At 45.1% G+C, this 68798-nt stretch overlaps 4 protein-coding genes across 9 annotated transcripts; 2 read left to right on the forward strand and 2 right to left on the reverse strand.

Annotated features, from left to right (window-relative positions):
• Positions 1 to 13983: 13983 nt before the first annotated feature.
• On the forward strand, positions 13984 to 20004 carry LOC121599075 (zinc finger protein 835-like). Of its 3 annotated transcripts, XM_041926580.1 has the most exons (6): positions 13984 to 14723; positions 14878 to 15769; positions 16843 to 17378; positions 17461 to 17565; positions 18864 to 19012; positions 19147 to 20004. In XM_041926580.1, exons 1-6 carry the CDS (start codon positions 14244 to 14246, stop codon positions 19607 to 19609), a joined length of 2625 nt encoding a protein of 874 aa, XP_041782514.1. In that variant the 5' UTR covers positions 13984 to 14243; the 3' UTR covers positions 19610 to 20004. The 3 variants fall into 3 exon arrangements, with proteins under 3 accessions (XP_041782514.1, XP_041782512.1, XP_041782513.1); XM_041926578.1 differs by having other exon boundaries at positions 14878 to 15859; positions 18864 to 19336; XM_041926579.1 differs by having other exon boundaries at positions 14878 to 15859; positions 17461 to 17562; positions 18864 to 19336.
• Positions 20005 to 34158: 14154 nt separating this feature from the next.
• LOC121599074 lies at positions 34159 to 45988 on the reverse strand. The gene is made up of 5 exons (XM_041926576.1): positions 45774 to 45988; positions 44301 to 45021; positions 42592 to 44010; positions 40661 to 42522; positions 34159 to 40566 (listed from the first exon to the last, which is right to left on the reverse strand). The coding sequence occupies exons 2-5, from the start codon at positions 44356 to 44358 to the stop codon at positions 36016 to 36018; spliced, it is 7890 nt and encodes a 2629-aa protein (XP_041782510.1). The 5' UTR covers positions 44359 to 45021; positions 45774 to 45988; the 3' UTR covers positions 34159 to 36015.
• Positions 45989 to 47031: 1043 nt separating this feature from the next.
• On the reverse strand, positions 47032 to 55069 carry LOC121599077 (calcium channel flower). 4 transcript variants are annotated; one of them, XM_041926584.1, is made up of 7 exons: positions 54790 to 55069; positions 54541 to 54661; positions 52591 to 52798; positions 52414 to 52521; positions 51902 to 52007; positions 49128 to 49201; positions 47032 to 49030 (listed from the first exon to the last, which is right to left on the reverse strand). In XM_041926584.1, exons 1-6 carry the CDS (start codon positions 54790 to 54792, stop codon positions 49139 to 49141), a joined length of 609 nt encoding a protein of 202 aa, XP_041782518.1. In that variant the 5' UTR covers positions 54793 to 55069; the 3' UTR covers positions 47032 to 49030; positions 49128 to 49138. The 4 variants fall into 4 exon arrangements, with proteins under 4 accessions (XP_041782518.1, XP_041782519.1, XP_041782516.1 ...); XM_041926585.1 differs by lacking the exon at positions 51902 to 52007 and having other exon boundaries at positions 54790 to 55068; XM_041926583.1 differs by having other exon boundaries at positions 48991 to 49201.
• A 1411-nt stretch (positions 55070 to 56480) lies between these two features.
• On the forward strand, positions 56481 to 58993 carry LOC121599076 (zinc finger protein 2-like). Its single transcript, XM_041926581.1, has 2 exons — positions 56481 to 56691; positions 56759 to 58993. The coding sequence occupies exons 1-2, from the start codon at positions 56524 to 56526 to the stop codon at positions 58601 to 58603; spliced, it is 2013 nt and encodes a 670-aa protein (XP_041782515.1). The 5' UTR covers positions 56481 to 56523; the 3' UTR covers positions 58604 to 58993.
• Positions 58994 to 68798: the final 9805 nt, after the last annotated feature.

Raw genomic sequence — 68798 nt, forward strand, 5'->3', positions numbered from 1 at the left:
ACGAATAAAAGAAGGTCAATGCTTCGGGTGAACCACTTCCTTGTGCAGCTACCAGGCCAGGTGCGGCAGTTTCTTTTCTCTTCCACGACAGAAGCTTCCCAACAATTAAAAAAAACTCCGAGAGTGGAACGGGATATTTGCTAAATTTTGAAAAGAAAAATTTCCAGAGAGTCAGACCTTGAGCTACAGAGAGCGAGAGAGAGCGACTGGATGCACCTTTGTTGAAGAATCTTTTTTGTTTCTCTCTATACAGCATAGCTGTTTTCCACCGCGCGGTACCACGGCAACGGTTCGCGAACACGCCAAAAACAACATTGCAGTTTTATTTTACCATTTTTTCGTGCCTGAGGTGAAGTGGAGGGATGGAGCTGTTTCCCCCATATCTGTCTGTCAGTGTGTTGGTGCCTAGGCTAGGGGAAAAATCGCGTCGATTTAGTAGAATAAAAAAGAATGCGCGCTCCGTTTCGGTTTTTTTTTCTCCCCAATATATGCAACATAAAAATTTGTGAGAAAAAAAAAATCATACCACTCTCTCTATCTCTGTCACTCTTGTGGGAACAATTTTGGTTGTCGCCCCGTTTGGTGGCTGTCATCCGCAACACATTCCCGCGTGTCCCAGACCTTCGGACGCGCGGACAAGCAACGGAACGTTGCGCATGGCAAGGACGAAAAAATGCAACCTGCTCCCGGTCCCATCCTTTACCGAGCCCGCCTTCACGCGGGCAATTGGCGAAAAAAAAAACGTTGGCATTTTTTGGGGAGAACTCTGGGCCCAAAAAACAAAAGTCCAACTATGTGATCTATCAATGAGTTACCGAAGCAAACGGTTCACTCACGGTATCGATGAGAGTGTGTTGCGTCCGATATATAATATGCTTTTATGGAGGAAAAAACCAAAGCGTTCGCTTCCAGGTTTTATGTAAAAGCAGCTGTTGCGAAAGCAAAATCTGATCAAAGTAATTTTAACCTTTAACTCTATTTGCTCCTCATCACCCCCTTTTACCCTGTATGTGCATATATACATGTGTGTGTGTGTGTTTGCTACTAGTTAATGTGTTTAATGTATTTCCTCACTATTTTCATTTCGTTGCAGATGACGATAAATAAATGCTACCGATAATAACGTGAAACGGTAAGTCTGGCTGTACGGCGCGAAGCCCCCCAATTCCCCCTCCACGACACTTGTAATTGAAATGTTTTACAACACCATGGTTTATTTATAATTTTTACGTACGCTTATTAACTATTGAGTTTTAACCGCGTTTGAAGCACCCCTTTGCGTCAAACGCCATTAACACCGCCGACTGGTTTGATTCAAGATTGTGTGTGTGAGCACGGCACGAAAGCAAATTTAATGAACATCTTGATTTAATGGCTTCGATTTGGTAAAATAATTAAGCATTCGATTGGTTGGAATGTCATTGAAATTGATGCAAAAAACTCCAATCTCAACTTGTTAAAGCAATGTTGTTAACGTGAAGACTCTGAGCTGATCCCACAGTGCTGCTGTGTAGTTTGTTGTTTATCGCTCTGTAGCTCGCATGATCGTGACGGTCTCGTGGTACAGTCGTCAACTCATACGACTCGACAACATGCCCGTCATGGGCTCAAGCCCCGAATGGACGGTGTCCCCATACTACGTAGGACTGATTATCATACTTATGGGTATCCACCAAGACACTGAAAGTCAATCCAATTAGAAGTGGTACAAACAGACCTTTTACCGTCAACGGTTGCTGTGACAAAGAAGAAAAAGAAAAAGAAGAAGAAGAAGAAGAAGAAGAAGAAGAAGAAAATCATTTGATGTAGCTATTTTATGAATAAAAATTTAATTAAAGTAATAATTGTGATTAATCAGTATTGGTGTAAGGGTCATCCACACAAAGACCCAAAGTCTTTTTTATTCATTAATGAGAAAATATTGCTCATTGTAGGATTTCCAACCATTTATTGGTTGGTTCCCGTAGTTTTTAAGGGGTTTTTTTCATGATTTATTCATTATTCCTTATATTTTTGGCTTATTCCCACAATTGATTGGTATCGTTCGAATGTCCATCAATACAATTGAACCAAAATGTTCTGGGTTACGCTTAATATTTTTTTATTTTTAATTTTGGTGACGTCACAACCGGATAGAGATATATAAAGGGTAGAATTAATATTATAAAATGTAACTTGTCTCAACCAAATGAGCTGAACCAAAAGAGCGGGCAAAAATAAATAAATAAATAAAACAATTGAGGAATAATAAATAAACAAATAAGGAATACATAAATCTTGGGAACGAATCAAAAACGATGGGCTGCTACCAAGAAAATTCGGGAGTCAATAAAAAAACCCTGGGAAATCCTGTAAGAACTATAGTATGTCGGTACTTTACAAAAGCTACTTATGCTTTTTCTAAAATCGTGTACTGATGTAAACGATTAGATATAAGCATAATCGAATGCAAATATTAAATTCTGAAAATTCGAAAAAATAAAACAAACATTCAAACGTTCTTACCCAAACTGCAAATGCAAACGACCCCAAAAGAACATGTGCCTTCCGAGCAACGCCTACACATGCACATTGCTGCTGTGCGTATAATTGCTCTGCCAACTTCAAACACGCCGATTAGCACGTGTGTGACCCGATATCAAAACAACAAACTCTCTCCCTACTAGCACACATTAACTTTCCATCGTTTGCCGGTTTTTGCCTTCGAATCGAACGTCTGCAGCTTGTTTTCTTTCAGCCACAGAACTCCCCCCACCTCCCCCCTACTACTCGCGCCCAGCTCGGTGTGTTTCCCCTGCAAAACCTTTACCATTTTCCCTCTCTGAGTGCTCGCCATATTTCCATGTGTGCAATACGCTCGCTCGCTCGCGATCTCACCGGCAATGTTTATCTTGGCCGTCTCAATAATTTTCTTACAAAAACGCGCGCACACACACGTTCTAGTTAGGTGCTCACGGGGCTCAACGTGTTTGGCTCCCCCCCCCCCCCCTCCCCATTCCCAGGGTTTCTCTCGCACGCTCAGGCGACTGCTCTCGCTAGAGTTTTCCGAGCCGATTCCAACGGAGGAAGTGGAACTCTTGTTCCTTTTCCTCCCCGCACATCATTTTCTTACTAATTCTGTCTCTCTCTCTCTCTTTTTCCCTCGTCCGGTCACTCGTTTGTCTTCTGCTCTCGCACAGGCGCGTGTGTATCGCTTGAAAGTCGATGAAAAACACTGATCTTGGACAACGTGTTTTGCTAAACTTCGTGCGGAACTAAAAGCTGTCCTCGTGTTTTCCCCGTGTACGTATGTGTGTGTGTGTGTTTGTTTTGTACGATGAGTCCAATTTTCCATATCGACTCCTGTTTTGTGTTGCCCTTGCCGCTCCGCTCGGGCTCTCCTGCTGCCAGCGATTTATGGCAAAGTTTTTCTCCCCGCTTGTGTTGCTCATCACAGCCGCTACACAATCTGATGTCTTCCCGCCCTTTGTTTCCTTTTGTGGAAGCGGGGCGGGGGCATGGCAAGGCAAGAAGTCTATACTAATTCTCCACCGGGCGCTTTTCCTCCGTGCCGGAATCAAACAGCGTGCCGTACACACCACGTGCTATTTCGCGGCGAGACACTGCGCGCCGGGGTGGGGGTTTTGGGGGCCCGCTCGAACAACAGCTGACGGCGCGACGTCTTTCACCTTCGTCGGGGTGTTTTTCCGAGTTCGCTGCGTGTAGCGAACCAAAACGGGAGGACGGGACGAGCACGCTTGTTGGCGTGTTGTGCTTTTGCGTCTCGAAGGGTAAGATATGGGACGCCACCCGCACGCTGGGAAGCGGAAGAGAATGGTTTTGCCCAACCACTGCATCCACTGCTGCCCGGCTGTGTTTGTGTGCTGGTTGCGCCCCCCCCCCCCCCTCAACGATGCACTCTCGGGGTTTTTTTCCGAAAACAAACGATGCACTTTCTTGCTGCGCCTGTGTCACCTCTGTTTTATGCTGACCATGGCGGGAAAGTGAAGCTTGTTTATAGTTTGTTTGTTTTTTTTTTGTTTGGGCCGTTGGAGCTTTGTGTGCACTTTGTGCATCATTGAGCTGGGGAGGGACACTCTTTTTGTGCGATTTGTTGTTTACACGCTGCATGTGCACATCGGAAAATGCATCACATAGTTTTTTAGAAAAGCAGGGTGTTTATGGGTGTGCGTGTATTTGTTAGGTTAAAAGGGATTGTTTTCTTTATCAGTAGAAGTTTGTACGTGAGCATTGTCGTATCTATTTCGGCATCGTTTCTCTTTCAATAAAGAAGCATTTTTAATTCAAATTTAATATCAACATGTTCAGAAAAAAAGAAGTTTTATAATTTCAATCATTTCATAAGGATGGATCATAAGGATACTAAAATGTAGAACAAAAATTATATGAATTTATTAACAAAGAGAATTTTTCACAACTGTAGCTAAACTGTACGCTTCCGCTTTCTCCTTTTGAATTTATCATTTAATGGTTTAGATTGCATTCATAGCTGTAAGTTTTTTTTAAATAAATTTGAAATGCGAAAATACCTGTTTCCTTCAGAATCTGATCACACACACGAAAACAATCATTTTTTGACATATAAAAAGATTTCGGCCTCAAATGAAATGTATTCTATTGACATTTAATTGAAAAAAAAACAATAATAATGAAAATTTAATGTACAGATGAAAGCAACGACTTAACTTCGATGCCTTTCATTAGATTCCGCACAACCGATATATCATCTTAGCTAACTTTAGTATGTAATTTGTAAAAGCCTTTTAGTAGTGTTCTCTGTTGTTTTTCAAACTTTCGCTGAATAATTGCCAAATATTTTATAAAAAAAATAATAATATTTAATTTAATATTTTAAATAACATTCAGGACAGTTGTAATGCAGTATTTATTTGTACTATTGTAATTGTACTGACACGTATAAAACGGCAGGTGGTTCTTTGCATAGCCATTTGGTCATAATAAGTCTAAGTAATATATTATGGATTTTTTTGTATTTTTGTGTATTTATTTATTTACTAATTTGTTTCTTAACGGAACATTCCGCCACGACTGTTTTTGTTTTTTATACAGGAATTATTCTTTACAAATGTTTAACCAGCTTAATCATTCATTGGTTATGCAAGCCCGTGCTTTGGGCCTTCACCTGCCAATTATTTGTCTTTACTTCAATTTGCCAGCAATAGTTTTACGCAAGCAAAATAGTATTTATATTTGTTGGAGACATTGAATCATGCTTTGGCAGTTGGTTGCGATTTTTCGCTTCCGGGACCGTGTAGGTGCAACATTTTTTATCAACACTATAACTATATCATTAATAACTATTGCACACAAGCACGGACGTGTATACACTGTTGCTCTATTTTATAGTGTGCTCCAATACCTTAAAAAAAATTATGAAAATGCTTTATATATCATCACTGGTGACACTATTAAACATAAAACTAGGTAACCGAATTATATCTGAACAGGTCTTTAAACAGCTAAAAATCTGTATAGATCGTAGTGATCATCTTGAGTAGGACAATGTTGCAGCAATAAGGCTTAAATTGATGTATAATGCATGTTAAGGTTTCTGCATTGTGTTGACCTTGACTGCGAACTGAAGATTTAACCTTAGACATGATTATTATTGACGATTGAAGTTAATTAATATAACAGGTACATTTCTACAGTGTATACACTTTTAGTTCAATTCAAAAAAAAATGTTTTTATGAACATTGAAATCTCAACGTACCAGGCGCCTCCATTACGCGTTGAATTGTCAAATGTCAAGGTGCTGTACAGTTTTCAGTGCACTCGAAGCGTGGGAATCGATTCGTACAGAAAAAAAGAGTACAGCTTCACCACTGCTTATTTTCAATTTTACTTTCTTAACCCATGGATTTTGTTGTCATTTGCACCGTGCACAAAAACCTGCCCGTGGCCGTTCCTTGAAATCGTTCCCACGCGCGTACATTTTTATCACAACAAGCCCTGACACCTTTCAAAGGGCACAGCGAGAAAACGAAAACAAAAAACACACACGCACACATGCCAAAAGCTCATGATCGATTGCACGATAAAACAATTAATCACACCCGACGGTCCTGACAGAGCTGCTGGCAAGTATGATGCATTATTTTCGGGCTCAGCGCTTTTGATCCGTGGCTGCGAGGACACAAATGGGGGGGGGGCTTTTTTGACCACATGGTATCATTTGCAATGGATGCTTGCGTACTGGAGAGGGAGAGATGGGGTGGAAGAAAAGAAAAAAAAATCATCGAACATTGACCGAAAAGCGCTTCATTAATGTTTAACAAATCGACGCGATCGGTAGATCGATCAGCAGCTTACTTTGCGTGCAAAAGGATCGCGACGACAGTTGGCCGTGCGTTTTTTTTTATTTTCAATAAAACCTTTCACTTTTGTACAGTTTCCATGGTGACGACTGCTGCATTCCTTGCAGCGTAAAGGTTTTTCAGCCAGCCCCGGGCTGTGTAAGTACCAATTTGTGAGCGTTTGGCTTTTATTATTTGTTCCTCCCTAGCAGGAGAAGGTTATTATATTGGCCAAAAATGGAACAGCAGCACTCCAGAGCAAAACGTGGCGATGCAATTGCATTTCCTTGGGCAAAGCGCACATCCTATGCACACATGCTCACACACCTTTGCAACACTCGAATTTCGTAGTTATTGAATTTTAATTACACTCGACGCTATTTTTCGCTCCCGCGTGGTTTCATGCTGCGTTTGTTTTTTTTTTCATCCGCCCGGTGCGTTGTTTCCCTTGATTTCATTTAGTGGCGATGCAAAGGATGCTGCAATTGCATCCTCAAAAAATGGCGATAAAAAAAAAACAACCACGCTGGTCAAATTTTCGGCCCCCGCTTCTGGCCTCAAGCAGAAGCCATTTTGGGTGGGGCATGGGGATGGAGCATTTTTTTTTCTGCGTGGCATAAGAGAGCCTATAAGAGCCGTGGGGGATTGACGAGGCGGGAAGCACAAATTGGATTTTCACATCACTTCCCCCATATTTTTTTTTGCAGTTGACCCCATTGCCCTTCGTGCGTCCAGCTACACGTTCCGACGTGTGGTCATTTCGGGTCTGTGGGCGTCAAAATTTTATTTTTCACGTTTCCACATGACGCGCTTCGATTGGGCAGTTTTTTTGTTTTGGCTCGTTGCGGGCTTTTCATCCATCAACAAAAAGGCACCCATGGAGTGAACAGGTAAGGGGTTGGCAATCATGCACCGAGCAAAGAGAAAAACACGATTGTTTTACGAAGAGAGAGAGAGAAAGAGACTGAAAAAACATCAAGCGTAGAAGCGCCACCGAAATGTATTTATTTTCCGTCTGACTGCAGTTTCGTCGATTGTTAACATTTTTAATTATTGCACCAAATGAATAATTACAGCGCCGGGCACAATTATTTCCCTTTTGACGTACGTGTATGCGTCTGTGTGTGTGTGTGTGTGCGTGTTTTATTTTTATTGTACACCGAAATCAGAATCGCCAACGGGGAATTTCGCATCCCCAGTAGCATGAAACAGTAGAGCAGTTCTTTTGTCACCATTTTTTGAGGTGTGCAATTTTCCCCACTTTCTCCATCCGTTCGAGGTCGTCCTGTGACGATGGGGGGATGTGTGTTTCACTAACGACGTTGCCCTTTGCTAAGGGCGCAAAAAAGAAGAAAAAGAGCAGAAAAATGTTGATTGAATAAAAAAAAATCTACTTTTAATTGCACACAAATGAAACTGCAATTCAAAATGTACTATCTACTGGTAGAAATGCTACAGAACAGTTTGGTAAAAATAGTAAATAACAAAACAAAACGAGTTCGAATTGTACCGCCAATCTGCATTTTAACACTAATTAATGCAACAGTCTCTGGTGAGACATTATTGATTGGGCCGTACATTTAAGGGTTAAATTTGTTGCACGAAACAATCGAATCTAGCAGGAGCGTTTAATTGATTGATTTACATTGCCACTGCGGCTGCACCTTTTTGATGCTATTTTGGAAGTTAAATAGGTGCAACCATACACCTGACAGAATGTAACAAAATCATTCAGTTTGAATAAATTAGTAGGATCATTATTTGGCAGGATTATTCGAATCCATTATTTTGGCGCCTAAAGTTATGCTACATTTCTTTGCTATATTACTTCCAATTTCTAACTGGAGCTTTGAAGCGCGAATTTTGTAGTACCCTATTCCAATAAGAAGTTTTGTATGAACCTATTTTTTAGGCTATGCAACAAATTATTCTGTTGGTCCAATTAAAATAGAGGGCAAAAGTGAACCATTTCCTTCTGGATCGCTTTAAAGTATTTGTTACGAACAGAGTTGAGCGGCACTGACAGTGTAGGATGGCTAGATCTATATCATAGGTTTGAGAGGTCGGAAGCGTGAAATATTAGCGAAGGATAATCGGCCAAAACGATAGGAAAAGATTAGATGGAACGGAATGGCGGTAAACCGAAATATTATAAATAGGAGCGAATGCTATATGAACGTTCTTTTCGGATCGAATCTCTGGGTAAATAGATTTTAATTTTGGCGCTCGCCTCAAGCTGCCTAAAATAGTCTACGGCCTGCAGAAATTTGAACGACATCCGAAAGCAGTTATAACAGTATTGTATCTTGATTTTATATCAAACATGTCGAATTATGTATAATGTAGTGATGTTACTCACACATAAGTTAGTTACAGGAAATGTTAATGTAAGTTACACGAAAGCGAACTATATCTACCCAAAAGAATGAGCTTGTAAGATATATAAATTGTGAATATCATTGTAAATTGCGTAAGAGAATGGTTTGCATACATTTGGGCGTATATTGCATAGTTATAAGTATTAGTCGCAAAGTAATGTGTATACATTTAGGCGTTCCGCAATCAGAAAAACACTGCTAATAGAAAATGTTTGAAGAATTTAAATATTACTCCAACTAGTTGGTAATGCAATAAAACAAATTATTCGCATTGTAACAGCTTAAACAAACAAAAATTCATAGCATGCTCCTCCAGTTTCATACGCCGAAAACTATGCAATCAGTGTGATGTGTTATTACAGCACTAAACATGATGAAACCTGCCTTTCAGCACCATTTTGATTCAATGTGAAAAGGTGTGGACGGTTAAAATGCTTTCCCCCATTTCCTTCCATATAGCTCCATCGCAATCGCGTCACTACACTCCAAATGTCACTCATCGTTTGGCGGCGTCTGTCGGTCATGTACACGCTATGACACCCTCTCCCAGGCTCACACACAGATCAATCTCACATCAACACACACACACACGCGGATGAGGATTTTTCGAAACTGAGATTTTCCTCCCCTCTCTCCCCTTTCCCATCCGCTGGCTTCTGTTGACAGGACGAGCACATTTAATATTTATTTCAATGCAGCGTTGGTGCATTTTTTGGGTATGGGAATTTCTTGTCCCGCTCTCGCTCTCTCTCTCTTCTCCGAGCAAAACGGGCGAGTCCAAACCAGACCGTCCAGACCATTGTTTCTTTCGGCATTCTTCTCTGGCCGCATCCATCTCCCCCTCATCCATTAGCGCACAACAATGGAGAGCATTCGATAATTAACAACACACCGCGCTGAGACTCGTTCGCTATTGTCGCAAATGCACAAACACGCGAACAAAAAGGAAGGACAAAAAAAAGTCCAACCAGCTTGTTTTATTATGCATTCGACTGTTTTTATTATCACTCTGATTATCCTTGTTTCTTTTTTTGGTTTTTGCTGTTGGTTCGTATTCAGTAGCCTTGCTTTCTTCTGCCTTCCTTTTTGCCGTTCGTTTGGGCGGCGTGGTGGCGCAAGGCGAAAGTCTATTGTTTTATGTACCACCTCTCATGTGCAGTCCGTTTGCTGCACACGCTTCGAACGTGCATTTTGTGCGTCCCATTGGTTCCCGGTCGCTGAATGTAAACAATAAATATTTGAGTTGCACATGCGTGGTGCATGCGGGTTCCGCGCGCGCCCCACCATCCCCACACACAGAGTGCGTTTGAATCTCGGCACCGGTGCCGATGCATTTCGATGCAAGTTAAATTGATGCGTTTGGTTTTGTGCCTCCGCTTGCTTCATTCCGTTCGAAAAGGTGTATTTATTTATTATCGAAAAATTGCACATCACAGTTCAGTTCTTCCTTTTTTTTATACCGCTGCAACCTTATACATTCTTCTGGCAGCGCCCACGGGAAATGCATGCATTGGTGCCGTTCGGTTTTTCGCGGGAAGCCCGAAACTCTTTCCATCGAGCGAGAAGCTAGCATCACAATTTTTGCTTTGGCGAGAGAAAATAGTAGAGAGAGAGAGAATGACTGGGTAAATGTAAAAAAAAAAGCTGCAACTCTTCTGGAATAAACCATCTCACACCAGCCACCTCCATGACCGTGGAAGTGAAATTTAAAATCCTGCCAAAAAGAGGAATATAATGCACACACACACACACACATGTGCGGGAATAGTATATTGAACGATTGCGCACGTGCAAAATGTCCTTTTATTGAGACCTAACTTTGGAGCGGAAATCCCTTTCGTGTTAGAGGTTTTGGGGGAGGAAGCAAGCGGGTTTTTTAAAAAATGCTCATCATCAAACAACTGGCGTCCCAACGGCTTTTGGCATTGCATTTTTACGACCGAACTTTAAATTGAGTCGCTTGGGTGCTATTCATTGTGTACTTTCATCGAGCTACAGTTGATTTACTGACAGGGCGAATCTTTCGCTGGGAAAGCTACAGTGGCGGGAACAGTGCAGAATATATTTGATACATCCAAGATGAATGATTGTATGATTGTAAAACGAAATAGAAAAGCACACGTTTCGTTAAGGGTTAATTAGCCATACTGTCATTGTTGGTTCGGAAAAACGCTTGCCGTTGCAATACACCAGGTTAAAGGATAATTCGGTACGATTTGTCGTACGTATTGCATACATCTAGGGTGTACTTTCGATTTATAAAAAAAACTGTTTTGTAACTGAAATGAATTTCGTGTTGTGATTGTAAGTAAAACAGCGTCCCATATCTCTTTTTATAAGAAGATTATTGAATTGGTCGTGATAATCATGTATTATGGAAAATCTCAGTCCAACATATATTTTGGCCTTTTATTCTACTAGGCTTTCGCAAGGAGGAGAGGGTACCTGTTTGGTTCCAGGATCGATATGGATTCATCTTCGGTTCCAGATAAGGTATGGATTCATGATCGGTTCCAGGAACGGTATGGGTTCATGATAGGTTCCAGAACCGTGATTGATGTATGATCGTTTCCAAAAGTAATGTCTCCTGGACTGGCATTAGGTCTTGTGCAGTTTTGAACCAGAATAGGTAATTGGATGGTGTCAGGACTAGTATGGATTTGGTTTTGATGTTAGGTCTCTTAAGAGTTCATCGTAAGTACCTCATTTTAATTAAGTTCCGAGGCCATTTATTTCGGTGTACTTTGTATAGTGAAGGGGTTCTTTGAAATTTAGCTGAGTAGCCCTGTAACCTGGCCAAATTGATTAGTTTTTAACAGAAAAGCTTACATTTATCTGTTCTTAGCTCCTACATCATTATTATGAAGTATTTTCATTTAATTAAGACAACAATATAGTTTTTTCCTCTCTATAGTTCAAATATGTTTTCATATCAACGCCAAGCAATCGTTTCATAGACTGGTTGTAGGACCCAATATGTGAAATTGTCAGTAAAAAGACGGTGTAAAGACAACGTTCGCCAATGGTGTTTTGCTTCATTTCACAGGCAACCAGAATAATTATCCAGCAGAGTAAATGCTACTGAATGTTATGGGGTGGGTACTTGTCTTGTATAATAACTAGATCTAGTTCAACTTCTAACATCCATAAAAGTTAACAAATATTGTACGCGACTGTAATGGTTTACAAGAAACACAAACTATTACATGTTACTGTGGGGAAGAAAAAGCGCAACGATACTAACCATTCATAAACGCACTTATTGCCAAAACAGTCGTTTAGTTTGCCATTAACTCGGTAACAAATTTCCTTTTTTTTTTGTAAACATCCTTCCCAACGTTGTGCCTCCCCACAGAGGCCAACCGGAACCGGAGCTCCCCCGGAACACTGGTGGGACCGAAACCAAGGTGGAAATCCATCACACCCGCTAGCTGGCTCTACCCCGTTTGCTCCTTTTGTGTGAGTGCCTTGAGATCTCTCCGTTCCGGTGTTTGACAACACCGCGGCGGGTGTTATTGTTATTGCAGCTGCAGTTAGTGCATCGTATATTTTTGTTATGTAGCCGCCACTCCTGCTCATCTTTTCCAGTAACGGTGGCTGACAAAAAAACAACAATACACTCACGCACACACACACACACACACCCTTTGCGCTGTCCCTTTCGCTGGCACCGGAAACGTGTGGAAAGAGCAAAATATAGCACACATAGGGAAGACAACTGTTTGGCGGCTTGCGCAAACGTTTGAAAGAAACGCCGCTGGCAAGGGTAAAAGAAGAAGTAAGAACATGAAGGCCAAAAGAGAGGAGGGGGGGAGAAGGCCACTGCAGTTTGTGCAATAGGCACGGCGGCGGCAAGTTTCTTCGCACTGCAGTTTTCCAATTTTTTAACTATACACACATGTAAGAAAAAAAAAATAGTGTTATTTCTCAACCATCAAACATTCGCACGCACGTCCCTTGAATGGGCGCGGGAAAATGGACACCTTGCTTGCGAATGGCTTTTCTTAGAACAAACAAAAAAATAATTACAAAATACAACATTCTTTTCAATTCTTTTTAATACTTACTGTCTGTGTTTGCAACTGGGCGTGTGGGGCCACCGATTTTCTCACCAAAATTCGCCCCAAAAAGCAGTCTGAAAAAACCCCAAAAAATTGGCTAACGGTTGTGTCACCTTTTTGCACAAAACGATCAAAAAGATGCTTTTTTTTAAACATATATATTGCACACCTCGCTCAATTGCACTAAACTGGCACGTCTTCTGTCCCCTTCCTGGAGCAGCCCGCTTTAGTTGCCGTTGAATGGACCCAACAAACAAAAAAAAAAACGCGTCCCCGACGCAGCGGTCAGCGGTTTTGTTTAATCGGCTCCGCGGTAATGCCGCGGTTCGTGGTGTTTGCTCCCGATTTTTAAGACACTGCACTGTTATTGCAGTGTGCGCAGAAACGGTAGCCGCAAACTTGGCGGCTTTCGCAACGCAACGCCTCCTTCCATCACTACCTGCTACCTTGGGGAGGGGTAAGTGTGCATCAGAAATGCACAAATACCGAGGAAAACCCGTGCCCGGTGGAATCGAGCTTGCCGAAGCTTTCTTTACGATCTTCCACCATTCATGGATAAATGTTGAGGTTATTGTTTTGCTTTTGGTTTCTTGTTGCATTTGTATCAACAAACAAGCAGCGAGTGTCGTCGTCGCCGCCGCCTCTAGAGCGACACTCAAGCGCTATTGGGAAACGCACGTTGCGACAGTAGCGGCGTTTACGTTGCACGATTCGGTTCCTAGAAAAGACGTGCCACAGATAGCGGGCAGACACTATCGGTTTTTAGTGCGCCGGTTTTACCTACACCACAAGCGGTACGTGTTTTACACATTCTTGAAATCATCCAGGGCGCGCGCGCGCTCCACGAACTCTCTTTAGCAGATATTTGCACCATTTGCTGTTGTTTTGTTGTGATTCTTTTTTTTATCGCATCAACAAGTTTTATTGGTTAAGCTAAAAGTCGATTTTTTTTCTTTTTTCTCTTTCGTTTGTATTTTTGTTTTAGTTGTTTGCTGTAGAGCGAGCGGCAGCGAGTTACCAGAGTACCAGAGAAAAGGGAGAACACACAATCATTTTGGTTTTTCTTTCGTTGCCTCCTTTACAGACTACACTCAGCTCGATCGTTTCGAGAACCAAACAAACAAACAAACAAAAAATTACAAAAAAAACAGTAAAAACAGAAGTAGAAAGAAAAGCTAGAACAGAACTTGCTTTCCTTCCCTCACCCCATTCCGAACCAGCCTGGAACCGTTATTCAACAGGAATGGCTCGCATGAACTAGACCTAGCGGCTTGGTTCCCCGGTTTACTGGCAGCGCCTTCACCGACACCGGTAAAGCAAAACCGAAGGAAGAACTCCCCAAGAGGCGGGCACAAACGCTTGCAAAAGAGAGAAAGAGACAGTTACAATAAACGCTCAGCACAAACAGTCGAAGCGAGCGAGAGAGAGAGAGAGAAAAAAGGAAGGCTTTCCAACACTGTCCGGAGGTGAGCCGATCCCCAAAACGATGGCAATCAACTTCTCGGCCTCGTTCGCGGCCTGCCTGGCGGCCGGGCTGAAGGTGCCGCGCCAGATCATGTACTGCATCTCGCAGGATACGGCCCCGTACGTGCTGTACAAGGATTCGCAGGAGGCGGCCGAGCGGGGGGCGGCCGCCGCCGCCGCCGTCCAGTGGGGCAATGCCGAGGGCCAGGCCATCTACCAGCAGAACGCGCAGAACCATCTGCAGGCGCACATGAACGGGGCGGCGACGCAGCAGCAGCTGGTGGCCGCGGCTGCCGCTGCCGCCGCTCAGCACCACCACCAGCAGCAGCAGCAGCAGCAGCAGCAGCAGCATCACCAGCAGACATCCGCCAATCATAGTCCGCCGAATCAGGACAATAGGCCACAGCAACCGGGTGAACAAGCGAATGGTCATCTACACAGCCCGGCCACTAGTCCGTATCCTGCGAATAACGGTCCAGACATTGAGGAAGATTTGATCAAGGTACATTTGAGTCGCGGCGCGCGCTAAGAACGGGTTGTGCGAAGACGCGAGCGAACCGGCGAAACGACTCTGCTCCGCCTTGTTAGTGTTCTGCGCTATACCTAATGGATCTCTCTCTCTCTCTCTTTGATTTAATCCTCTTTTCCCAACCCAGGTACAAAGCATGCAACAAGCCGTTCAGCACCAGCAGCAGAACGGGCAGCAACAGTTGGTCCAGCAGCAGCAGCAGCAACAGCAAGGTGGCAACAACTCCTCCGGCAATCATCCGAACGATCCGAACCAGCAGGGCAATCCATCGGCTCCCGGCTCCGGCGGTGGTGGTGGTGGTGGTGGTGGCGGCGGTGGCAGCGGTGGCGGACCGCCAGGACCGCCCGGGTGCTTCGGGAACGAGGCCGCCTCCCAGGCCGAGCTGAACTACTACGCGCAGCGGCATCACGCCGCCGGTCCGCAGGGCGCGATGCTACCGCCGCCCGGCTTCGCGCCACTGCACCACTATCTCAACCAGAAGGGCGTCCTGCCGGTGGGCATGCCGGCCGGGCTCGACCAGTCCGGGGCGCTCGAGCAGTACGGCATGCCGGACCTGCTGCACGGCGGCGCAAACGCACCCGGGAACGCTCCCGGTGCGCCCGGAGCAGCCGGCAACCAGCAGCAGCAGCAGCAGCAGCAGCAGCAGCAGCAGCAGCAACTCCACCACTCACCCACCAACGGTGGTGTCGCTCCGAACGGTAACGCCGGCACTGGCAGCACCACCGGCGGCACTACCGGCGGCCACGCCAAGTCGAGCAAAAACTCCGACCTGCGGCTGTTCAAGTGTTTGACGTGCGGGAAGGACTTCAAGCAGAAGAGCACGCTGCTGCAGCACGAGCGCATCCACACGGACTCGCGCCCGTACGGCTGCCCCGAGTGCGGCAAGCGCTTCCGCCAGCAGTCCCACCTGACGCAGCACCTGCGGATACACGCGAACGAGAAGCCGTTCAGCTGCGCGTACTGTCCGCGCAGCTTCCGGCAGCGGGCGATCCTGAACCAGCACGTCCGCATTCACTCAGGTGATAAGCCGTTCGGCTGCCCGTATCCGGAGTGTGGCAAAAAGTTTCGACAAAAGGCCATACTGAACCAACATGTGCGCACCCATCAAGGCGAGCGATTGGTTTTTTTTTTCCTCGTGACGATTTTACTATCTATATTACTTAGTTAATCTTAATTATGCACTCTCTCTGTCTCTCTGTCTCTCTTGCTTTCTCTCTCTTCCTTCCTCAATGTCATACACACATATTTACACTTTCACAAATCCACACAGACACAATCCAACATTTCTATCCCGGTTTTTGGGAAATCCAGTTCCTCCAGTTCCCAACCTTGTTACTAACCTTGCTCATCATCTTCATCCTCTCTCTCCCTCTCTCTCTGTCTCTCTATTGTGCGCTTTGGTGGCATCTTGTGTGGATGTCTTTGAAATCCTCGCCTCGGTGGGCGGCCATTTCCTAAGCCTTGCCGTTGGTTGTCTGGCAGAGTCTGGGTGCGAATTCTGGAGGTAGAAGCACATCTAGTCTTGAGTTGAAGAGCGACTTTTTTCCGATTGAAGATGCGCCAGAGATGCGACCCACATCCCAGAATTCGTCCAGAGCCAAACAGTCAACAGCTGCACACTCCTGCTATCTCACTAACATTCCTTCTACATCCTGTTGTGGCTTTTTGAACTGTGTCGTAGTGCTAGGCGTTTGCTTTTCTCCTACTTCCAAGCATGTGTTACATCCCAGTGACCAAAAGTAGCTTACCTCGAGCTGCTGGGCTTCCTCGTAGACTAGGCTACTTCCCAACCCCTTTCCCCACAAGCACCTGCTTTGCACGGAACGAGTCGCTGCCGCAAAAACAAAACAAAGCAAAAAAAGCCATGCTCAAAATTTACCACTACACTCGTCACACGATGGACGACCGTTTCGTATCATTGGTTCGATCGATAGATGCCGACTTCACTGTCGGGGCACATGTTGCGTTTGTTGGCTACTCGTACCCGTACTCTGTTAGACTAGACACAAAACTCTGCTCACGCGGCAAATCGGTCGATCTTTCACGGGTGTCGTTTTTTTTTTGTTCTCTTCTTGCTCTCCCTCCCAAACAGATGTGTCTCCGCATTTGATCTTCAAGAACGGTCCGCATGCGACGCTCTGGCCCCAGGACGTGCCGTACCCGCCCGAGCTGGAGAACGCCCAGCCGAAGGACGAGCAGGCGTTCGGCGACGAAGCGTCCCAGGGCGGGGGCGAGTCGCGCGGCTGCTTCTCGCCCGACAACTATCCGGCCTACTTCAAGGACGGCAAGGGCGTGAACCACTCCATCTTCGGCAACAATCTGCAGTATCTGAACAAGGCGACGGGTGGCAAGGCGATGCTGCCGGATGTGATCCAGCACGGCCGGTCGGCCGGTATGCCGCTGTACGTGCGCTGCCCGATCTGCCAGAAGGAGTTCAAGCAGAAGAGCACGCTGCTGCAGCACGGCTGCATTCACATCGAGTCCCGGCCGTACCCGTGCCCGGAGTGTGGCAAGCGCTTCCGGCAGCAGTCCCACCTGACGCAGCACCTGCGCATCCACACGAACGAGAAGCCGTTCGGGTGCATGTACTGTCCGCGGTTCTTCCGGCAGCGCACGATCCTGAATCAGGTAAGAAGAAAACAGGAATGTAGGGCCCAGCAAGTGTAGTTTGGGTTACTAATGTCTTTTCTTTTTTCATTTTCTTTAATAGCACATTCGTATACACACGGGCGAGAAACCGTACCGGTGTGGACAGTGCGGCAAAGACTTCCGGCAGAAGGCCATCCTCGATCAGCACACCCGGACACACCAGGTAGTTGTAAAATTTAGATTTCAGTTCTACATGGTCCATCATATCGGAACGGTACTGTTGCGAGACAACTCTCTATCTTTTATGGCTCCATATAATTCTGGTGTGGAGCCTAAATCCGTAATGTCACGCAAAAAAAGCTTTGGAGGACATGGAATATCAGTAGCGTATGGATTACCATGGCCTAATAGTGCATATTAACGATACTCTGATCTGATCTTCGGGTCTTAGTTATCTAACATTGTTCTTTTTTGGAACTACTGCCTTAATGGTCCATTAGTGGTAAATGGACTTGTCCAATAGTATGTGATCCTTTCCTGTTCCTGCAATTTCTTAGTTAGGTATCTGTCGGACTACAATGACTAAAATATCTCACTAATTTGAAACATAAATTCTTGCCCTAATATGATGGTCCTATAATATTTTCTCCGTTTTCGATCTTGACACCTCAATTTAGGGCTTGCACCTACTTTTTGTCCTTGTAGACGGGTTGATAAGCTCTTTATGGGCTCAGTCGTCTCATCGCAAGCGTATAGCATGGCCAACCCATCGAATCCTAGCGATTCAAAATCAGTTTATAGAAGTATTTGATTTTGCATTCAAAACAGACCCAATTTGTTAAGGATTTCTCAAGGGGTTCTCATTATTTTGAGAAACTTTTTTGACTCTTTCTCCCGGAAAGGGACCTTTATGTGATCGGAAGTGGACTGTACGGCATCCTTTTTGGGTAGACTTATTTGAAATCGAATTGGAATAAAATGCCGATTGATCTTCTTGAGATCTCTATACCTATTACATGGATTACATGGATTATATAGACCAAATTAGGCTCAGGTGAAAGAATTAAAATAAACCATCTTATATTCTTCCAGTTTTCCTTCTTATTAGACCACTTAACAACCGTTGTCGGTGTAGGTCTGCCATAGTCAGTTTATTTGCTTGGGCTTTCTAACATTTTGAGGAGTTCATGAACAATTCATTGAGCCTTTGCTGGGCAAAAATGGCATTTTCGGTTTTCCAGTTCTGTTGTGTATCAGATGGAAGTATGAACAAGATAATAAGTTACCTCTTAGCAGGTAATCTACTCAAAGTAGCAAATAAGCTGATTTTGTAAAGAAAAATGCATAACTTTAGGCGCATCAAGGAAGTTTGCATACAATGCAGGCTTTCGTTGCGAAACCTCTCCACAACAAATTGTTGGTACATTAGACCGGTTAAACTCCACCATTGGAAACTCCTGCTCAACAACCAGACTAATGCATTGTATCTATCCCTTCCCTTCCATTCCGACACCACATTTACAGGGCGATCGACCGTTCTGCTGCCCGATGCCAAACTGCAGGCGACGCTTCGGTACCGAGCAGGAGGTGAAGAAACATATCGACAACCACATGAACCCGCACTCGTCGAAATCGCGCAAGCAGGCCGCTCTAAACAACAACAACAACAACAACAGCAACAACAACAACAATAGCAGCAGTAACAATAACAACAATAACGACAACAGCGAAGCCGCACGCAACAACGGCACGGCGAATGGAACCAATGCCAGCGGCAACAACAACACAACAACAACGCCGCCACCGCCAACAATAATAACAATAATAACAACAATAATAACAATAACAACAACAACAATGGCATTATTGAGCAGAAGGTATCGCCCACGTTCCTGATGGACAAGCAGAACCAGCTGATCCAGCGCATGGCGGCACCGGTCAAGCACGAGCTGTACTTCCCACAGTGCTACGGCCCACCCTTCAACCAATCGTTCGTGGCCGGGGCGGCCGCAGTGGCGGCTGCGAATGCGAACGGGCAGGCGGCAGCGGCTGCCGCGGCCGCTGCGGCGGCGGCCGCCGCCGCTTCGCTGACCGGTAGTGGTCCACCCCAGCAGCAGCCGGGTGGAGCGGGCAATCAGCAGCCAGTGCCGCCGCCGCCCCATGCCAACGGGCCGTCCGTGCCGCCACCTCAGGTCTCAGCAGCCGCCGCTGCAGCCGTGGCAGCCGCGATCGTGGCCGCCCCCGTACCGCAGGCCGTCGTGGCGCAGTGATATCCGAGCGATCCACAGCATTTGGTTCACCTGCCGCAGCAGCAGCAGCAGCAGCAACAACATTCAGCACCACCCCCGCCACCACCACCACCGCCACCACCACCACCACCATCGTTAGCATCCGGTCCCATGCATCACCCGCTAGGTACGATGGCTAATGGGCACTAAACCAGCGCCGTTTTGGAGCCTGGCAGCGGATGGCCGGATGGTCCAGTAAATCGTCTCGATACTATGGTTTCTGCCACCGAACCCGAACCATTTTCAACCTAGATTGCTGGGTTAGCTTTTACAAACCGTGCAGCGATTGTCAAATTCGCGATCGACAAGGAGGAGAGATTTGTGGGGACAAGGAACAGACGGCCAGCAGGAACGCAGGTGTGCAAGATCGTAATCGAAACCAAGACTGAACGCGGGAGCAGCGGAGCGAGCGCATTTCAACGGGCGAGCGTAAAGGGAGAACAAGCGGACAAAACCTGTGGATCGGATCGAAGCAGCGCTTGAGCAGCGCTTAAGCAGCTGAGAGAGAGAGAGAGAAAGCGGAGCAGTAAAACACACACACACACACACACACTCGCTGTCCGGGACAGCAGGGGCAATGTGGGGGCAATGCAATGCCGCTCCCCTAGCAACGATTGGTTACCAGATGCAAGGAGCAAGAAGGGAAGCACTGAAGCAGGAAGACAGGCAAACGGGAGAGACTTCAACGCTGCAGCAAGCTATGAGGCCTAAACCAGGACGTATGAGAAAAATACCCTCAGCAAGCTAAAAAACAGGGTTGTCAATTTTCGGTTTTTTACCGTCATTTGTAGTTTGTACAAATCATTTTAAGCTCCTTTTTCTTTTTTTTTTTGTTAATTTTATTTACTATAATTTCACTCAACACGGGGCGGGCTTCACAACTCGCCAGAGCAGAACGGTGCGCTGCTGAAAAGCTGTGTCCACTAGATTAGAGCGAGCATTCGGTGAGCACCTGGCAGCATTGTTTTGTTTTTCGCAGGCACGCATAATTGTTTTCTTTTAAGCTAATTAGGTAGGCAAGCAACGGGGACACGACAGCAATGCATATACCTCTGTACGCGATCGATAAGACGAATAGATTTAAAATGTAATGTCTGCAAAAGCACACACACACACACACACACACACGTGCGCACACACGACGTACAAAGCGCCACACCAGCCACACAGTGTGTCTACCATAGTGAACAGTACTGTATTAACTTTAACTATTGGTCCTTTTTTATGGCAATCGTTAGTAATTTTGTTTTACATTTTATACATCTCGCTCATTCTCACTCTCCCTCTCTCTTACTCTGTTTCTCTCTGTGTGTCTCTTGTGTCGTGTACCGCGAATAGTGCAATAGCTACAGTATAGTACTACAACCTTTATACAAACAGATGGTGCTATTTTTCTTATTGAAAGAGGGCGTTTTTTACACCACTCACTCACACACACACATCCACACTCTCCTCAACCAAACCGAGCAACCGATGCAATAGACAAATGGCTACGTTTTTTACATATCCCGTTACACACCGCCTTTTTTTGTGCAAATGAAAGGGGCAAGCGATTAAAGGGTGTGACACGGGGTTCAGATTTTTGTTGTTTTTTTCTCGGGTGGAGAGATGAAGCGAGATTCACGTAGAGTTAATGAAGATACCGCAACCGCAATAGAGGGAATACAAGGTGGAGAGGATCAACGTTAGTGCAATTAAGTTATATTATACAATACAGGCAGGATATACTACTATAGTTACACAAGCAAACCAAGAGATGCAACACACACCCGAACACACCACGTACACGCAGCCGGAACTCTGGATGTGCTTTTGTATCCACTTGTTCTCAACGCTCGTTCAGCCCCTTTCCCTCCGTCTGGGGGAGAGGGGAAACATTAGGCAGGCGCCAACCAGTCACTGCTGGCAATAGTTAAGGGACCTTAGTGAGGCAGCAAGCAGCACTCCGCTCTATCAAACAGCGGGGGGAGTGATCTTACTAAGTCACCGAACAGACACACATAGAACACACGATAGAACAATATACAGTTGTTATTTAGTACCTACAATATATACAATAATAGAGAGAGAGACAGAGAGACAGCTAGCGGGACAGACAACATGGGACACACACAACACACACATAAAGAGAAGAGATAGCAGAGAAGTAGACAAGAGTGTAAAAAGAAACCAAGAGTTTAGTCAACAATAGTAAATCAAAGTAACATTGATCAGGATCGCACAGCAACCGAAACAATAGTATCCACCAAATGGATAACCGGAACTGGATAATAGAAAGTCCGTTTCCTTTTTCGCTCATCGTTTTTGCCACCCCCTTCCGTTGGGACCTGACCATTAAGCCGCCGCGGTCAAGTGCCTTGTGTAGCATGTACTCAAGCATGGTTTTGTTTGTTTTTTTTTTGTTTTTTTCTCGTCGTACAACAATAGAACAGAACAATCAAAACAACCAATTAAATGTGGCAGTGGTAGTAGACTTAAGTAAACAGATGAACCTAAAGCAGGGAGAAGAGTAAGCATAAGTAAGGTCTAGTGAGGGAGAGAATATCTGGACACTGGCACGCTGGTGTGTGTGTGCGTGTATGTACGTCGTGTGGTTTGTTAACGTAAAAAAAAACGAAGCAAAACAAAATGTCTCCAATGTATGCGTGTGTGTGTGTGTGTATTTAGTAAATTTTGTTCATAATATGTGTTGTAGTTTTCACTCTTTATTTGCACCCTGGTACAAAATGGGGTATGGTATTGTATGGTTTTCATACTTTTACGTTTTTTTTTTAATTATAAATCTCGCATCTCAATCGCATCGCGTGTAAAGGATGTGAATATAAGGGTTACAATGTAAAGGAATAAAGGGTCATTTGGGAGGGTTTGTTGTGCCATCGGTGAAAACTGTGGTTGGCCAGAAGGCAAAAACTGTGGAAAAAGAAGAAGGTAGTGGAGCAAAAACTGGAACGTGTGCCATGCTTTTCAATTGAACTGCCAAAGAAAACACTAGCACCGTGAAGGTTGATCTTCGGCAAGCGGAAGATAAAAGAGGAATCATAAACGTTGAAATGAAAAAAAAGATAACGGGAACGAAAGAAGGAAAATGTAAGCAGAAAGTGTAACGATTAAAGGAGAAGTGGTGCAGCTACAAAGAAATGAAAGCACTCACACTAAAAAAAGGAAAAATAGAAACGTGAAAACATAATATTTGCAAAACAAAACACAAAACAGTATAACACAGTGTAAGAATGGAATGTCGAAAAGGTAACCTGTTGCCGTGTGGTAAAAGAAATAAGGTAAAACAAACCGGTGGAAGCCGAAGAAGAAAGGCAAAGCAGCATAGAAATGGGAGAAAATCTCGAATTTAAATGGAAGAGAAATGGATGAAAACAAAATAACTAGAATGTATAAAACAAAAACGAAGAAAATAATAATGGCAAAAATCGCATACTTACGAAGCAAACCAACCAAGTTGGTAAAGCAACCGCTGCTAAATGCGGGTGCGGCAGCAACATGATTACTTTTGGTGTGAGTGACGTGGCATTTAGTAACGGTTTACCGGCACCCATGAGTGCAGGCATGTGAGTGCGTTAAGATGGCGAAGAAAAGGAGGGGGGGGGGAAACTAAAATGTGTTTATATTGTCGTGTCGTGGATCCAACCGGACGTGTAGGATAGTATCAGAGTTTTGGTTTTTTTTGTTTTTGTTTTATCTATATGATTTTAGTTTTCGTCTTCTCATACCTTTAACGCCGATAGTTTATACACACCTACACCTTACCTTATCCCGTGCAACCATCCCCATTTTTTTTTTGTTAGGTTACCTTTTAGAGCTTTAGTTAAGCCGGTGGCAGCTGGTAAAGGCTGGTTAAACTGCTGAATGATGAAAAAAAAGGCAATTCGTCTGTGGTTTCGTGTGAATTAGATTTACCGAATTTTAGGCAAACAAAAATTAAAGTAAAATAGTCCATTTATGTTTCTTTTCGAAAAAGAAACGCGTAGTGTAGAAATTGGAAATGTTTGTGCAATGTTTGGCTATGCAAAATTATTTAAAAACAAATTAAGGGTAAACAGGACCCAACACGGACGGCGTCACGGAAAGTAGAGTGAAGAAAGGGTGATCGTTAGGTGTAGTGGAGGGAAAACAGGCAGGATCTGATGTAAGGCAAGTTATAATTTAAAAACCAATAAGATCATATTTTTTTTCTTTCTATAGAATTATAAGCTGCTGAAGGATGTGTATATTTCAATTATTATTTTTTTTTGACAGCAAGCTAAGCATGTGTTTTGTTGTAAGATTTCTTATGTTATTATTTCTGCTCCTCTGCTTCTGTTTCTTACCAGGGCTGTTATCTCTTTTTATTACAATCTTTCTTTCTTTCCTAATACTGACTTGAGCATTTTGTAGCCAAAACAAAAAATTGCAAATTTTATTTGACAATCTAATAATTTTCTGTTTTGCTTATTTATTTTCAATGTTTTATCGAAGCTACAAATCGTGACGAAAGCAATTTACGCGTAGTGAAGCAGCTTGTTTCGTTGTTTTATTTTTGTTTGTCGAAGTAATTTGATTTAATATGGTTTTGTTTTTTTTATGTGATCTGCGCAGCTAAAAAAAGAAGGATAAGTTCACCTTTCAACCCCAAAACGGCACAAAAAACCACGTTAAAAATGGGGAGGAAAAAATACGGAAAGCAGTAAGAGGTCGCGTGCAAGTGCAAGCATAAGCACAAGCAGCTAGCCGAAAGAGAAGGAAGGAAGCAAAAGAACTGTGATAAAAAAGAAACATACAAAACAAAGAACACACACGTGAGCACAAACGAAAAAAAAAGAGCGTAACAATTCTCATAATCTAACACATAAAGTAGGCGGAAAGGCGAACCGAAGGTAGGTAAAGTAAAGGGAGGTAAGCTAGCAAAGGTGGAAGAAAAAAGGCATAGAAGTATTTCTAAATTAAAACATTTTATTTTGCACACCTGTTTCGGAATAAAAAGCGTAAAACCCAGCGTGGTAGTAAACAAACGTGATGAAAAACAAAAAAGGTGAAATGTTGGGGCGAAAGAAAGTGATAAACAAAAACAAAAAAGGTCGTCTTTAGGCAAAAGGAAGAAAACATACGAACGGAATAGAAAACAAAAACAAAACAGAAGAAGGAAACTGAAGCTACTTTTAGGCGTATGGCGGGTGTGGAAAAAGGTATAATGAAATGAAAGAGAGAGAGAGAGAGAGAGAGAAAGAGAGAAAATACGATAAGAAGAAAAGAAACTCAAAAACTGTTTAGGACAAATGTTTAACAAAATTTTTGGTTTTTAAGAAAATTATATATATACACCAATGTGAAATGCTAGGAATGGGCGGTGTTTTTGGAATGTGAAGTGAGCGGAGGTGGCAAAATTATTAAAAACATACACGGAACAAATTAGTCAAAAAAAAAAAGAAAGGAAGGGAACGAAAACAAGAAAAAACTTAACAAAAAATGGGCAATGTAAAGATTGAGGCAAGAAATGCGAGAGAGAAAGAGAGAGGTAGTGTGCTGCGTGTAAATGACAAAACAAAAACAAAACAAAAAAAGCAGTGAAAAACAAAAAGGTGTTCACAAAATTACTGTTTCGGTTTGTACAAAAACAAAAAAAAAATGGAAAAGTAGAAGGAAACTAAATTGTTTTTAGTAGCTAAACGTGTTGACTGTGGTTCGAGAAATGATAATTCTCTCTATCTCTTTTTAGGCATCTCTTTAGGTATATGAAAGCAAAACGAAGTAAAATAACACACACACACACACACGTATATATACTTCTCTTTAGGCAATCAAAATTTAATCTAGAAAACGAATGTGAACAAAACGATCGAATAGAAAAACAAACAACAAAAAAAAACAGTCACAGCAGCACTCAGCTGTGTATGTGTGTTAGTGTATGATGTTTACGTACGATGTATGTACAAACCGATCGGTCGAAAATACTCTCGCTCGAATGACACAGAAGAGACACAGCCACGATCGCGCTCACGCTCACTCTCACGCCCACAGGAAAAAGGGATTTTCTTGTTTTCTGTTGCTTTCCCAGAGTAGGGCGCCCCCCACCACCACCACCACCACCACGAACAACATCACATTAAAGGTTGTTTTATTTTGTGTTATCTAAATTTAATACTTTTAGGCAAAAACGTTATTCAAAATTAAATGATCGGTGTGTGCACGATCAACTATTTTCTCGGCTGTTAGGCAACTGTTTCGAAAACGCAACGACAAACCAAAATTCTCTGAGTGTTTGTGTGGTTAGATGAAAGGAGGAGTGTTAAGCTTTTTTTGCCAATGTTGCTGCGAGTTCCGAGCAAAAGGTAAAGGTTTTTGTGTGCGTGTTAGCAAAGGTGCTGCACGGGTTTCTTCCAACCTTTAACCAATTTAACATCATCTGGTTCTGTAAAAAAAAAAAAAAAACTAACAAAAAAACGTTTCAGTAGCGGATGCCACCTGGTGTGCCATACGGGAATGTACGGGAGTTGGGAGAGGATCTCTTTATTTAAAAACAAACAAATAACACGCACCCTCCTACCCCGTTTTTTGCATAAGGATAAGCGATGTGCAGTGCAGTTATCTGTTGTTTAGTTTTCCGTTTAAAAAACTTTCTTTCGAAGCCGTTCAAGCCGTTGTCAGATACGACAATTGCACATTCGGTTTTGCTACCAATCTTTATCATTTCTACTTTCTTTTGCGTTCCAAGCGTTATCGGATCTGATTAAGTATACGACACAGCAGCACACTTGCTCGATTTTGTAATAGGAAAGAGAGAGAGAGGGAGAGAAAGAGAGAATAAAAGAGAAGGAAATAAGCCCTTCATTAATGATAACAATATTCGAGCTAAAACTGAAATAGCAGAGGGAAGGGTAATTGATTTTGATTTCAAGCAAACCATCTAGCGCCAGCAATACCCATATCTATATATATATACGTTATGTTTTCGATATATACGTTAATCAAACTTAGCTTTTAAGTTCTGTTTAGTTTGCTAAGCTTTGTCAATATACATATACAGCTCTTAGTAGTATTGTTTCGTTTTATATACAATGCTAAGCATAACAGAGCAACAGAAGTTGTACAATAAAATAATAAAAAAGGAGTAACATTATTTATATTTTTGTTTGTTTTTCTTTTCGTGTTTTATCTGTTATGTTTCTTTACTTATTTCATTTTCAGACTATTCTACACTTTCATCATTATTTTATCGGTTTTTTTTTATAACAAATACATTGTTTTGTAACTTGTAACTTATACTTGAAGTCTTAAAGACTCGCTGTAAAGGCTATATTAGTCTTTGCTTACTTTGTTATTGCCATAACTACACAACAGTACAAACAAACCGACAGATACAGAAGGGGAAATAGTTTAAGCAGAGCAAATAGGCAGACCAAGCAACATCCTGCAAAACCAACTTTTGGAACCGGACAACAAGATGTGAAAATTTAAGATAGAGCACCTAATCACAAAAAATAGAAACGCGAACCCCATTTTCAAGCAGGACGCATTGCTAGTGTTTCAGCAAACACGCGCGAAAACACAGCACCGTATCATTGGTTATGTTTTATTGTTTTTATTTATTTAAAATCTTTCATTAAGAAACGAACAAAAAACATGTTTGAGCAAAAGCATCGAGGAAGAATATTAAGAATATTTCATTTCAGATGTTCTTTTCAATACCAATGCTTGTTTAGGCACAGGCCAAACCAAAACCAAACCATACACATTTGAGCTCAGTACGTGGCAGTTAAAAAGAGAACAATGATATATATTAAAAAAAAAGATAACAAAAGTGTGAAAATTACTTTTAAACTTACTATTCAACATGAGCAGTATACATTTATAAACGCAAAACGCAAATCAAGTGCAGCAAATTGTAACGTGAAAAATTGTGTGTGTATGTGAGTGTCTCTTCTAATCCCGTAGGTACTAAGAAAACGGAGAAACAAACGAGAAAAAAAAAGTCGCAAAGATAAGAAGCATGGTCTTACTCATTAATATACGTGTCTATTAAGCAGATGAAAATAGTGATGATTCATACCGAAAGAGAGCGAAACAGAGAGAGAGAGAGAGAGAAATATGAAGTAAGATGGTCTCTGATGGTGAATAAGTGAAACTGTTTACATTTGTTTGGTTTCAACCAGACAGTCAACAGTAAAGAATATGAAGCAGAAAAAAAAACACAACCTTCCAGTCTGTATATAAGAAAATTTGCTCTCGACAGGTTATACCAAAACCAAATGGCAACAATCAATCGACAGAAGCAGAAACAACAGCAACAGCAACACTTACCTGCTCTACCAGCAGTTTATTGTTGACAGTTAAATGCACAGTTTATAATAAAAAAAGGGCATCCCGAGAAACAAGAAACTCGCCGGGGAAGAAAACAAGACATTTGCAAAGAAGTAAACAAAACAAATAATAAACCCAGAAACAGAAACAATCCGTAAATGGGCCGCGGGTGGAAGGTAGATATTGAAACAAAAGCAAAAGAATATAAAACACGGAACGCACATTTGTAAATGTCACCAAAAATGGTGGTGATTTCTTATAAACACAGACCGACACAAACACACACTTACTATTAGTGGATAGAAGTTGTTAACAAGAGATCAATTTTTACATATTTTATTATTAACTGAGCGTAATCGAGAGAAAGAGAGAGATAGAGAGAGAGAAAGAAAGAGAGAAAAGAAAGAAAAAGAGAAAGAGAAAGAGAGAGACATATACGTACATATGCCCCAATATGTGAAAAGTATGTGTGTGCTGAGAAAAAAAAATACAGGTAAAAAAGAAAAATGAAGTAGAAAACAAGACAAGAAAAAACAGAAAAAGAGGGAAGAAATGAAAGCAAAGATGGAAAAGGAAATAACCAAAACAGTAAAATAGAACACATAATCAATAACAGACCGAAAGCACAAACCGAAAGTAAAAAATGAAACAAACCACACAGTCCGCCAGAGATCGGTGCTCTACACTGGAAGCCCGAGGCTCGTTTAATAAACCGGTTCAGAAGCCGAACAGTTGATGGAAGTGGAAGTGGAAGAGGGAAGCAGTGAAACAGCAACACAATAGCAAATGGGTAACAACTATTTTTGTTTTTATTTTGTCTAAACATAGGTTTATTGTAAAGTGAAATGCCGAATTATTGAAGGAACCAGTTTCATAACAGCTGATTGCTACCGAGATATGCAAGGAGACGCGTGCGTGCGTGCGTACGCACCAGCGGCAGAGCGAAGGAGTTGAAGAAGAAGCGGGAATGTTCCTGTGCTGCCAACATACACATCACACAGTGCCAGAGTTTATATTTAAACGCCACAAAGCTAGCTCAAAAGCGCTCGCACTCCCACTGGCTTTCCCACGAAGCGCAAAAGAAAGAGGAGGGGGGAAACGCAGTGGGAGAAGAGTGTCCATATTTACAACATTAACCAAGCAAGAAGAAACCCCCTCCCCCCTCCCGTCCCCCACCAACCACAACCCTTCCCATCCTCTCAAACTTCCCTCAGACCGAAACCGAATGACAAGTAATAGGTAAAATGAAAACCACAGAATGCAACCAAGTGATGCAAGCAAACATAGAAGAAATAGTAAATTAATAGATAACTTTATTACAATAGCGATTCACTTTTGGTGAGTCGAACAAACAAACCACAATGCCAAAACAAACAAACAAACAAACAAACAAACAAACAATAAGCAAATAGGAACAACAAATCTTACAAAATACAAACCCAACTCGAGCCAACGGGCGCGCGCAAACCGCGCCTCGAATCGGAAGAAATAGAAGAAACAAATAAAGCAAACGAATAAAACAAACGAAACGAACACATTAACGGACGCAAAACGGACTTGTACAACACACAATAGAGCAGAACGCACATCAGCAAACAACATACAACAACATTCAAATCAATAGTGCAAATCAACAAAGGAACTACAAAAAACTACAAAAATGTAATAAAAACACAAACAACTCACTCACAGTACAATCACACACACACAATCCGCACACTCGAAAACAAAACAAAAAAACATTCACTGACAGTGAAGAAAATATTGTCCCCCCCCCACTTTCCGGCAATAGCAGTTTTGGATGTGAATGATCCACAGATTCAAGCAAACTTCTGGAACAAGAAAATATCCTAAACAAGCTGAGAACTAACAAGGAAGCAGACAAATAAAACGGATAAATAATGTTTCCAGCTATTCAGAAGCATAATGTAGGAACACAACTTTGGGCACCTGTTTCGGCAACATGTTGGATAAAGTCGATTACTTTTCGTGCAATTCATTTTAATTTTTTGGCTTTGTGTTAATAATACTCAGAACAACCATTACAATTTAAAACCAAAACATCCAATCACTACGCAAATGAGCCAAGTTCAATCAATAACAACTACAATTACAGCCACAAAACAACAGTAGCAGCTACAAACAAGGAATGCAAACCGCAACAAAAATCACATTTCGAACATAGAGAACAGCGCGGTAATAATTGTACCGCAAAAATACAGCAAAGAAAAGGAAAGAAAAGCTAAAAAGAAACGCACACAAGGAAAAAGCAAAACGAAAACAAAAATCAAAGCAGCCACATACCAGCAAGAGCGTCATCAAAACAACGATGACTTGCTGCGATGATTTACGACGACGAGTCTCTCTCGAGCACGAACAGAACAACAACAACAAAAAGGGCAAGTACGTTTTTGGCAGAGCACATGGCACGGCATACTTTAATTATTATTTAGTTTGTTCGGGCGTGTCAAGTAGTAAACAGGAAAAGGAAGAAAACAAAAACTCTCTCGGAACATACACACACAAACAAACACACGGAACGAACAGCAAAAAGGCGATCTCGTTAGTGGGGTAATGCATTAACCAAGCGCGTTAATTATATGCAAAATTATCCATTTAATCGCAGTTGACAAAACTCTCCTCTGCGAGGAAGGGGGAGAAAAGTTTGTAGAAAAAGAGTGGGACATGCTATTTGTATGAAACACAAATTACCCGAAAGAAGAAGAAGAAGAAGAAGAAGAAGAAAACAAACTCAAAACAAGTATTTTAGTGTGGACAAAAACTTAATGCAAAGCATAAACACGAAGCGAAATGCAAAACAAAAGACCATAAAGATAAACGATACAGAATTCGAAATTGTGTAAAAGTAAACAAAATTCCAAATCTAATAATGTACAAGCACAAATAAAACAGCTGCAAAATCACTCGATAGAGTTAAACGCAAGAGAGATGCAAGAAAGAGATGCAAAGGACAAGGAAAACAGCGCAAGGAAGCAAGAAAAGAATTGGTCAAAAGAATTACAACACAAAAATTAGCGTACACATATGCGAATGTGCTCATCCATTAAACATAAAATATACTAATTTTAATGCAATTGATCATGGCAAAGGCAAGTAAAAACCCATTATCGAAGTCGTGTCGCGTAAGCGCGAACCAAGCGTAGAATGGAAATGAATTTAACATTGCAAACAATCGAAAAGCGATGAGAAAAGAATAATCAGCTACATCTACGTTGTAATTGTTCCCCTTTCTGAGGTCACATTTGTATCCATCGATGTGCGATGAAGGAGAGAAAAATTTAAATTTCGAAAAAGGAAAAGAAGTTTCAATGGGAAAGTAATAAAACAGAAGGCACAACATAATGCTAAAACCGGGTGTAAGTGACCGGACAGGAAAAATTAGATTGGAATAGTCAACAACACAGGAGGGCAAAAAAAGTTGTGTAGCGATCTAGGATAAAACGCGAAGAAAGTGGATGTAGACTTAGGGCTAACTTTGATGCGCAGAGTCTAACAAATCAAGAATGTAAGTGAATGTGACTCTCTTTTAAACTTGAAGGGCCGCAACAACAAACAAAAAAATACAAAAAGAATTAACGAACCGTAAAATTCTCATCAATTCATGAATATTAATTATGTAAAACAAAATGCAATGCGCAGTAAAATGGATAACGATAATGGATAATGGAAGAAGAAACATACAAAAAAGCACTAAAATAAATTCCTATAATATTATATTTGAATGGAAGACGAAAAAAAAACAAAAAAAAACGAATAAAAACAAACATAGCAGCAGAAGCAGGGAAGCAGAAAATTACGACGGAAACAAACCAAATTCATTGCCAAGAATGGTAAAAATTGAAAAAAATTAATAGAAAAACAAACCAATTCCCACTATGTGAAAATTCCGCTACAAAATTGTGACAAAATTTAACCAAACAAACCATTAAACATTAAACTACAGTGAAATCAACACAAAACCATACGCACACTTACACACAGCAAAACACAAACACACACACAACTACAAACTTTTAGATCAGAACATAACCGAAAATTGTAAACAAGAACAAGAGAATAGAACAAACAAAACCAACCCACAACAACAACAACAACAACAACAACGGAACAAGATGTAATAAATCAACAAAAAAAGAAAAGAAATCATTGTATGTACTATGTATGTACTTACCATTCCTGGTTCACAGAAAGATTGAGAAAAAAACAACAACACACAATCCGTTTTCGCTTTCCTCGTCGTTTCTATTTCTTCGTTTCATTAGCCAATCCCTCAGATCTCCTAGTGTTTTGGTTTTGCTTACATTTGTTTTTTTTTTTTCATCTGTTTTCTGTTTCGTTTGTTTGTTACGTTTTCCCTCTTCTCTGATTTCTCACTGTTTCCTCCTATGTTCATGTTTTTGTGTTAGTTGAATAAAATTATTTATTGCCTGATCCAACTGAAATCATTGCCGTGTTGCAGTTTTTCTAAATTTATTTTAACTGTTTTATTGTACTCAATAAATCCACAAAAGGTCCCTAGGTCGTTTCTGTACAACTAAATCAACATAACTACAATTGTTATTTTACGATCTGAATAACATTCTATGTAGCATCGCGGGAGGAAACCTTCATTCGGGACAAAAACCACCCTTCACGTGCCTTGTTCCATGGAAAATTAAAGAAAAAATATAAGACAAACAAACATTCTACAACAATCAGCTGGCTTAGAATAACTTTGGTGTACAGTCTGTTCCCGAGTTACGCTGTTTATTTGTCATCCCAAATCAGTTGCGTTTTTCAGCCAAAACGTATGTTACCAATGACCAATGAATTAATTTGGTGCTCCTAATAATTTACCTAATTGCTTAGGTAGTACGATCCTTGCAGAAAATACAGATTTTTCTATCGGTTTAAAGATTTTAATATTTCATAAAAAGAAAACTAATTTATACCGCTTTTGACAACTTTTCAAGCCAATTGTATTGTAGCTTCACTCCAAACCCGCTCCCAAGTCGAAAACAGCGTAACTCAGGAACAGACTGTACATACGTATAAGTAATGGTGTTATTGATCGAAGTATGCTGTATCTATCCTGTGTTTGTTTTCTCTTCCTTCCTGTTATTTTTGTTGTTCAACTTTGATCATTGTATTGATTCTTTTGCTTAGTTTCTTTCATCCCTTTCCTCAGTCTCTCTCTCGTCCGCTCCTTCTTGTCACGTTTCTTCATCTTCACCTTCACTCCACCCTCCTTTTTATCTTGTTTCCTCTATCTTTTTTTTGTAACGCTTTCCTAGTATCTGATTTTTCATATTTTTTCCATTTTTTCCTCAATTTTATTAATGAAGTTCACAATCTAATTTTTCATTTGTCTGCTGCAGTATGTATATATATAGTTTTATTCCTGTTTAAAAAGTACATACATATATAAATATTTCCATATATTTTGTTCTTACAGTTAGGTGTTTCAATTAAATATAATCGTCGTACATCGCATTCTTGTTATGTTTTGTGTTGTCCGTTTCTATCCTTCTTCTCCTTCTCGTTTTATCATATATTCTTTCCTGCTTGCTTTTCAGCTCCGCAAAGCGATCGAAACATTGCGAGCTAAGCAAGGATGCTGCCACTGCATCGATGCAGAATAGTAAAATAAAAATAAAAAATAAAAAAATCGTACGATCAACCTATTTTCGTGAGGTGTGTTGCTAAACGAATACTTGTGTTTTTGTGGGTGTGTTTCTGTTTCGCTCTTTTTCGCTCTTGTTCGCTCTTTTTCGCTCCAGTTGTATGTAGTGGTCATTGCTTACCTTTTATAATCGTAATTGTATGTATATATATAGGTATATAAATATCTCTAATCGTGGGGTGATTTAATTTTCATGCACTCTTTTTTTATTGATGACGTTACTCATCTTAGTTTTTCTCTCCCTCTGATTCATCAGTTTTAATCCTCTGTTTAACCATTGTTTTTTTTTAGTTTTCTGTGTTTTTTGTCTTCTTTGTTTTTTTTTGTGTAAGTGAATGTTGGTTTTTCTTGGCTGTCTTCATGTTACTCACGGTTCTTCATTTTCAAGCTTTACCCATTTTTCACCGAGTTTTTACCACGTTCTGTTGCTGTTGTATCTTTTACTTCCTTTGCTAAAACATTCCCGCAACAAAAAAAAACCCGAAATCCAACTAACACACTACATACATTTTTTGAACGATTTTATCGTTTTTATCCTACTTTGCCTTGCTTCTTTTTCTTCTCATTGTTTTCTTCGCTTATGAACGTTATCGAGTGCGTTAAGTTTTCTGTATTTTTCTTTCAAATTATCTCTACTCCGGAGCTTTGCTTTTGTGTGCTGAAAATAAAAAAAAACATGTACGCTATTCTTAGAGGTGCTGTGGAACGTTACAGAGACAGTTTGTTTGTTTGTTTTTTCATTGTTACATTATGCTTTCTTTTCGTTTAGTTTGATGCCGTTTCGCTTTTTTCTCCGCTGGACGCTTTTTGTTAACAAGCCTGGGGTTGATTTTTTTGTTTATCATTATCGCTACCATGTTTTTCTTTATGCGATCATCTTGTCCAAAAATAAACTGTTGCATTTTAATTAAATTTATTTAAAAAGCAAATACACTGTTCTTTCTCGAAAAAAGAACCATCGTCTGCGCTTGCTGAAAAAGACATATTAAAAAAAACAAAATAAAGACGAAAGTAAAGAAGAAGAAATACCTATAATAAAATAGAGAGGAGAAAAAAAACGAACAAACAAAAGGAACACATATGTTACAGGAACAAAGTTTATTTCCATTGTTTTGCGGTCCGCAGATTTGATATTTTAATGCTTAGATAGGTGTATACGCATATTTATATACGCTAGGCAAAAAAAAAAAAGAGAAAATATATTATAGTAGCGATAAGGTTCCGTACGGGTAGTATTAAATAAGAAAGCGATACAATGTAAACATACGAAAAATGAGTATACGTTTAATTAAAAAAAAGCAAAAAAGGAAAACAAATAACCAAACTCAAATATGTTCAAGTTAAAGAAGTAAACGTATAAAGTACAGTAATGATATCTCAATATGACGAATGCCTTACGATTATGCTAAAGTCATTTTATGTATGCGTTTGTTTAGACCATCCTCCTTCCCCATTGTGTATGCATGCTGCATGTACGTGTGTGTGTTTGTATGTGGGGTTTGCAGTTAATATTATTTCAATGAAGTTAGTATGTGTACATATGGAACTTATCGTTACCCACCCACGCCTACACGCACGCTTCTACCCATCAGTTGTGTATGTGTGTGTTAATCTTATAATGTTACGCATGTATGTATGCCTAAGTTTGTTGTTTGTTTGTCTGTTGTTAACAGTAATCATTTCCCTCCCCTTCCGTCTTCTTTTCATATATTCTGGACACTCTTACACACACACATACACACTCAGCGTGATCTTCAGTTTTTTGCATTGAGTTTTCTCTACACATCTTTTTTTTTTGTCAGTTTTTCTTTTGTTTTTGCAACATTCATATAAACCATAAGTAGACATAACTTTTTAGGATTTTTTGTATAATTTTTTCTGTTTTTTTTTCGTTTTATGTTTTCGCTTTTTGTTTTCATTTTCTTATCTTCTTTTACCACACTTCTTACGTTGTATCTTTATCTTTATGTTTTATATGTTTCTGTTTACTAATCGTGTTACTTTTTTCTGTTTCTGTTTTTTTTTCGCTTTCAATTTGTTGTCAAGCATTTTCCATTCCATTATCTCGGTCTGTTCTCGTTTGCCCGCCCAGTCCACTACTAATGCCTGCCTAAAGGCGTTTGTTTTTCTATAAGAAATAATAATTCAAACACACGCGCACACACTCACTGCCACTATTTCAAAGGTTGCGCGGTTTCACAATGCCTAGTTTTGCTCTCTCGCAGCAGGTCGAATGTGTACCGTAGCTAAGGAGACGAGAGATTTCTGCTACTGGAGCTGCTGGATCTCCTCGCTCCCCTTAGCGACACATTCCCTGGCTCCTTTTCTCTCTTTCTATCCCTCACTCTTTCTCTCTCTCTCTCTTTTCGCCTCTTTTTGCTCACAACTTACGCGCTCTGTCGGAAATGTTTTAATTTTAAAGAAAATAATTGTACAACCCATTGCTTTTGCCGCCGAGATTGCGCAGCGGAGCGAACGGATCGTTGCCGACGGCGCCGTTGTTGCCGTTGTTGGCACTGGCATCGAGCAGCGCCCCACCATCCGAAAGCTCAATCTTGCCCAGCTGCTTAAGCCCATCCATCGCATTCGCGTGACCGTGCTGTTGCTGCTGTGGCTGCGCACCATAATGATGATGCTGATGCTGCACCTGGTGCTGATTACCATTGTTACCGTGATGGTGCTGATGGTGCTGCTGATGATGCTGCTGTTGCTGCTGGTGCTGCTGCTGTTGCTGCTGTTGTTGCTGCTGCTGCTGCTGCTGCTGTTGCCCCTGGCTCAATACACTAGCGTACGTTGCATGGGCGGCTGAGGACGACGGTGGCATCCCACCCGGGCCGGCCCCTCCACCACCCGGCTGACGCTGCGCCAGCATGTGGTCATCGTGCAGATGGGACTGCGACTGTATCAATCCACCGGTCTGCATCTGCGAGCCGGCGTGCGACGTCAGGTGCGGCATGTAGTCGCCCCTACCGCCCAGTCCGTGCTGCTGATGTTGCATCTGCTGCTGCTGCTGCAACAACCCGGCGGCAATGTTTTGGATCGAGCTGTAGCCGGCATTGCCCGGGAAGCAGCCTCCATTCTGCTGGTGCTGGTGCTGCTGATCCAGCATCGAATTGCCGGTAAACTGGTTCCCTCCACCGTTCCCTGCCCCGAACAGGTAGCCTTGCGGTGCCATTTTCGGCTCCAGCATGTCGAGCAGCGTTTGCTGCATGCCAAAGTGCTGTTGCTGCTGTTGCTGCTGCTGCTGCTGATGCAGCTGCACCGAGTCGAGCAGATCCGGCGTGGAGAGCTCGATCGAGTGCGAGGAGGAGGAACCGGTTCCGACGGTACCACCACCACCACCTGCACTGCTGTTGCTTGCTCCACCGGCTGATCCAGCACCGCTACCGCCCGACTGGTAGTTCTGGCCTGCCTGACGTCGGTACAGCGGTACCGACTGTTGCTGCTGACTCTGCTGGCTCGACGGTCCACCAACCAGGGACGGAATTTCGGGCGCTAGCGAAGAGGACAGGCTGGCGAACAGATCGTCCGATTCGAGAATGCCACCCTTCGCACCCGCTCCCGGATGATTGCTGTTATTATTATTACTGTTGTTGTTGTTCGCGTTGGATGCATTGGAGGCGTTCGATCCCGGACCGGTCACTCCGTTCACCAGCACGTTGCCGTGCACTAGCGAGCCGGCAGTACCGACACCGCCGGCAGCACCGCCGAGCAGCAGCGGATCGGAGCGCATCGGATTCAGCATGTTGTCGAGAAACAGGTCCGCCTGCGAAGAAAGTGGTCCACTGCCGGCACTGCCAAGCCCGGGCATTTTCATACCTGCCTGTTGCTGCTGCTGCTGCTGACCGGATGCCAGCCCGCCGGACTGTTGCGATTTCATCGAGCTAGCAACGGCGGTCGGCACCTGGCGCAGGATGTCGGTGAACTTGTTGGCCGCCTCAAGCCCCTTCGACTCCATCAGCTTGGTAAACCAGTAGTACTGGAACTCTTTCGTCTGCAGCGCCATATCGATGAAGCTCATGCCGGCCGGCAGCAGGTGGTTAAAATCGGCAGGAACGTGACCGGAGCCACCGTGCTGCTGCTGTGTGACCGATCCATGCATGGTGTTAGCCACCTGTTGCTGCTGATGCTGCTGCTGCAGTAAATGCGCTGACGTGGAGACGGAGGGGAGATGCGGACCGCCCAGCTGCTGCTGATGGTTGGCGGCCGTGTTTCGCAGCTCCGGGAAGTGCACGTTCTGGAGAAAATGGAAGTCGGACGCCTTGTCCATGGCGAACTGGTCGGCGCCACGGCCCATCGGTGCACCGGCTCCACCGGCTCCTCCTGGTGCACCTCCCGCACCACCGCCGCCACCCGTACCAAGCTTCTGGCCGGCGGCGGCAGCAGCCGCCGCTGCCACCATATGCGGCATTCGGTTCGAGATAGCCATCAGCTCGCTCTGGATGCTCGTCATGTACAGGTCGCCGGTTTGCGCGTAGTGTCCCTGAGACTGGGAGTTGGGAATGGCCTGAGGCGGCTGCTGCTGCTGAAAGCCGCTCGGGCTGATCGGCCCTCCCGCCAGCATCGGACGAATGTGATGGTTCGGCTGGGCCACTACCGGTCCTTGCTGTAGCGGACCCCCGGCCAGATGCGGCGCCTGATGGTAAAGCCCGGCGCCGAAAGCGCCTCCCCCGGCTTGCTGCTGCTGCTGCTGGGCCTGCGTTTGCATGAGGGCGGCCGCCGCTGCCACCACACCGGCCGGACCTTTGTTGGGCTGCTGCTGCTGCTGAAAGTAGGGCAGTGGCCCGAGCGGTGGTGGTGCCTGTCCACCCGCAATCGTTGGGCTGCGCATTGGTGGCGCTATCAGGGGCGGCGGCCCGGGACGATTCGGCAGCCCCAGCCCGAGCGGATGGGCAACAGTTTGACCGGTGGCGACGGCTGCGGCGGCGGCGGCCGCTGCCGCCGCTACCGCCGTCAGTTGGGGCCGTATCGAGGGTGGAACGTTCTTTTGCGCCAGCCGCCAGCCGGGCGGCGTGTTGCGGCCCCCGGGCGACGACACCATGGGGAAGGCGCCGCCCGCCCCGGTAGCGCCCCACAGGTTCGGCACGCTCTGGTTGGGCGGCGGTGGGGCCATGTTCGGTGGTATCGGTGGACCGCCCAGGGCTGCCGGGTGCGGTGGGACTAGGGTTGGGCCACCGGCACGCAGCGACTGCTGCTGCTGGGACGACTGTTGCTGTTGCTGCTGCTGCTGTTGGTAGAAGTAGAGCTGGTTCTGGTACGGGAACTGCTGCTGGCCGGGCTGCTGCTGCTGCTGCTGCTGCTGTACCGGTGGTTGCTGTTGCGATGGTTGCTGCGATTGCAGGTGCTGCTGCAGCATCGCCGATTGCCCCTGGACGGCGCTGGTCGGACCGATGAAGGGCGTGATGGCCAGCTGATTGCGCATCAGCGCGGCAGCGGCCGCCGCATTCTGTATGCCCGCGATCCCGCCGGCACCGGTACCACCAGCGGCAACGCCGCCCAGCGGGAAGCTTGCACCGCCCGCCCCACCACCAACCGTGCCGTGATGGAAGGACGAGCCCGCGCCACCGGACTGTTGCGGTGCGGCGGCGTGATGATGCGCCTGCAGGTGATGCAAATGATGGGCCGCGTGTACGCCGCCCGGGCCTTGCGCTTGCTGTGGGTGCGATTGTGGCTGCTGGTGTTGTTGCTGCTGCTGCTGTTGCTGCTGCTGCTGCTGATGCGATGGTCCATGGTGACCCGAGAGGTGCGGCACACCGACCGGCGGTCCCCCGTGATGTCCTGCCCCGCCATGCGGATGGAACGGGCCCGCGGCCGACAGCGTCAACGCTCCGCCCAGGTTCGCGGCCTGGTCGCGCAGGTACGCCTCGCCCTGCAGCGCCCGCGGCACAAACTCGGGCGCCAGCGGGTTCAGCACGTACGTCTTCTTCAGCTCCACGCCGTCCAGCTGCGAGCGCAGCAGCGACCAGGTGATGCCGAACAGGCTCTTGTTCTGGTAGCAGATCTCGATGAAGCGCTCCCACACCTTCCGGCAGCGGCCGATCGAGCAGAGCGCGACCGGGTCGCCGACCACCGCCACCAGGCTTTGGGCGCGCGTGATCGCCGTGTTGAGCAGCTTCGAGTTGCTCAGGAAGCCGTAGTCCACCTCCTCGCTGCTCGTGCCCGCGCCCTCGCTCGCGTTCGCGTTGCACGTGCGCCTGGTGCGCACCGTCGACAGGAAGATCGCCCGGAACTGCTTGCCCTGCACGTTCGCGACCCGCTCGACGCTGATGCCGCCCATGCGCCGCTTGCGCAGCTCCGACCGGATGCGGAACACCTGGTCCGCGTACGGCGTCATGATGCCGATGCTCTGGTCGTTGATTTTGCCCCACGCGCTCGGCCACTTCTTGCGCAGCTCGCACACCCGCTCGACCACCTCGTACACCTCCGAGTTGTTGTAGAAGGCGGTCGAGTTTTTGTCCTGCACGTCCTCGCCGCGCGTCGTGAAGAACGTGAGCGGGTAGAACTTCTCGTGGCGCGGCTGCTTGCCGGACGCGATCAGCTTCTGCTCGTAGAACAGCTCGGACGTGAAGCGGATGATTGCGTCGTGCGCCCGGTAGTTCTCGCACAGCAGTATCTTGCACGGGAAGTCGTTCGGGTAGTGGTCGTACAGCCGCTCCAGCAGCGACACGTGCAGCTTGCGCTCCTTCGCAAAGTTGGAGAACAGCTCCGGCGACATCTGCATGTGGTCGCCGGCCAGCACGATGCGCGTCCGCTCGCCGGCAAGCGCGAGCGGCATGATCGCCTCGCACTCCATCGCCTGGGCCGCCTCGTCCAGGAAGATGTGCGTGAAGTGGCCCTTCGGCAGGTCGAGCGACGCCAGCTCCATCGAGATGTTCAGCGTCACCACCACGATCCGGTGCTTCAGGATGTCCTTCACGGTCGGGCGGCGAAAGTTGCGCATGTTGATGTTCAAATCCACCAGGCAGTACTGTGTGCAAGGAAAATGGAGAGCAAAAAAAAGGGAAAGTTTAATTTAAACGCTTCGTTTGTCCCCTGCCGAGAGAGGAACAGTTCCGGCCCACCTTCTGTACAATACTGTTGACCGTCGCGACCCAGCGCTTGTGGTAGTAGACGCGCAGCGGGCGCGCCTCCGTCATGCCCTCCTCCACCCACGGGTGCAGGTAGTCCTTGATGTACAGGTCGGCGGCCGAGTTCGAGTGCGTGCAGATCAGTATCTTGGTGCCGTCCTGCAGCAGCAGCTGCTTGATCGCCTGGGCCAGCGTGTACGTCTTGCCGGTGCCGAACGGCCCGATCAGCAGTATCGGGGGCAGCGGCACGCTGACCGGCGTCGTGATCGCCACCACCGCCTCCTTCTGCTTCGAGTTCAGCTTCGGATCGAGCGAGGCGTCCCACTGGCGCTGCGGCGTCCACGGGATGCTCGGCTCGAGAAAGATCTCGGGAAAGATGATGCGGAAGTCCGCTATCTTGTCGATCGCCTGGTGCCACTCGCAGTACGTCAGCCGGTTCGGCTGGAACTGTATGTCGGCGAGGAACTCGGTGTCCGGCTTCAGCCCCAGCCCCGTCACCGCCTTCGCCGACACCTTCAGGTAGATCATGTTCTTGCCCTTATCCTCGATCACCGCCTCGTACACCTTGCGCCGCTCGCCCGCCGGGGTGGTTTCGCGCGCCGCCGCTATGTACACCGCCTGGCAGTTGTTCAGTATGAGCCGGCCGGCCGACGTGTCCTCCGACACGTCCTTGCCGAGCTTCATTAGCGCGAACAGCTCGCCCGAGTGCGAGTACTTGGCCGTGCTGGTCGCCATGCCGCTCGGCGTCAGCAGGTAGTTCGTCACGATCGAGAGCCGCGTGGTGAGGTTGTAGCGGGCGATCTGCTCGTACCGGGCGATCTCCTCCACGTACAGCAGCTCGTGGATGCGGTTGCGGTAGTTGTTGCGCGTCAGCCGCTTCTCCGTGATGGTGGACTGCGTCAGCACGAACGTGGACGCTTTCGGCAGCGGGTAGCGCAGCAGCAGATCCTTCTCCCGCTCCGCGTCCGCCGTGTAGGCGGGCGTGTGCATGTGCGGGATCGGCGCCGTCGTAAACTCGCAGATCTCCGAGTTCGTCTCGTCCCACCGCTCCGCCGTCGACATCACGATGTCCTTCTTGATCTCCTGTATCTTGTCCACCTCCGTCACCGGCACCACGTCCACGCAGATGTGCTTCACCAGCACCGGTTCGCGCCCGAAATCGAACACCACCGTCTGCCGGAACGTGCCGTAGATCTCCGTGCTGAAGCCCACCTTGATCCGGTGCTCGAGCACGGCCGGCGCCGCCTCGCCCCTGTCCACCCCCGGTGCCGCCGGTGCCATCCATTCCTGCTCCGAGTTGAGGTCCGCCTCGGACGATGGGCCACCTCCCTTCCCACCGCCCGACATGCTCTTCTTGCCGCCGCCGCCACCCCCGCTAGGGCCACTGCCAGGTGTGCCGCGCGGCTCGCCCGGGCACACCTGCTTCAGCACGAAGTGATTGCGGTGGGCGTCCTGCAGCAGCGCGACCGCCTTCAGGTAGCGCTTCGTCTTGAGCACGAACGACCACTCGCGCTTGCTCACCTTGGACGAGATCGTCGTGACGAGATCGTGCGAGCAGCTGTCCTCCACCCCCTCCACCTTTTCGCGCATCACCTTCTCGGGGCTGGGCGCCTGCACCCACCGCTCGAGCAGCTGCTCGGTGTAGCTCTTGCCGTACAGCTCCTTGTCGCGCGCCCGCTGCAGCTTCTTCTTCCGGTACTCGAACCGCTCCTTCCACTCGTTCAGCTCGTCGACCCCGTGCGCCTCCACGCACTGGTTGCCGTAGTGACAGTTTTGATTATCCTGGTACTTCTCGCACAGCGTGTACGATTCCGCCACGAAGCCGCGGGGCGGCGGGCGCCATTTCCAGTCGCGACCTGCAAAATTGTGGGGAGGAAAGAATTACAGTCAATGGCCCATACAACCCTCGCGTCCGTTCCACCTACCCTCATCCGACATGATGATGTTCTGGTGGCTCTCGGTTTGGCAGTGCGCCCGCAGCTCCGACCGGTCGGCAAACGAAAGCGTGCAGTAGACACAGGTAATACTGTTCAGTTTGTCCATCGGCAGCGTCCCCTTGCTTCCGAGCTGCTTCTCCTGCCCGTACCCATGGCCGCCCGGCTTGCCGTGCCTGTCCATCGGGTGGCTGTTGTGCAGCTTCCCGGGGCCGCTCGACGCTGGGCCGATACCACGGCCACCACCACTGCCCGACTCCACCGAGCGACCAGTGCCGCCACCACCTCCACCACCAGCCGCCGATCCTCGATCGTTGCCGGCTGCACCCTTTCTCTCGCCCTTATCACTGTTTGCTTCATTGAATAAATTACCGTTACTATCACTAGCTTTACTATCACTGTTGCTGCCGCTGCTGCTGCTGCTGCTGTTGCTGCTACTACTACTGCTACTGCCACTGCTGCTGCTGTGTGCAGCGGCTTTTCCCGTCGGTTTTGCCCCTGCCGGCGCATCCACCGCCTCCCTGCGCTTCTCATCGCCCACTCTCTTCTGACCCGGCCCAGCCGCTCGCTGCTGGTGGCTCGCTTCGTCCGCCTCCACCGACCCCGGTTCGCCCGCAGCGTCCCCGTTTCCCATCCGCAGCTGGCTCTCGATCCTGCCCAGCTGCTTCGTGTACCGGTCCGGGGGCAGATTGTTGAGGATGAGCTTTTCCAGCTTCGTCTCGATCTGCTCGTACTCGTCGTTTAGCGACGACTGGGAGGAACCGGTCGACGAGCTGGAGGAGCCGGTCGCCGGGGCCACTGCCTCGCCGCTCGGTGGATGGTTTTCGCCACCGTCCGGAGCGCCGCCCGACGCGGAGGCCTGCTGTAGCAGCGCCCGCAGCCGGTCCAGATACCGCCCGATGTCCTGGTTGGCGCCCTGGCCCGTCGCCCACTCCTGCAGGATCGCGTCCGCTTCAGCAAACTTGCGCTGCTTGAACAGGGAGTGTATGAGCCGCTTGCGCACCTTCGACTCGGTGCTGCCGGTACCGCCGGCGGCAGGCCCACCCGCGCTGGACGTTCCATTGGTGGCGGCGGCGGCGGCGGTGGTTTTGCTCGCGCCCGTACCACCACCCTTTGACGACGAGGACGACCCGGTCGACGAGGAGGACGGCGTCGGGCTGGGAGATTCGGTGGATGAGGATGATGGGCCGGCGGCCGCTCCGTTACTGTTGTTGCTTCCGGCCCCGTTCTCGGTCAGCGCGAGCAGCTTCAGTAGCCGATGGCAGTCCTGCGTCACCTGATCGTACTGCCGCAGCTCCAGGCAGCATTCTGTGCGACCGTACAGACACGCGATCACCTGCTCCTTCGAGTGTCGCCGACCGGGCGCCGGCTGGTCGCTCCCGGACGCTCCAACGATGCTGTCGTAGATGTCTGAAAGAGAAAAAACAAACGCAATCGTGTTACTGCAGAGCTTGCAAACTGGCTAAATGAGTTTTGGATATCTTTACGCTTTTCTTAGGTCTATTTCATGCGTACTGTTCAAGGTATAGTAAGTAACTATTCTAAACTAAACTCTCGCTTTGTTCAGACTGCTTTAAACGTTCGCTTTTTTCGATTGTTTCATGCTAAGAACCATTTTTTTAAAGATTTAGTTGAACTATGCCACTTCTTTCTCGCGTGTCTGTTCGATGGTACGAGTAAATTATTTCAACATTGCCTACCTTTTGCCTTCTGCCACAGTCGATGCCGGAGATACTCGTTGGCTTGCGCCTCGGTCATTGCTTTGGCTCCCTCGTGCAACACTGCCGACGGTGCAGCCGGAGCAGCAACCGTCCCACAGTTGTCGATATTGGTGCAACTACGTAGCTAGCAGCTCCTGTCGGGAATCGTCGCCTTCAATATCCGGAACCGCAATCCGGGATGGTGGCGATTCACCACCTGGCGAGCAACAGTGCTCGCCGTCGAATCCTTGTTTTACCGACGTCTATCGGCCTCTCTTCTGTACTTTCTTTCTCTTCTTCTTTTTGCACCCACACACTAAACACTTTACACATATACAGCTAAATACGGACAACGCTGCACTCTAACGCAGCAACGGGGAAAGAACGCCTACTGTGCGGGCTACTACCAACTACCAGGAGCGTTCTTCTTCGCGGAACAAACACGCACACACGCACATTGACACACACGCACACACACACACGGTAATTGTTATTTCGCGTAGTGGTTTTTCCGCTTTCAACGCTTTCGCTGCGATACCCGCCGGGAAGAGATCAAACGGTGCGTTCCTTCCATTCGCTCTAGTCGTTTTTGGCGTCGTTCTGTGTGCCTACACGATTACTTTTTACATCTTCTACAGCCAAACAGCAAAAAATAATGTGCCGCAAAGGTGGCTCTCTCTCTCTCTCTCACACGCACGCACGCACGAGCTATGGACGATCACTAAAATGGCAAAGGAAGAAGAAGAGAAGGGAGAGTTTGCGTTAGTTTTGCTCGTTACTTCCGGATCGTACTGCCACCGGTCGGTGGGCGGAGAGAGCCACATCCGGAGGGCCCTGCGTTCCCGCCGATTGCAGCCGCCTTTTTGCGAGGCAATTTTTCCCGAAAATTTTACATCCCCCGCACGGCTGCGTGCTGGCACAAGGGGGCTCCTCAGGGGTAGGCTAATTTCATCCTAAGCGGGCACGCCAAACACGCAACAAGCACATACGGGATACACATACACACACATGCACACGCACACACCTTCCAGTAGCAACACTCGCGCGGTGCATCCTTCTCGCCCCCTCGCGCAAGGTTTGGCTATTGCATACACACAGTCACACATACACATACACACATGCATACACGAACGGGTTATGTTTGCGGCCGTTTCCTGCAGGCAGGGGGGGGGGGATTTTTCCACCCAAACATTACAACATCCACCGGAAAATCGTAATCGATGAGTGGGACGGGGGGAAACCGTACCCTCTTCCGGGCACTTTTTTTTGCCTTTCTCGCTACGACGGAGATGCCCCTCGCCCTGTCCCACGGTCCCACGGTCGGGCAGAACACGGTCCCATCTTCTCGCATGTACGCCTCAGCCGTGCAGACCCGAGACCCGTGGGTGTGTGTTTGGTAGGTGCAATCGGGCCCGTACTGTGCATTCTTCGCCATTGGGGAGGGCTGCCGCACCCGGGAAGGACAATACTTACCCACGCCACGAACTGCAGTATCCGGAAAAGCCTTATTTCTATTCGGTAAATAATTACATTTTGTCAGGAATCTTATTTTTGCACTTCTTTTCTTTTTTTCTCGCACTCGCAGACAGCAGATGTCAGTGTCGGGGGCTGCTTTCCTTTCACCGTTTGACAGCAGCTCGGCGTTGCGCGTTTACGCCATGGCGGGTTCACTACTTCAGATTGCATTCAAGCGATGCGCAAACCGAGTAGAAACATCCTTGATGTTGCAAAATTATTTTAATAATTTAAAAACATTGTTTTTGAAAAAGTTTTCCACTAATTTTCCGTAAGTAAAGAGAAATCTTGCTTTGAAATAAATAACCGGAAATACAACCAAAGCGTAGAATTGCTGTAAATTAGTTTTCCCAAGCTTATCTAATTAACCCTTGACGGCAAACGGTGAGGTAATGCAACAGACAATCGGTATCGAATTGAACGATTTGAATAAATATAAAATAGCTTTTTCAAAAACTGCACACGCAGATATGAAACCAAAACTGAAGGTAATAAAGAAATAAGCAAACATTCCAAGTGCACCAGTCCCTTCGGAGTGAGTTCCTGAAAGAAGAGCCGGCCTATAGTAGTGTTGGGTAAATCTGATTCAGATTCATGACACTGAATGAATTTAAGAAATGATTCATTGAAATTGAATATCGGTTGGTATGATCCATGAATTTCGAAAGATTCATGACTCTCAATAGATTCACGAAATCAAGGGATTCATAAATCTCCAAAGATTCATCTTGCTTGAGCTTCTTATAATTCTTCTTTTTGGCGAAACAACCTACGTTTATGCCAACCTATACATGTGGTCGAGACTTCCTTAGGATGTACCAAGCAGCCGTAAAGTTAGTTTTGCTACGGGCAGACGGTCCATACGAGACATGAACCCACGACAGGCATGTTAGGTGGGATCGCTTAAACTCAATATTTTGAATATTTTACACCTCTAAAGATTGATTGATCCCTGTAGATATGTGAATTAAAATGGATTCATGAATCTTTCGACATCTTTTGAGATTCATGAATCCTTGAAGATTCATGATTTTTTTTTTTAGATTCATGAATCTTTGAAGAGTCGATTCGAATCACTTATCACTAATGATTGAATGAATCTCAAAGAACGATTCATGAAATCCAACACAAGTGTATAGGCATAATGGACACTTAATTATTTTCTTTTCAAATATCATGCACATGCAACCGATGACAAATACGGACCAGAGGTTGGTAACGGTAATATTCTTGTTCCTTTATTTTCTGCACTCGTGTTTATGTGGTTCGATATTTCTTATTTTTCTACCATTTTTTCTTTAATTCATTTCTTTATTTTTATGATTCTGTTTTGTCTAGTTTTCTATTCTTTCTTCTTCAACGATGTGTGTGTGTTTTTTTTGTTGTTCTTGTTGTTGTCTGTTGCTTTTTTTTATTTTTCATTAGTTCTCTATGCGCGCTTCTCTATCGTTCTTGTATCGTACACGATATATGTATATGTATATATAGTTTATGTAAATATGGTATTCTTTACATAATGCATGCTTATCTACATGCGCAATGGAGGACTTTTGTATTAACTTCTCTCCCCCAGCCGTCGGTCGGTACGTAGGTTCGCAACGCAGTTTTTCGTGTCTTTTTTTCTTTGCTAAACAAATGATGCAGAAGCTTTATTGATTTTCGCTTCCCCCTTGTTTGCAAGCCGTGTCACTCATCGCCTCATCCTCCCATGTGTCAGGGTAATTTATGCTATTTAACTATTTTAACTCTCTATCTCTCTTTTATTAAGCCTTTCCAACGGTGCTTCCCTTATACAAACAAAATTCAAAACAACGCCTGCCCAATGATGTTTTCAATGCTGTGTTCATCTCACACCTGCTGTTTAGTAAGAATAATTTCAATTTAGTGCCATTATTCGAGGGCATTCCGGCACTAAGCGAAACGGGACCAACCGATGGAACCACAGACACGAAAGAAAGCGTGAAGCACTAACAACGTTGGCTTCCGGGATATGTAACTTACGTGCTATTTGCACCTGCCATCCGGAACAATGGGTAGCAGATGCGCCTGAATGCCGTCCGTCCACCATTCGCTTAACCAGCTTCCATTTATGCCCTTCGAAAAGCTGCTTCCCGTGTGCTGCACCCCCGTCAAAGCTAGGCAATTATTATTAACTCGAATACAGCAAAATTGTTCTAACACACAAGCCCCACGCGTCTCGAAAGGTAGCTCTGGAATGTGTACTTCTGTCTGCGTGTCTGTCTCAAACAGAACCAGTGGATTATTCTTTTTTTTCATCAATGAAGCAATTGCTTTTGATTAGAGTAGGGACTAAAATTATCACATTTTCTAATATATGAAACATTTGCAGAGCATTTCGATAACTTAGATCTCATAAATATTATTCCCCATGCCGCGATGCATGTGTACAAACTCTGTAGCCAAACGGCACAAGTGTGTGTGTTTGTTCATAGTGAACAAACAATTGCTTTGGACGTTTGTAAGACGGGAGGAAAATAGGCACAGAAATAGAAAGACAGGATAAAAAAAAAAGAAAATTTCTCCATGCTCTGGCATGAAAGCTGAGTTTAAAAAAAGGTCCAACTAAAATCTGTCCCACCTTCTTGGTTTACCTATTTTGTGTTTAGTTCCATTTGAAATAATTCCTTTCCATCATACGCTCATATCAAGGGTTAAAAATAATGCAATAATAGGTAAATTGAAAGAAAGCGTTCGTTCGTAGATTTTGTTGCCTATTAGGTGTAGTAAAGCAAATGGTATTTACTTTATGTTCTCTCGGTACAATTAACACACTGTACGACTGATGCTGTTTTCCATCGAAATCTATAACCAAAACCAAAACAAGCTAGGAAGACAGAGCTGAGCAGTAGAATGTACGTGGTCTTACACAATTTTCGCAATTAACCTACTCCACGCTCCGTGGTAGCATCGAAAGAAGCGGTTCGAAGAGGGATGTGTACATCGAGCCCCTACAATGCTATGCTCACTGAAACAGCCCCATTCCTCAGTCTCGCAGTCCTGCTATAAGCTGGGTAGCAAACGTACGCACGCACAGACACTACCTCCTACCCCTCCATATCCACTTGAGATAAAAGTGGCGCTCGCGCCGTGCCCCATTCCTCGCGTTTTCCTACAATGCCTGCATGCGTTGCTGATGGGTGGCTCATATCTTTTCGCACACGTTTTAAGCTACACTATCGTACGGGGGCGGTGCGCTGTAAGAGATCGGTTGGACATTATACACTAGCGTGGAGTTCTGCTTGGTCGTGGTGCTACCACCACCGCCACCGATGACATCGACTGACGACATACCGTTGCCCTGCTCAGCGGACGAGCTGGCTCCCGCCGACGTTGTTGCCGCTGCTCGCATGTCCTCTAACGACGCTCTTTAAATGATGGCGATGTGAAAAAAACGGGTAACGAAAATGAGAAGGGGGAAAAGAAAGAAGAAAAAACGAAAGGAAAATCAAATTGATGCAAACGAAAGTATGAAATCATACCAAATAATACTAATAGACATGAAATTAGAGTAGCACAAAGGAGAGAGTAAATAAAAAGAAACCAAAGACAGGTTGTAAAAACAAGGTTGGTTTAAAAAGCAGTGAGCACAAATCTATGTTACAGGGTTTTCCAGGGTTAGTTGGCATAGTTGTCGGACACTTCCGTGACTCTTTCCTGTTGGAAGTGAACTTCATATTCTGGGATCCGGACTCTATGGCATCATATTTGGTCAGGCTCCTTGGAAATTCCAATTGGATTTGTCAAACAAGCTTGCCATAGAGTCCAATTCCCCCAGTTCATTTCAAATCAGAAAGAGTCGAAAAAGTATCCCACAGCTACGAGAACTTCTGGAAAACCCTGTATCATGAGCAATGGAAAGGGTGTATGTGAATGCTTAACTAAAAGTAATTGTAAACCACTACTAGTGTGCTTTTAAAACGAGCCATACAATAAAATGAAAAAAAAACAAATGAAACACACATATTAAAAGTAAGCACCATACAGCATGAATGAAGTTCCAAGCGTCTTCGTAGTAATTCGTTTAGCTTTACAAAAATAATCCTCCCTTCTTCGTGTACTATATTCGATAAAATGTATTGCTTAATTCCTTCACTCACACACACACACACACACAGGTTCGTTCTAGTGAGTGGAGATGCGGTTGGGATTCACGCGCCCCATACGACCGACCGTTGGGCAAGGGAGGTTGTTTGAGATCATGCTGCGGGGTACTAGAGCAGATTGTTACACACACAATCTTTCCCTCGCTCGTCCCTTTGCTATTTAATTGAACCGTCCATCCATCCTAATTTGCATTGTCCTTATAACGTGTGTGTTGCCCTGAACTACTCCTACAAAGCACGAGTCCTTACCACTGGGTAAGTGTGAGTTTGTGTGTGTGTGTGAATGTGTCTGATGGTTGCGTGATGTGTGTGTGGGTGTATGTTTGTATGATCTCATTTATTCAACACACTCTTTAACACACACAAAACCAATGTTGCAGTGTTCTGTGTAGTTTGTTTCGCCTTAATTAATATCCTTTTCTCCTGTTCTCCCCCTCCGTTACTTCCATTCTGCTTACAGCTTCTTCTTTTTTTTTGGTGGGTTTATGCTTCTTTTTTATGGACAACTGGTTATGATTGATTCACATGCCAACAACAAGCACCACTAGCGCGCGGTGGAACTCTTTCAGTGTTTAAGTGTATGTCACGGTATCTCGGAGTGAACGGGTTCGCTTAACATCGCCCGCTGGTACTTCTGTGTCACCTTGCGCTGAACCGCATCTTGGTTATTGTAATATGGTAAACGATATTCTCTATATGGGTTCTCCGATTATCAACATGTGACGCATTTAGCCGATCGCCAACTACCAACAACCACACATCCTTAACGGCCAGTGCTGGACAAGTATTGTGTGATGGGGAGATTAGACAAGACAAGTGGCGGGGTTTCTTGTGTGTTATTTTTTTGTTCATGCGTTGGGGATGTTTCGCGTAACAGAGATCAAAACTATATAGAATTACGATTCTCTAGTTCACGTAAATTAGTTTTTTTGCACCTTCAATTTCTACTATCACTATTAAAATAAACTATGTTGAACGCGGGGAGAGAGAGTGCGGACATTCCATCAGACTGCACTTTCACTACACACAAAACCACAGCGCAGCTCTAACGCACGTCAAAACGATTGGAAATTAAAGCCAAATGCTAAATGCTTCTCTGGAACAATGCCGCGTGAGCCCCTACTTCTGCTACTACCGGATCGTTTCCATTTTGGTGCAATCGCTTCTAGCAATTCAAAGATTATCATCTAGGCAAATAGCTAATCTAACCAAACCATTTAATTATCTACTATGCTCGTTCGGCCATTGCTCTATTACTCTTATCCCTCGTCGTGTGCGTGTTATTAATACGTTTGTTAATTGCTGACCAACTGTGTCCTGCATTGATTGACATTAAACGAAACTTATGCACACGTACGCACTTAAACGATAACTTTAATAATTAAGAATTAACTCTCAAATTTAGCTACCGAAACATCCCTTTTCCCTACAAGCTAGCACTATGTGTGTGTGTGTGTGTGTGTGTGTTTGCCCTTCTACATGATTGAGCTCGTATGTATGTGTGTTTTAGCTTGGTTCTCTTATCTATGTTGTTCTGTTTGCGTTTTTATTTTCATTTACTGGCTCGTTTGGTTCTTATGTGCAGGAAGAAAAGGATTTGCCTTCTGCCTACGTACGACTACGGCGCTGACAGCGATGGGAATCGGAGAGGATTTCTTTTTCTTTTATGGCGTCGAAGGAGGTAATCAGTATTCGAGCGATACAGGGAGAGCAAACGGGGCGATAGTGGGCTCCTAGACACAACTAGCCATGTTTCCCGTGATTTGCAATCCCGTGAGCAAAACGTTTGTGTGTTGGTGTGTGCTTTTTTTGTATTTTTAAATGCTTGTTTTTGCTTTTGCATGATGAAGGAGCAGCGAAAATTGTTAAGAAGCTTAATGGGTTTATGGTAGGTTGTTTTTTTGTTTGTTTTTGTTTTGGAGGGTTTGATATTTAGTGAACGATTTATGTTGGACGCCATACGTCGGGGTCCTCCATCAGGGTGGAGTGTTGGTCCGTGGACGGGACGCCCTGCACCGGGGACATCGCGTTCGGGGAAGCCATCGCTGCCATATCCTCGCGCGATCCTCTGCACGATTGATCCATCGGTATCGGTGGTATTATATGATGATTTTAAGATGATGATGATGATGATGATGATGTTAAAGTTGTGTTTCACACAAGTTTAGGTAGAAGCAAATGTTATTTTTTGGGTAGTAGAAGTAGTAGTAGTAGTAGAAGTGGTAGTAGTAGCGTCCGGGAATGTTATTGAAAGGTAAAAAAGGAGATCAGTAAGTAAATTTAGGTGGTTAGTAATTGGTCTGTAAAATTGTAATTAAATTAGATTTGTGATTTCCCCTTAACTTTATAAAAACGCCAAAATCGAACATTTGATAAAAATCGAAATCTTGCATGTTGTACCCGCTTAATTTAATTGAAATATTTACAACACCCGGTTCCTTTTCGTGCTATTATTGTTTTCATCATATACGTACTTTTTGCCGAGTGCCATCATACCGTACAGCATGCCGGTAACGAATATAAGCCCACAGCCGAACAGGCTGCCCAAGCCCAGGCACAGAATCACCGGCGGGATGGAGATACTAAAATTTTAAACAAAAAAAAAAACATACATCAATAAAAGAACAGCATTGCTTCCTCGCCTTACTTACATGCAGTAGAGCGCGGCCCGGTTCCAGTACGGCCGCTGGTCGGCCTTCTCTGCCGCCTGCTGCACATAGTCGATGAAGATAAAGCAACACGGTGCCTCTATCGCCAGCACCACGAACCCGGCCAGTATCTGCAGGATGCCACCGACCAGGCAGCCAACGTCACCGAGCAGTATGCCGATGCAGTTGTACAACCCGAACAGGATAGCAACTAAAAGGAAGGGGATGAGAGGATCGATTAGAAAGTGGTTTTATAACATGCCAAAACAATTCTTCAATTAGGCCACTGTGTCCGTTCAATTAATAATAAAATAATAATAATAATAATAATAATAATAATAATAATAATAAATAATGCGTTTTAGCAGTAATGTATGGATTTTAAAGCGAGTGAGTTCAATAGCACACGACCTCATTTGCTTAACTGTAGCGTGACTATTCCGGATATCTTTTTTTCTCTTATCAGTGTCGGCTTTGCGGATGATGGTTTCAGTTCACAGTAAACGCCCTTCAGAGTGTAAATACAGTCCACAATATTTGCCTGCCCACGGTGGTACACATTAATACAAAATTAATATTAATATTTGCATCGAATAGCTTCATGAAATTGTTATCAATAAACAATCATTTTGGCTGCAATTCGTATGTACGCATGTTTGTATGGGTGATGTGTGCCTCAACTTTGTAACGTACTGTGTGTATCCTGTTGCTTGGATTCTGTTGCAATTTGAATTGCAACGATTGGCTGTTGTAAGGATATAACAAAAAAAAACTGCATTCGCACGCTCTCCAGCCCATCAAGCACAGCATCCTGTTCTCCCGCTCAAGCTGTACTCTTTTCTTCCGTCCCCCCCCCCCCGCATGTTGTGTCCTGTCCGCTTGCCGTAGTGTTTGTATCAATTACATAATAACCTTCAGGCGGGTTGAGATGCTAAAGTCCTTCCCATTAGCACTGGTAGAAGGAAAGGCGACATTGCCAACCTGCCAGCATGTTGCGAACTAAAAAGGATAACACACCCCCCACACACACACACACACACACACATACACTTCGATACAGCGTGTATTCACGTAAGAGAGGGGTAGTTTTTCGCCCGCGCCCCCAAAAATAAACCACTCCACACACAGTGACACGAATGCGCGCACACACACACACACACACTTATTGAAAGGCTCTCCGCACTAACACACATCACAGCTTTTGCTGCTCTTGGTTGTACTCCACCGCGGAGGAATTCTCTTCGCCTCGCTAGACACGCGCGTTCACTTTCTTCTCACTAGGTTTTTATGGATGGGTAGATTTTCCACCAGAAACAAGTGAAAACTCCACTCGCAACGCCACAACACGGCGCGAAGAGGGAGGGAAAGGGAGAGACACGTATAGGAAAGTAATCCATGGGTTTTGCACACAACGAGAAGTGGAAGGAACGGTGGTCACATAAAATCGCGGTTGGTCCGGAACGGGATTTAATTCGTTCGCTTGATTTTCACACTCCACGCTTTATCACTTCGAGGGCTTCAGTTTCTTCTCTCGGGTTACACACGCACACACACGCGCGCATTTCGCGGACGCTAATTAATGCAAAGAATTAGAAAAAAAAGCTAAAACAAATCTATTTAAAAAAACCCTAAATTTAGCCGCCCTGTTTTGCTGTTTCTTCAGTCTTTCCCTCGCTCTTCACTCTTCCCCCACCACAGTGCGCTATCTCTTATCAGTGAGGCTGATTCATCCGTCAAAATCCGTCCACTCTCCCGGAAAGCTAATCAAATTGTCTTTTGCTTCACGGCTGTCGCGAGTTTTCATTTTCTCGCTTGGGCTAATTCATAACTGGGCAATAAGCAAAGAAAAAAAGGCCATAAAACACTCTCCCTAAATCGAGGGTACACCGAGCCCCCCGTCGTCGTCGTGGTCGTTTCCACCTTTCGGTTTAACCGATCGATAAATCTACTCACAGAATCCACCGACGATTCCCGCCGCCCGTCCACCGTACTTCAGATGCCACGGCACATCGTCCCGCGGCACATTGTCCTGGCCGGGACGGGCCATCAGGGTGGTTAATCTTTCCGCGAACGACTGGAACGATACATTACGAAGCGGGAGGGTTAATTTAATTGTTGAAACTCGTCCGGGAGTCCGAGATCATGTATTTTCTTCTATCGATTCGCCTAGCAGAAAACAAAAGTCGATAGCACACTTCTTACCATTTTGCTATTGCTTTCTTTTGCGGGCGCTGCTGCGCTTTACTTTCCCGGTGTGCCGAGGGTGAAAGTAGATAACCTTCTTTTTTTTTTTTGCTAGTTGCTGGCAGTAGCTTTCGAGCCACGGATTCACGATTCGGACCGTGCGCAGGTATTCTCCACGGGACACGAAACTGGACACGAACAAGCTGACCAAACTCACAAGTTTTAATCCTTTTCCACTCTCTACGTAAATTTTGCTAGCGTTTTGCTGCTCTGGCGCCCCAAGTAACAATTTCCTCTTGGGTCACGATGACAGTTCAACTTTTCGCGTTCGTTCGATACCCATGCAGCGCTTTTGGTTGGGAAGCGTTTGACAGCTGCTTCTTATCCGGCACCGTTAGCAAATACAAAATAACGTTTATTGCGATAATGAACTGATCTCAAACTATGGAGATTGAATATTTTAACCTAAACGAAATGAGGAATCAATTTGATACAAACATTAGTTGAAGGGAAAAAAATGAGGCATTCAGTTGCATCCGTCAGCAAATCATTTCAGCAACAATTTAGCAACCAAGAATTTGGGAACCAGGAATTTCTTTTCTTCCTATATATTTCGCCTAAGTTCATCTAATCATGGCCTTTATACCCTTGTTACTTTTACAGCAAAAATGTAAAAAGATTTTCCTATGATCAGAAAAGTGTTAAATAGCCAGCTGGTACTTTATAGCTGTTTAACGTAAAATCGTTCCGATGTCGTACTTTGTGGGTGATTAAGAGGTATACGGTACTTTGTGGAACTATGGCGCTTTTTAACTAGCACTCAAGACTCTTTGGAATCTTGCGGCTGTTTTGCCTGATGTGTATGGTTCACGATGGAACTTAAAGGCTTGTTAAGAAAGCGTACCGAACTTGGCGGAACTTTATAGCTTTTTAATACATGACATCGGTACGAGGTGGCTTGTGTCAAAGTGTCAAAGACTGGTGCCGTCAATCGTCTCATGGCCATCATCATCTCTACTGCACAAGTTAGATAAGTTAATTGAAGAAGGAATTTTATGTGAAGTGATTGTGAATGTACAGTAAATTGTAATACTTTTCGTGTAATTTATGAATGTCAGGGATTTAAAAATATACAGATGCACACAAACAAAACCAATTCTATTGTTTATTTCACCGATGACGCTTGCTTAAAAATAAAACACAAAGAAAAATAATCCCCGGCACCGTGGCATAAGGAAGCTGCTTAAGCGCTATTTGAAAGACCCACCTGGAACATTGATCCTGTTTATTTACTGCAAAAGGCGAATTCAAGCAGCGATCATTAGCGTGCCAAAATTAGCTGCTTAAGCAATTTTGGCTATTTGGGCTGGAACTTTAATGTTGTTTATCTATTGCTGTTCATCTTGGCTGCTTAAGAAATTTTGGCTATTTGCTCTTAAATTATTCTGTTATTCTTTACAAAATTAAGTATAAAAAACTCATTTTTGTTTGTTTAAAACAACAAGCGATACTTTTCGGTTATCAAACTTTTTTGTTATGGTGGTCTGTCTGACTGCGGCCTACCACGAGATGCCTGATAACGTATCATACAAATTAATTTGATTTTTTTACTTGGGTGGAGCACAGCATTGCGTTTATATTGCATGATTCAACCGGCGGTAATTTTGGCAGCTATGTCGACTTTGTCGACCGGGCACAAATCGTACAATTCGCACGAATGTAAACAATCGAACTTGCTGGCAGCAGGCAAAGATGTCCACTCTGGACGCAAATCTGGAGCCAAAATCTTCGCTCTATGACTCCAAAGTGTGCCGGTTGTGCGGTGAAAGGAACGACAATGGACGCCCGCTATTTCGCGACTGTGACGCGAACGGTGAGTGTGAAGTGAGCAAGCTGATTAACCAGTACCTGCCGGTGAAGGTAAGTGCTAACCGTGCTAGTAGCGGGCGAACAAAACACGCAAATGAAATGTGCCACTCTGCCTCAGGTCCACAATGACGGCGTTTTACCGCGCTGGATCTGTCCCGGGTGTCACATTCAGCTCGAATCGACGGCACAGTTCTTCGAGATGATCCTGAAGGGACAGCGAACGATCGAGTCGGCAAGGGCGAAGGAGGAGCAATCGGTAGCGGCGACCCGTGCGATGAGCGTGCGAACGGACGACGCCAGTCAGCTGTCCGATATTATGGATCCGGAGAAGTGGAACGAGCTGTTCGAGAAGCCGGGTATGACGGATAAGGAGGGCCTGCTCGTGCCACTGGAACTGTTCGAGCTGGAAGATTTGTTCAAACCACTCGAAACGGCCCCGAAGCCGCCCGTACCTACGCTGCCGGAGGAACCGCCGGCGCCCGAGCAGGTGGAAAGCGTAACCGTAGTACCTGTACCACAACCGCCGGCCACCGGCGAAACCGGTGACGAGCGAGACCGAACCGAAGCGAAAGATTGGATCGTCAAGTCGGAAGTGACGGCTAGCAGTAGCACTGGCCGGGGCCAGGTGATCGGTTTCGTGCACCACAACCACAGCAAAACGGACATCGGCAACCTCGTGCTGGTGGAGGACGCTACGGGGAAGAAAAAGATCAGCGCCAAGTTTGTGTGCGACATTTGCAGCGAAAGCTTTGCCCGCGAACCGCGCTACCTGAAGCACCGGAAAACGCACGCCATCCTGTTCGAATGTTCCGTCTGCTTGCTCAAGTTCGGCTCGAACGGGAAGCTGCTCGTCCACCAGCAGCAAACGCTGCACATCGGCAAGGGTATGGTGGAGGGTGTGCAGCTGCCGGACGAAGCGGCCGGCGGTAAGCGAAGGGGCGAAGCTGCAGCGAAGGAAGCGGAGGCTAGCGAGCACCAAAGCGAAGTACCAGCGCAGGGCGGCGATAATGTGTACGCGTGCGATAGTTGTGATAATACGTTCGCCGGGTTGAACAGCGTCCTGCAGCACGAGGAATCGGTGCACGCGCACGAAAACCACTCGTTCGTGTGCATCGAGTGTGGGAAAGCGTTCCGCGAGAAGAACCTGCTGCACCGGCACCGGCAAACGCACGTGCAGGACCGGCTGCACCGGTGCACGGTGTGCGAGGCGGCGTTCAAAACGCGCTCCACCCTCACCAAGCACGCCCGGTCGCACGAGGGCACCAAGCGGTACCGGTGCACGATCTGCGACCAGCAGTTCGCGTACAAGTCCGGCTACGACAAGCATCTCGATTGGCACAACGGTGTCAAGCCGTTCGAGTGCGAGCACTGCTCGAAGCGCTTCTCCCAGCGCGGCAACCTGAAGGAGCACCAGCGGGTCCACTCGGGCGACAAACCGTTCCAGTGTGGCGTGTGTGAGGCCCGGTTCGGGACGAGCTCGCAGCACCGGGCGCACGTCAAGCGGCACGAAAATGTGCGCCCGTACGAGTGTGACATGTGCGAGAAGACGTTCGTGGTGCGGGAAAACTACAACACGCATCTGCGCCGGCACCGCAACGAGAAACCGTTCGCTTGCGATAACTGTCCACGCTCGTTCGTGGAGCGGTGGGCGCTGACGAAGCACGTGAGAACGCACACGCAGGAGAAGCCGTACAGCTGCAAGCACTGTGGGAAATCGTTCGCCGATCCATCGAACCTTTCCCGCCACGTGGGGTCGGTGCACGAGAAGAAGGTGAAGGAAGGCGGGGAGGAGGCGAAGTCCGGTGGTCCAGCAGCAGCGGTGCCGGCTGAGCATGGGGCCGACGGGGGATTGCTGCTGTACGATATGGCGCTGCGGGATGGTGGGCCGAGCGGTATCGATGCGCTGACCGAGGACGGAATGATTTCGCTGGATGATGCTGTGATCTACATGGAGGACCACTAAGGGTGAGCCAAGGTAGGGGCGCAATTTGATTTTTGGTTCGATTCGAAGGTGCTACTACAGGTTAGTAGAATTAGTATTATTTTACTTGCTTTTTAGAGGAGTGAAGGGTTTCAATCACCAATTTGAAAATGAATTCACTGTAAAGGGGAAATTGTCTCACTTTTTATACCTAAATTAATTAATAAATGATGTTGGTGGAACAGGGTTGCACAAAGAAGGTGGGTACAATGTAGAAGGTGATTAGGGCAACAAGTTTGCTTTTCAGAGCAGTGATCCATCGTATTCGTATTGAGCTGTAGTGAAAATGAATTCCATGATAAATGAAATTATTAAATCTACCAAGAGAGAAAACACGTTTTAGGTCGGTAATGAATTAAAAATTGAAAAAGAAAAATCCACTGGTGTCCAAGTTATTTTCGTTTGTTTTGTATCCTTTTTTTAAATAAATTTCTTATTATTACAGGGTTTTCCAAGTCAGTTTCGAATGTAAACTTTGTTATTCATCGCGTGCAACATGTTAATTCACATCAATCTAATATTTCATTTCCATCCTAATTACTTTTGATTTCTTCAGCATGATTTTCAACACAACTCAAGCTGGACTGAGTTTGATAGTTTTTTTTTTTATTATGTGTTGAAAATCATGTGTTGAAACTGAAACTTCATTTTGAAACAAATAAACCATTTGACAGCTGAAGTCATTTGAAGAATAAGAGTTTGACAGTTCTCTGTGATGTGTTGATAATTAGATGTAAAAACTGAAGTTTTATTATGAAGCAAATGCGCCATTTGACAGCTGTTGAAAAACATCTTGCAGGCGGTGAATAACTATGCACACATTCAACAGTGACATGGAAACCACCGTATGTATCTATTTTACGATATTTTTACAGGGGTTTCCGAGTCAATTTCCGATGTGAACAACATTTTACATTGCTTGCGAGATGTTTTTCAACAGATGTCAAATGTTGTATTTGCATCACAAACATTTTTCAGTTCTTTCGCATGATTTTCAACACATCACAAGCTGGACTGACAATTCTTTGTGAACTTTTAAAAATTAAAATGAACTCATTTCGATTGTCCCTAGTTTGCTCATCCTTCACCAGGTTCCAGTCAACTATTTGAAGCTGAAAAAATGGTAAAATAATCATTTATATCGCACTATTGTCGTTTATGAATAAGTTTTTATACTTTACTTTCCGAGGCTTGATTCTCATTCCGTATTACGTTTCCGCTCGAAGCAAGGATCTTCTTTATTTTGCGAAACATCTTTAGCTATCCAGAATTCCATACCGGGGCTTGAACTCAAGATGAGCGTATGCCTGATTAGTCGTGCGAGTTGACAACTGTACCAAGCGCCTCGTTGCAAGGATAGCTGTAATAGAGATAAAGATCTTGCAATTGTAATTGCGCAGGAATGATAGGGATTAGGAAGAACTAGGCAATTAGACTGTGTTATTTCAGTGAAAAACAAACGAATATGTAATTATTTTACAGTGAGAAAAACGTTTAATTAAACATGTTTTGAATATGATTGTGTGGTTACAGGGATTCAGGGTGTTAATTAACTAGCCATTTTCTCTTGAAGTTCTTTCGCTTTGTTCTTGCAGCAATAGTCGCAATCGGGAGAAATATGACACAGTCATTAAAAACACCAATTACAGTGCAGTGTTTAAGTAATGGAAATCCTTTTAACTTGAATATGCGTTTAAAACCAATCCAATTTGTTGCTCTATACGATACGGTAATTGGTTTTTCATAGAAAGAGGTTATTTCTTTTTGCCTTACTATGCGAACAACAATTCTAGCAAATAATTCACACACAGCATACACATTTCCAAAATGCAAGTGCTTTTTAAGTGTAGCTAATTGTGTACTGGTAGCTGTTCGAAACGGTGTACTCAATTGTGCCGTAGCCGGTGTTTGCCGATTTTTGTGGAAAAAGCTTGCAATGTTTTCGAAAAGCAATTAAAAGTAATTCCAATGCATTGCTGCGAAACATTATTTTGTGAATGTCTGGCGCACACGTTGAAATTCCGGTAAGCTGTACGGTAAATGTAAGGACATTCGGCAATGCGAGGCAATGTTCTGGACACGATCGACCTAAAAGAAATAGAACACCATTTGATAAGACTTTCAATTGAAATGCTAAAATGCTTCGACTTTGATAGCTTAGTCAGCTAATGTTGCTGCAATGTGTAATTTCCCAACCAAAAAATCAGAAAGAAAGAATTTATCACTGTCACAATGGGAACACACACCACCCGCTCTATAGGTCATCCTTTTAAGCAATGGCATACTTTGGCATAAATCACGTTACACTTTACACCAAAGCCCAACCCCCTGCAGAGCGGCTACAGCGCCACCGGACGCCATGCTTTGCCTATCCCGCCAGCATCTCGCTGGCAGTAAGGTGATCAGGCTTTACTCTGCACTGTTCCGTAGCGTTTCTTTCCCAAGAACTGCTCATTATGTAAATTCTTCTACATACAGAGGGTTGGCAGCAGAGGACCTTAAAGGAGGTTGGAACTAAACGAACCGTAACCGTGTATGGTGTAAGGGACGAAGCGTGTCCGTAATCTGATTCTGTTCCAGCTCCAGGCAGCGGCCGCCTTCCGATTCCGATCTGGTGCGCTTGTGTGCTTGTGTGCGTGTGCATATGTATGTGTAACTCATTATTCCGTTTTTCACTCATCACCAATCGTCATTGTTACCAAACAGAGCGAGAGAGAGAGAGAGAGAGAGAGAGAGAGAGAGAGAGAGAGAGAGAGAGAGAGAGAGAGAGAGAGAGAGAGAGTGTGTGTGGGCCGAGGACTTCCTTAAAGTAGCTTAGAAAAGGATGCGTTAAATGTAGAATTCCCACCGAATAAACCGGACGCAGGCTTACCAGGAGGATCAGGCAAGGGCAAGGGGCATCTGCCAACTAGGATCATTTCGGGGTTTAATTTTAGACTCAGTAACATTCATTATTTAACCCGATCAATGAGGGGGAACACGGGGCAAAATGGGCACTCTTTACTTAAGTATTATTAAACAGGGATGATAGTCTTTACTACCCAAAACGTATTCATGGGAGTCTTATATCAACATCGTGTAAGTATGTCACTATTAAATACCAAGCAAGAAGAATATAAATTAAGATTTAGGATTCAAAAATTTGTTATTTAGATTACTAACTAAAAAAGGTTTAATTAATGTTCCTAGAGTGCATGGAAGTTTTAAAGAATACATTTTCAATTTTATAGGGCCTGCGGGCAGTTATGCTTGTGGTAAATTGGGTAACTTCTTTGGATAATTGGGACTTTTTTCTGTATTTGTCTCCTTAATAAATTTGCACAGGTCAATGAAGAACACAACTCCAAAACATCATATTTTATCGATTGTTACGTGTAAAATGAATATTAATTTTAAATTGACCTTTTCGGAACATTTAGCAGACCTTTGCAGAACAGCTAATCGAATAAAAAGGAAAAGAAACAACCATATTGTTCCAATTTAGTGACGTTCAATGCTTTTGAAAACAACAACTTTTGGATGTTAATACTATGTTTAGAAGTCTTCTATAGTGATGGGTAAATAGCATTTTTTTCCGTAGTCTGATCGATGCATCAAATGCAATGAATGCATCGTAATGCAATGAGATGTAATTATACAGAAAGTACAAGAAAAAGGGTTTTTAATCTGATGGAAATGCTATATATAATTGCAAGAATGAAATGTTTAAAACAGAAAAAATGGTTATACTGTATCGTACATATTCGATGCCTTACTTGAAAGTGAACGAACCAATCAAGAATTTTCTGAACGATAAGGGACAGCCATTTTGGGAAATAGTAGTTGCAACGTCAACCTAAACTATTCGCCCGGATTCTACCGGACTCGTTCAGACTCGTCCAGACCAATCGGAACTGATCCGGACTGATGCAGACTGATCCGGACTGATCCGAACTGATCCGGACTGTGATCAGGACTGATCCGGACTGACCCGGAGTCGAATCCGGTTGTGATCCGGAGTCGGATTCTTATTGTGCGCACCTGAGTCGGAGTTTATCCATGACTTTGCTCCGGATTTCCCATCAATACTAGTCTTGTATTGATTTTTATTCATAGATAAATAGTACAAGCAAAGGATTATTTAAAAATAGTTGTATCTATTCTTAGAATGTCCATATTGCACCACATTACCATACAGGAAGTGCTCTTCTGCGAGGCCCCTTCATGCTGGGAATTCGAATAGGTTGAATTGAAAGAAGGAGAACATTTGAACATGTTTTTTGTAACATAAAACTCTCAATTTGAAGCATGTAGTAAACCAATTCCAACTTAAATTACCATCATGGTTTGGAAGGCATTAAGGACATAAATTCAAAATTTTAAGACAACTGCCAATGTTGTTAGACACCAAACGCGATTACAATTGATACCGCAAAAGAGCCTGCAGAAGGACGATTTACTGTAGCACCGTGTACTCGTCCACAATGTTCACAGTTATAATTGCATCCAATATCCTTTCCCCACAAGTACGCTCTATTTCCCTATCATTCACGTGCAAATCGTTTTGCAAAAACAGAGCGAGAAAGAGTGGGCAAAAAAAAAGCCTGCTCCTCTGCTCCTGCTCCATCTGTCCACCACCCCGGAAACCAAAGGGACATGATCGTCATAAATTACTGGCGGCTTCTTCTCATTCCACGCAAGCCAAGCCCGTGGTGTGCGAGAACCTAGCGCAGTAGTAGTAGCTGCAGTTTGTACCTAGGTGCGCATCATCCACTACTCGAAAGGAGCTTTCTACTTTCCCCCCCCCCTCCCCCCCTTAGAGCACGCATCAATACAAACAGGACCACTCTGACAAGCCTCGAGGGTTTGGCTTTTCCGCCCGAGTTAATGTAGCGTAAAGCGTGTAGGATGTCGTGTAGTGGAAGTTTAAATCACTATTCCGTCCGCCACTCGATTAGAGCAGCAGGAGCAGGAGTGAGAGTGAGAGAGAGCGTGAATGAGCGAATGCTTCCGTGGAGTCGACTACATCCAATGTTCCGGGAATTGCATGTAACACGCCCAAACGGGCACGCCCGGGTGATGTGTAATCAAACGGACAGCCGGCATCATGAAGCGGCGTAGCAGCATCAGCGCATCCCAGAAGCCCAGCAGCAGCATCTTCTGGGCAGGGAAAAGGAGCACGACTTGCGTAGATGTATGCGATTCCCGAGGGAACACACACACACACAGCCAGCTTCCCAGTTCCCAGCCATTTGCCAGAGTTTTGCCAAGATTGCATTTAAACGTTCGCTTCCCTCTCCCACCCGGTGTGTGTGTGTGTGTGTGTTTGCACAGTGCCGTTTTTGCCACAGAGCCGGGGGTGACAGGGGTCGGAGAAAGTCGTTCACCCACTTAGTTCATTCCACCACCATCACCAATGCTCTGGGTTCGTTTATTTGCATACTGATTCCCGGAGTCGTGCTGCTGCTGCTGCTGCTGCTGAATGTGTGTACTAAATGCGTTCATCAGTGCACTGATTCACCCGGGATCGGACGGACAAGCCAAAAGCGGGTGAGGTTAAGTGTGTCGACGATAAGAGTTCGTCTAGGATGTGGCGGAGGCTCGGGCAGCTGTCAAGCTGGAAGCACCACCAGCACGACGGCGACGACGACGGCATTCCGGATGGATGGGATGGATATTTTTGAATGATTGCAAAGATTAAACTCTCTGCAACTCTTGAGTTTGGGTGCTTGGGAAAAGCGCTCCATTATCACTCACTCGATTTCCCATCTGGGTACGGGGCGGCTTTTCGCTCCGGTACTCTACCGGCAGTAACACGCCCCAGACAGTGCTGTCGACGCGCTTCTGACGACTTTCCGCCAGAAGAAGTACTACACACACACCGACACACGTCGGTGGCTATTGGAGCAGAGCAGAGATTGTCAGAGGTGTGGAATTCTGAGTGAGATTTATGATGACACGATAATGACTGGCATTTCATGCTTCATTTAGAGATTTCAGAGCACACACGCGCACAGAAGGGCTACGAACGGTTGCAGACTTGCAGGGAGTAGACAAAAGAGGCTCTTGGTTTTATACTACCCAGCCCATCATATCTCCGGGAACCGGTCAAACAAACGCATCCACTAGTGGGGCGATATATCCTGTCTGCGAATTTGTATACCCTCCCTCTTGCAATCTGGATCCTCCTGTGCCGTAATCCAAAGTACACGGTCGTGTGGCAGTAGTTTGAGGTGAAGTATGATTTAATTATTCGCACTAACCAGGCACATTAGGTAAGAGTAGTTTGATTTTACTGGGAATCTAGTTTGGTTAGTATTGGGTTACAGTCATGCGGTAAAGTCCTCGTATTTCGATGTCGTTTTTCGGTGATTATAGTCAAAATATAGCTTATATGTGTGTAGTTTTAATTGAGCTTTCAGCCAATGAATCCATTATTTGTTAGGATTCTACCCCGGAAATAGCTATAGTTTAGTGATGGGTAAAGTTGGCAAAAATCCGATTAATTCGGAATAGAATCCGGAAGGTACGTCCGCCCTGCATCATCCGGAGTCGTTCGGAATCGTCCAAAATCGCCCGGAGTCGTCCCGAGCCGTCCGGAATCGTTCGGGGTCGTCTGGATACATCCGGAATCAGCTACAGACAGAGTCATCCCGAGTCGTCTGGAGTCGGCCGAGGTCGGCCTTCGAAACAAAGGCCTGTACAAAAAGTGCACGCGCAAAGTGAAAGACAAAAAAACACAACGAAAGAAAATGTCTGGTCACAAGCACAAAGGCTCGCGTTCACTCTGACCAACTCCGATTCCGGTCGACTCCGAATGACTCCGGATAACTCCGGACGATTCTGGACGATTCTGGACGACTCCGAACGACTCCGGAAGGCTCCGGACGACTCAGGGCGAATCTAGTGGTTCCATTTTGCCGGAGTCGGAATCGGACTAACAATAGTTGGAGTCGGATCGGAGTCGTGGGTGCGTTCCAGAGAGCACATCACTACTGTAGTTATTGTGATAAAACATGCTTAAAAAAACTTCAGGAAAGTTTGCCAAGTACTGTCAAATTCTGAAAATCTCCGAAATTTCCGCCATACATCAGGAACAGTGTTTCTACGAGATTACCGAATGTCTTTCTCGAATGCTTTTCGAAAGTATTTTGTTATTGATTTATATTTGTGTTATACGCCAAATAGTGGCACAATTTACATCAAACCAATGTTTCCTTTCACTTCAATCGTTCATTTGGTCTTCAAACCAATCTAGCACAGATTGTGGTGCTTTTTTTAATTCAGCTTTCAAAAGCATAGACTTTCAACTTTGGCTTGCGATGGTTCTTAACCAGTGATTGCCAGTAACTACAGAAAAATCTCTTTAATAACTCCTCAAAGAAAGGGGTTCTTCATAACTTGTGAGCTATTGTTCCAAATTATTGCTTCGTATTTTATGAATACTCTTCAGTACCTTAAAGCTAGTAAGTCCTTATCTATACATTTGATTTAGTAGAATAGGTTTGAAGTGGCATTAAACATATAAACTAGATTAAACATTTCTTGCGATATTCTATGTGTGAAGAACATCTCTTGCCGTGTCCTGACACCAATTTCTTGAGCCCCCCAGTATGTAATAATAATCTGCCCAAGCTTTGATCAACAGTTATTTGATTCTTCAATTGAGCGGCCATGTCAGCTTTGAATCCTGACTGCGAGAGAACGGCTTTAATAATGGGGCAATGGGCCTAATTTCTACGAAATAGCGAGTAATGCCGGAAAATCTATCATATTTCCTACGTTATAATCCTTTGCTTGAATGCCTCTGAGACACGGATATGCTCAGTGTCCTCTCTACACCAATCTGATTTACAATTTGCTAATAGCTAGTCTGTGTAATGGTACTTGCAGATAAGCTCGTATTAACGCATGATGTATTTAACGGATGTTGCTGACCCCGGAGCATTGCACAACCTATCCAGTTCTATTCAATTTCGAAATTATTTCTCTATAGTTCCTGTAGTTGGTCACAAAACTATCCACCATCGTGGCGAGATATGATCCAGCAGTTGAAAACGCTGCTCTGCTGTACGAAATCAATTTCCCGGGATTGTCTTTTCACCTTTTTGCCATCAAACAGTACGGTCGATAGACGGGTACCCTTTTAATGAAACAAAACGATTGATTGTTCTAGTTTTGGGCAGTAAAAGTGCGGCCCACCAGGGAAACGATGGGCCAATAACAGCCAAAAGCCATCACGGATCAGTTTGGGCGAAACGTGTGTGTGTGTATGTGTGTGTTGATCCATCTGAGGTGAGGTCCCGTTCATTCGTACCGATGGACCACCTCTGAGCGGCGCTTCTGGATGCACTTCAAAAGGATCGAACATCGTTTGATGTTGCGTGTGTCGTCCTATCGAGCGCTGCAGAGCGGAGGAACATTACACAACAGCCAATATGTACCAATATAACACACACCCACACACACACACAGGCTGGAAGGCTACAATGATGGTGGTATTTCGTTCGGTGTTATCTATGTCACAGGTAGCTGCCGTGCCGTGGATGAGATATTGAGGCTATTTAACCGATGCCGATTACAACCGATCTACATGGTCTTGGTCAGACCTGCATGACCCGAGGCAGGCGGTCCTGTCCTGTGGAGATGGAGAGTTTGTAGGAACTTCAATTAGCAACCTCCGGTTGTTGTGTTTCCATTGGTTTACCGTTTGCGTATTTGTCTGTTTGCAGCCGGTGGAAGTAACTCAGAACGTTTCTTGATTGATTCTCGGATGCAATGACCACCATCAACAACATAAGAAAACAAACAAAATCAAGACAAGGATATTCCAGATGCATCCCCCACACCAGGGACTCATTGTGCAAATGGCACTAACGACATGAAAACAGCAACAAAAAAAGAGCTCATCAATGTAGGCATAGAAAAGGCAATCAAACTGTGTGCTCTGGTACTACCTGTGCTGATGCTACCATGCCGACGACAACGAAGGCTGGACCATTTTTACCTTATCCTTCCCTTTCCTTGACGTTAGCTGCACACACACACACACCTTCAGACACCTTTTTTATCTCCTTGTTGGTGCCATTCACTCTATACAAAGCTGCTGATCTGAAAGTGCCGTCTTTTGTGCATCACTTTGAAAATCGTTGCAATTATCCCTCCCCGAAAAGCCATACTTCGTGCACTCTGTGCCCAGCCTGTGCTGTGCTCTTTTGTTGTGTGTGTGTGCCGTTCGTTTGCCCATTCTAACAAGAGGAAAAAAAAGGTCCGTTTTTCGGCAGCCAACCAACCAACCACCATCTGGTGTCGGGTGCAAACGGCCAAGCACTGCACCGCACCACATCTCCCTGCAGTGCAATGCATTGAAAGGTGCGGTAGAAGGTAGCAGAAAGCGACCTCATTTGTGTTGGGCCGATGAAAATGGGCCCAGAAGGCGAGGTGGTTCGGCATATTGTCGGCAAATTAAATCAAATTAAAGGCACGCACTCTGCCCACTGCAGCCAACCAAGCCCCATCCGGTAAGTACGTCAAAATTGCAACAGTCGATGGAATCGATCGGCCGGATAATCGGACGGCATTGCAAAAGGGAGTGTTAGGGGGAGATTTAGGAGTTCGGTGAAAATGTAGAACTGTGCGTTTTAAACTTCCCAACCTTTGCAGGTTCTTCGTGCGTTTTTCTTCTCTCTTCTTCGCCTGGAATGTGTGATTCGTTGTGGGCGATAATAAGCTCAGCCTCAAAAAGGCAAACAGCCGGAACGGACCGCTGTTCATGGGATCCTGCCTGCCCAGGAGTTGTTGTATTCCCATTGTGTTCCAGGGATTTGGTGCGGGTGATTGCGCTTTATGTCACGATTCGGAAACCATTTTGTGGCCTCTGTGTGTGCGTGTGTGCCTCCATTCATTTGTTTCCGATTTCGATACCCGAATGCAATAAATTATTCAATTAGCTAATGTGAGCGGCCTGTGCAGCGATGCACACGGCAGACAACAATACTCTGGAGAAAATAGGGCGTTCGTCGATCATTCAATACCTTCCAGATTCCAGCGGGTTCCAGCACCCGGAATCGTTATAATCCGGTTTAAAGCTCATCATGTTTTTATTCCCATCCATCCAACGCTCCAACGCTCCTCTTCTGCCCTATGAGCCCGTTTCAGCGTCAATCTGTTCTCCAGGGCCAAAGATCCTCTGCGCGGG

The sequence above is a fragment of the Anopheles merus genome, chromosome 3L (genome assembly GCF_017562075.2).
Source record: "Anopheles merus strain MAF chromosome 3L, AmerM5.1, whole genome shotgun sequence".
In the NCBI taxonomy this organism is placed as follows: Eukaryota; Metazoa; Arthropoda; class Insecta; order Diptera; family Culicidae; genus Anopheles; species Anopheles merus.

Excerpts from the sequence above, each read along its gene's own strand:
- LOC121599075 (XM_041926580.1), top strand. The coding sequence starts at position 14,244 with ATGGCAATCAACTTCTCGGCCTCGTTCGCGGCCTGCCTGGCGGCCGGG. Across the intron at positions 17,566-18,863 it reads ACACCCGGACACACCAGGTA|GGCGATCGACCGTTCTGCTG; the intron begins GTTGTAAAATTT and ends CCACATTTACAG. Across the intron at positions 19,013-19,146 it reads AACAACAACAACAACAACAA|CAACAATAATAACAATAATA; the intron begins CAGCAACAACAA and ends CGCCGCCACCGC.
- LOC121599074 (XM_041926576.1), bottom strand. The coding sequence starts at position 44,358 with ATGACCGAGGCGCAAGCCAACGAGTATCTCCGGCATCGACTGTGGCAG. Across the intron at positions 42,523-42,591 it reads CATCATCATGTCGGATGAGG|GTCGCGACTGGAAATGGCGC; the intron begins GTAGGTGGAACG and ends ACAATTTTGCAG. Across the intron at positions 40,567-40,660 it reads TCAACAGTATTGTACAGAAG|TACTGCCTGGTGGATTTGAA; the intron begins GTGGGCCGGAAC and ends CCTTGCACACAG.
- LOC121599077 (XM_041926582.1), bottom strand. Across the intron at positions 52,799-54,540 it reads GGGAATCGTCGGTGGATTCT|TTGCTATCCTGTTCGGGTTG; the intron begins GTGAGTAGATTT and ends CCTTCCTTTTAG. Across the intron at positions 49,202-52,413 it reads ATGATGGCACTCGGCAAAAA|AGCGTCGTTAGAGGACATGC; the intron begins GTACGTATATGA and ends CATCATTTAAAG.
- LOC121599076 (XM_041926581.1), top strand. The coding sequence starts at position 56,524 with ATGTCCACTCTGGACGCAAATCTGGAGCCAAAATCTTCGCTCTATGAC. Across the intron at positions 56,692-56,758 it reads ACCAGTACCTGCCGGTGAAG|GTCCACAATGACGGCGTTTT; the intron begins GTAAGTGCTAAC and ends ACTCTGCCTCAG.